The following is a 72,089-nucleotide window of genomic DNA, read 5'->3' as shown; positions in this document are numbered from 1 at the left end:
TGGGGGGAAGAGGCGGGGGGGAAGAGGGGGGAAGAGGCGGGGGGGGGAAGAGGGGGGAAGAGGGGGGGGGGAAGGGGGGGAAGAGGCGGGGAGGGGAAGAGGGGGGGAGGAGGGGGGGGAAGAGGGGGGAGTGCTGGGTCCTGCAGTCTAGGAATTGCAAGGGAGGTGGGAGTGCACGGGCCGACGTCACCCCGCCTGGGCACTGGAGGAACGTAGGAGGGTCGGTTAGGTTCCCCACCCTGGGAGACGGCGGGGGCCCGGTCCTCTCATGGGCGCGGTCTCCCAGCGTGGGGGTGGACGGACCGCCCTACTCTGGAGTCCATCCATCAGCCATCCCCGGCCCAGGCCTCCCTTCCCCCCAGCCCCGCACCCACCTGGCTCGGTCTCCACGCCGCTCCCGCTCACTCTCCGGGTCCACGGGTTCACCTTGGGCGGCGGAGCCTCAATGAATTCCTTCCTGCGGCCGCTGGCGGCCCTCGACTCCTCGGCGCCGTCTCCGGCCTGTCCCAGGGGGCTCAGGCCCGGCGTCGGGCCCAGGCTCTGCAGCAGGCCCAGGACCGGAGTTCCGACCTCGCGGCGGCCGGCTTACTCCACGGGTTCACTTTGGGGGGCGGCGCCGCCATGAGGCGCTTGGCCCCGGTCCTGCGGGTCGCTGGGCTCGGGGGCCGGCCTGTGGCGCGGTGAGGCAGCGGTACAGTCTGCACCTGTGCGGCCATGGCGCGGGCTCGGCCTGCACTCCGTATGGCAGCACGGCCGGGGTGGCGCGCACGCTGCGCCGCCTGACGTCGCCGGGGGCGCGCACGCTCTGCGCAGGCCCGGCAGAAGTAGCGCGGACGTCGTCCGTCAGCCCGAAGATGGCGGGGCCGGGGAATGGTGAGGCCGAGGCCCCGTCTGCACCGCCTCTGACAACCGAGACGTGGGTTCACTCCCCCTGCTACCGTGCTGAGTGTGCAGGGGCCCGGTCTGCCGCCACCATTCTCGGGGGCCCGGTAACAGGCCACTCGGCCCGTTGTCACTTACTCCATCCCAGATACCAACACCACAAGCCTCCGCACAGCCTCCAATGCAAGTATATTGTTATTGAATATGGAGACCACATTTGTATGCAGAACTTGATGTGTGATGTCACCACCACCTTGTAAAGTTGCATCAAAGCTTCCCTATTTTTACACTGCCATACGACTTGCAATGAAGGTCAACGTTCCATTACTCTCGCTAATTACTAGCATGCCAACCCTCGTCTTTCATGCATTATAGTCAGAAAGGTACAGCACATAAACATGACATTTATGCCCACCTCGTCCATGCTGTCTGTGATGTCTATCTGCACTGTTATTGCAAAAAAAGCAAATTTTCATGGCATTTAAGATATCTTTATTAGTCACACGTACATTGAAACACACAGTGAAATGCATCTTTTGCATAGAGTGTTCTGGGGGCAGCCCGCAAATGTCACCATGCTTCCGATGCCAACATAGCATGCCCACAACTTCCTAACCCGTACGTCTTTGGAATGTGGGAGGAAACCGGGGCACCGGGAGGAAACCCACGCAGACACGGGGAGAACGTAAAAACTCCTTACAGACAGTGGCCAGAATTGAACCCAGGTTGCTGGCGCTGTAAAGCGTTACGCTAACCGCTACATTACCGTGGCTGTCCTTGTATATACCTTTACACCTTGTATGTATGCCTAGGAGAACAAACTTGAATGTGAACTAGAACTAATCCCATTTGCCCGCATTGGGCCTATATTCCTCGATGTTTTTCCTGTCCAAATGCTTTTTAAACATTCTGATTGTACCTGCCTCAACCACATCCTCTGGCAGTTCATAATCAGATATTCACCACCCTGTGTGAAAAACTTACTCCTCAGATCTCTCTTAAATTTCTCCTCTCGCCTCAAACCTGTGCCCTCTAATTTTAGTCTTCCCTGCTCTGGAAACCGATACCCATACCAAATTCTGACCATCTATCCTATCCATGCACCCCATTTTTTTTTAAAAGAATAGATCACCCCTCAGTCTCCTGTGTTTCTGTGAGAATAGATTCAGCCTATTGAATCTCATAATTACAACCCTCCATTCCAGGCAACATCCTAGTGAATCTCTCCTGCAATTTCTCTATTGCGACAATATCCTTCTTGTAGTGTGGTGACCAGAACTGTGCACAAGTTTGATGTCAACAATTTGTTTTTATACAACTGCAACATGACTCAACACCTTGGCGTATGAAGGCAAGCATACTAAATGCCTTTTTCACTATCCTATCCACCTTTTTCACCACTTAAGGATCTATGCACTTACACCCAGAGGGCTGACTGTTCATCAATTTACCCTCCCATTTATTCTGTATGTCCCAAGAGAATTTGACCTCCCAAAATGCTTTACCTCACAGCTGTGGAGACTAGCAACCCCTGATCCCTTTGTAATGCAATATTATGCAGTCTCACTCCATTCAAGTAATAATTTGCTTTTTCATTCTTCCTTCATATTTTCCCAGGTTATATTCCACCTGCCAACTACGAGCACGTTAACTAAACCCATCTAGATACCCTTGCTGTTTCTCTGTATGCTGCTCTCAACTTGATAACCTTTGCATCTTCAACAAATCTGGATACTCCTTCACTCAATGCAGATCACTTATACCAATTGTATACAAGTTGCCAGTGACACAGATTCTGAAAAAAATGTTACAAAAGGATCCAATGGTGAGGTCTGTGCCACTGTTTGTGTTCCAGCGAGGACATAACATTAGACTGAATGGTAGGAAGGCAGGTACTCAGCTGCTCCTGTAAACAGACACCAACCAACCTGGGGCCATTGTTTGCAAGAAGTCAAAGCAGAGGCAAGGTGGATCACATAGGCTAAATATAGCCTTTCTCCATTATTCCCTGTTGCCTGCAAATTAATGTCAGTCTCAGATTATGTGTCTTTTCAAACAGGAACATCATTCACGATTCAGGAAAGAAAGAAGGGAAAACAGCTTCAGATGCAACAACCCATTGAATGGTACATTAAGAATGGCTGTGGAGCAGGAACGCTCAGATTAGAGAGGGGAGCAGATGAATTAAGAAGAGGGCAACAACAGGATTAAAGAGGGAGGAACAGACAAAGTCGAGATAGAAACAGCTGGATTAGAAGGGAAGTAGCAGAATTGGAGATAATGGTAGAGTGGTGGGGGGAGGAAAAGCAGGGTTACAGAGCGGGGAACAAATGGATTGTCAGAGGGCATGTTACCATAAAGAAATAGCCAGAGAATGGGGGAAAACAACCAAATTAGGAAAGAGAGTAGTTGTATTAGAAAGAGGGATAATGGCTGAATTACTCAGGAACAGCTGGATTAGAACGAGGGGACAATATTATTAGGGAGAGGAGAAATGACCAAATTAGAGATGGGTTAGCTGGATTAGAATGATGGAAAATACTTGGATTAGAGAGAACAGGAGGATGAGAAAGAGAGAATAGTTCAACAAGAGGCAAGAATAACTGAATGGAGTGCAACATCTGGATTTAAGAGAAGCAGCTGTTTAGAGAGGAAACAGAAACAGCTGCCTCAATTGAGGAGGGGAATATCTGGATTGGAGGAAATATGGAAATTAGAAACTGGATTGGAGAACAAATGGATTAGAGCTAAATTAGAAATGAGAATAAAGGGGTTAGAGAGCAGAATAATGAGATTGGAGAAGAGAGAGAAATTGAATGAGTGGGAACAGCTATAGAGAGAGGAGGGGGAATAACCAAATTAGAAAAGGGGAATTATTGAATTGGAGAGATGAGACTATCTGAATTAGAAAGAGCAAGAGCAGCTGGACTGCAGGTGGAGAATTAGAGAGGGGAGAGATACCAAAATACTGTGTTTCCAACTTCTGATTGTGTGAGACACCTGCTGACACTTGACATTAAAGAGAATAGATGAATCAGAGATGACGACAAGGCAGATGACATAATGTGTAAAATAGCTGTGATGTCATTGCATTAAATTGTATGACGCCATAGGGATGGGTCCTCTCAATTGGTCTCCCCTACATCGGTGAGACCAAGCGCAGACTAGGCGACCACTTTGTCGAACACCTGCGCTCCATCCACCGTGGCCTTCTGGAACTCCCAGTTGCTAGCCATTTTAATTCTCTCCTCATTGCCACACCGACCTGTCTGCTAAGATTCACGTAGACTGTGATGCGGGATTCAGAGTTGTGGTAGAGGCCCAAAATTTGGTGTGTTACAGAACGTGCCTTGTTTTAGAGGTTCCTGTTTTGGAACATGAGCCTCAGTTTTGGGGTACCAGGCACAACGTTAAGGTGCCTCACCTGTGTTACAATATGGATTGCCCATTATTAGGGCAAGGATCCTTGTTTTGGGGAACCTTCCTCCTGTATGAGATACATTATGAGAGATACGAAAGGAGAAAGCACCATCATACCAAGCCTGCTCCATTCAAACACATCTGATTATTCCATTGAATTTCCTCCACTCCAATGTAGGACTAGGAGCCTGGTTACTGAGCCTCTTCCCCCACTCTCAACTCCACCAACACCACAACCACAACAAAATAAAAATCACTGGGATATTAAGTATATCCATCCTGCTACTCAACAAGCATTGTTTCAGCCTCCTACACTGGGCCACTTCTTCAACACAAATATGGTAGTCCAGCAAAACAGCCTGTACCCCAACACAAGGTTCTGTGCCCCTGAATAAAAGCCCGTATCACGACATGAAGGCTGTTAACACCAAAGATTGCATACCACATCAGTAGACCATTTATCACATTGATTAACCATTAACTGGTATGCAAAGTGGTAAGCGTTTAAATGGTTCAGAGAAGCAGAGAAACTGAGATACAAATAGACAAATCACAGAATCATACAGCACAGAAACAAGACCTTTGGGCCCACCTCGTCCATGCCAACCACGATGTCTGTCTACACTAATCCCATACACCTGCATTAGGCCCATATCCCTCTATGCCTTTCCTATCCAAATACCTGTCCAAATGACTTTTAAACATTGTTATTGTATCTGCCTTTACCAGCTCCTCTGGCAGCTCATTCCAGATAACCACCACCCTCTGTGTGAGAAGCTTGCCCTTCAGATATCCTTTAAATTTCTCCAGTCTCATCTTAAACATGTGCCCTCTCGTTCTAGACTCCCTTGCGCTGGGAAAATCATCATCGACCCTATCTATGCCCCACATAATTTTACAAACCTATATAAGGTCACTCCTATCTCCTATACTCTAGTGGAGGTTAAACAGCCTATCCAATCTCTCCTTATAATTAAAGCCCTTATTTCCAGCCAACATCCGAGTGAATCTATTCGGCACTCTCTATTGCTACCACATCCTTCCTGTAGTATGGCAACCAGAACTGTACACAATACTCCAAATTCAGTCTAACCAACGCTTTGTACAGCTGCAACATGACGTCCCAACTCTTATACTCAATGCCTCAGCCCAAGGCAAGCTTGCTAAATGCTTTCTTCACTCCCTATCCATCCATGTCTCTATTTTCATAGAGACATTTAACGTAAAGTCTCTCTTTACACTAACGCACCCAAATTCCTTGCCATTTACTCGATATGTCTTACCAGAATTTGATCCAAATACATCACCTCACACTTGTCCGAGTTAAATCCCATCTGCCATCACTCCGCCCAATTAGAGTCATAGAGCAAAACAGCACAGATGCAGGCCCTTTGGCCCAACGAGTCCATGCGGACTACAGTGCCCAGCCGATCCATGTGCTGTGTATCCTTAGAAAAACTTCTTCTCCATCTATGACCCCAATTTTTGTGTTAATCACAAACTTAATCATACCCACTACATTAAACCAGGTAATTACCTGGTGAGCCTGACATCAGTAGTAGGTAAATTACTGGAAAGTGTTCTGAGAGATCCGATATAAAAGTATTTGGACAGCCAAGCGCTGATTAAGGATAGTCAGCGTGGCTTTGTGAGTAGTAGATCGTGTTCAACGAATCTTGTAGAGTTTTTCGAGGAGGTTACCAAGTAAGTAGATGAAGGAAAGGCTGTGGATCTTGTGTACATGGACTTTTGTAAGGCCTTTGACAAGGTCCCACATGGGAGGTTAGCTCAGAAGGTTCAGACACTAGGTATCCATTGGAAAGGTTGTAAACTGGATTCGAAGTTGGCTGTTGGGGAGAAGACAGAGAGTGGTAGTGGATGATTGTTTCTCAGACTGGAGGCCTGTGACTAGTGGTGTGCCTCAGGGATCTGTGTTGGGCCCATTGTTGTTTGTTGTCTATATCAATGATCTAGATGATAATGCGGTAAGTTGGATCAGCAAGTTTGCCGATGACAGTAAGATTAGAGGCGTTGTGGACAGCGAGGAAGGCTCTCAAAGCTTGCAGAGGGATCTGGAACAACTGGAAAAATGGGCTAGAAAATGGCAGATGGAATTTAATGCAGACAAGTGTGAAGTGTTGCATTTTGGAAGGACAAATCCAGGTAGGACGTACACAGTAAATGGCAAGACACCGAGGAGTGCGGAGGAGCAAAGGGATCTGGGAGTTCAGATAGATAATTCCCTGAAAGTGGCGTCACAGGTAGACAGAGTTGTAAAGAAAGCTTTTGGCATCCTGGCCTTCATAAATCAAAATATTGAGTATAGGAGTTGGGATGTTATGGTGAGGTTGTATAAGACATTGGTGAGGCCAAATTTGGAGTATTGTGTGCAGTTCTGGTCACCTAACTATAGGAAGGATATTTGTAAGATTGAAAGAGTGCAGAGGAGATTTACTAGAATGTTGCCAGGTCTTCAGGAGTTGAGTTACAGGGAAAGATTGAACAGGTTAGCGTAGAAGATTGAACATTGGAGTATAGAAGAATGAGGGGAGATTTGATAGAGGTTTACAAAATGATGAGGGGTATAGACAGAGTAAATGCAAGTGGGCTCTTTCCACCTAGATTAGGAGAGATAAGTACGAGAGGATATGGCTTTAGGGTGAAAGGGGAAAGGTTTAGGGGGAACATTAGGGGGAACTTCTTCACTCAGAGTGGTGGGAGTGTGGAACCAGCTGCCATCTGACGTGGTAAATGCGGGCTCGCTCTTAAGTTTTAAGAATAAATTGGATAGATACATGGACGGGAGAGGTCTGGAGGGTTATGGACCGGGTGCAGGGAAGTGGGACTAGCGGCATAAAGTTTTGGCACAGACTAGAGGGCTGAATGGCCTGTTTTCTGTGCTGTAGTGTTCTATGGTTCTATTCCCAACTAAGTCATTTACATATTTGACAAACAACATAGGTCCCAGCACTGATCCTTGAGGTGCGCGACTTGTTGCAGATTTCCAGTCAAATCAACACTCGTGCACCACTACCCTCTGCTTCCTATCACCCAGCCAAATTCAGTCATAGATGCAGATAGCACGGAAAGAAGCCCTTCAGCCCATATAGAGAACCAAGTGGCATGGTGTTAAGACAACAACCTGTCCTCAATATCAGCAAAACAAGGGAGCTAGTCATTGGCTTCAGGGAGCAGGGTGGTGTACGCGCCTCTGTTTGTATCAATGGTGCTGAGGTGGAGATGGTTGAGATCTCCAAGTTCCTGGGTGTAAACAACAACAATTTGGCCTGGTCTAGTCACATTGATGCTATGGCCAAGAAAGCACACCCGTGCCCCTACTTCCTCAGAAGGCTAAGGAAATTCATAATGCACCCAATTTTTACAGATAAACCCTACAAAGCATCCTATCCAGATGCATCACAGCTTGGTATGACAACTGCTCTGCCTAAGACCACAAGAAGTACAGAGATGTGAACACACCCCAGACCATTACACAAACTAGCCTCTCCTCCATTGACTGTCTATACTTCCTGCTGCCTCAGGAAAGCAGCCAACATAACCAAGGATGCCTCCCACCCATCATTTTCCCTCCTCTCCTCTACCGTCAGGGCAGAAGATACAAAAGCTTGAAAGCACGTACCACCAGGCTCAAGGACAGCTTCCATCCCGCTGTTATCAGACTCTTGAACTGACTTCTCATATGTCAAAGGTAAAGTCTTGATCTCCCAATCTACCTGTTGTGGCCTTTGCACTTTATTATTGTTGACCTGCACTGCACTCTCTCTGAAGGTCCAACACTATATTCTGCATTGTTTCCTTTTTGCTACCTCGATGTACTGTTTGTGTGCCAGGATGGCACACAAACAAAAGCTTTTCCACTGTGTCTTGTACACGTGACGATAAACCAAGTACCCTACCTGAGTGAAGAGCGAGAGAAGTCGCATCTGCTTTTGACCGGTTGTGGTGGTGGGCAAATTGAAGGGGGTCCAGGTCATCTCTGAGGAAGGAGTTGATTCTCACCATACCAACCTCTCAAAGCACTTCATTACTGTTAGAACATAGAACAGTACAGCACATTATGGACCCATTGGCCCAAGATGTTGTTCCAACCTATATAAACCTTATTCATGTTCAATCTATACCTGTCTCTCCTTCACCTCCCATAACCCTCTATTTTGCCTTCATCCATGTGCCTATCTTTGAATCTCTTAAATGACCCTATTGTATCTACCACCACCCCTGGCAGTCCATTCCAGGCACCCACCACTCTGTGTATAAAACCTACATAGAACATAACAGCACAGTACAGGCCCTTCAGTCCACAATGTTGTGCCGACATTTTATCCTGCTCTAAGATCTATCTAACCCTTCCCTCCCACATAATCCTCCATTTCTCTATTATTCATGTGCCTAAGAGTCTCTTAAATGCCCCCAATGTATCTGCCCCCACAACCTCTGCTGGCAGTGCCTTCCACACACCCACCACTCTCTGTGTAAGAAATTTACCCCTGACATCCCCCTTATATCTTCCTCCAATCACCTTAAAATTATCTCCCCTTGTGTTAGCCATTGTCGCCCTGGGAAAAAGTCTCTGACTGTTCACTCGATCTATGCCTCTTATCATCTTGTACATCTCTTTCAAGTCACTGCTCATCCTCCTCCGCTCCAAAGAGAAAAGCCGAGCTCATTCAACCTATCCTCATAAGGTAAACCTCCTCTGCACCCTCTCCAAAGCCTACACATCCTTCCTATAATGAGGTGATCAGAACTGAGCACAATACTCCAAGTGTGGTCTAACCAAAGTTCTATAGAGCTGCAACATCACTTCGTGGCTCTTGAACCCAATACCCCGACTAATGAAGGCCAACACAACATACGCCTTCTTAACAACCCTATCGACATGCGCGGCAACCTTGAGGGATCTATGGACGTGGACCCCAAGATCCTTCTGTTTCTCCACACTGCTAAGAGTCCTGCCATTAACCTTGTATTCTGCCTTCAAATTTGATCTCCCGAAGGGTATCACTTCACACTTAGCCAGGTTGAACTCCATCTGCCACATCTCAGCCCAGCTCTGCATTCTATCAATATTCTGTTGTAATCTACAGCAATCTTCTACACTATCCACAACACCACCAACCTTTGTATCATCAGCAAACTCACTAACCCACCCTTCCATACCCTCATCCAAGTCATTTATAAAAATCACAAAGAGCAGGGGTCTCGGAATAGATCCCTGCGGAACACCACTGGCCACCGACCTCCAGGCAGAACACGCTCCATCTACCACCACCCTCTGTCTTCTGTGAGCGAAACAATTCTGAATCCACACAGCCAAGTTTCCCTGGATCCCATACCAACTGAATTTCTGAATGAGCCTTCCATGAGGAACCTTATCAAATGCCTTACTAAAATCCATGTACACCACATCCACTGCTCTACCTTCATCAATGTGCTTTGTCACATCCTCAAAGAATTCAATCAGGCTCGTGAGGCACGACCTGCCCCTCACAAAGCCATGCTGACTGTCCCTATAAGAGCACTGGAGAAGCATTTGCCCATGCCAATAAAATCACGTCCCTAAGAATCTTCTCCAGTAATTTGCCCACCACTGAAGTCAGACTCACTGGTCTGTAATTCCCAGGGTTATCCCTACTCCCTTTCTTAAACAAAGGAACAACACTTGCCACCCTCCAATCATCTTTCACTAATCCTGTGGCCAGTGAGGACACAAAGATCATCGCCAAAGGCACAGCAATCTCTTCCCGCAATAACCTTGCTTATATCCCATATGGCCCCAGTGACGAATCTATCCTAATGTTTTTCAAAGATTCCAGCACATCCTCTTTTCTCACGTCAACATGCCCCAGTGTATCAGCCCGTCGTACGCCATTCTCACAAACGTCAAGGTCTCTCTCTCTGATGAATACTGAAGCAAAGTATTCACTAAGGACCTCCACTACCTCTTCCGACTCCAGGCACATGTTTCCGCTTTTATTCCTGATGGGCCCTACCCTCACTCTAGTCATCCTCCTTCACATATGTGTAGAATGCTTTGGGGTTTTCCTTGATCCTACTCGCCAAGCTCTCCTAAGTCCATTCTTACGCTCCCTCCTGGCTACCTTGTAACTCCAGAGCCCTGTCTGATCTGACATCTAACTCTTGACTACCTCTGACATCTCCCCTGAACTTTCCTCCACGCACCTTAAACAGATGACCTCTAGTATTGGCCATTACTGCCCTGGGGAAAAGATGCTGTCTGTCCACTATGTCTATGCTTCTCATAATCTTATATACCTTTATCAAGTCACCTCTCATCCTCTGTCACTCCAAAGGCAAAAGCCCTAACTTGCTCAACTTCTCCTCATAAGACATATTCACTAATCCAGGCAGAATCATTGTAAATCTCCTCTGCACCCTCTCCAAAGCTTCTACATCCTTCCTATAATGTGGCGACCAGAACTGAACAAATATTCCAAGTGTGGTCTAACCAGAGTCTTGTAGAGCTGCAACATTTCCTCTCAGCTTTTGAACTCAATCCCCCAGCTAATGAAGGCCAGCACATCATACGCCTTCTTAACCACCCTATCACCTTGCGTGGCATCTGAGGGATCTAGATCTCTCTGTTCCTCCACACTGCTAAGAATCCTGCCATTAACCTTGTACTCTGCCTTCAAGTTCATTCTTCCAAAGTGTATCACTTCACACTTCTTCGGATTGAACTCCACCTGCCACTTCTCTGCCCAGCTCTGCATCCTGTCTATACCCCATTACAACCTACGACAACCTTCTGCACTATCCACTATACCTCCAACCTTCATGTCATCTGCAAACTTACCAACCCACCCTTCCACTTCTTCATCCAAGTCATTTATCACAAAGGGCAGGGGTCCCAGAACAGATCCCTGCGGAACACCACTAATCACTGACCTCCAGGTTGAATACTCTCCTACAACCACCCTCTACCTTCTCTGGCCAAGCCAATTCCAAATCCACACAGCCAATTTAGCATGGATCCCATATCTCATGACTTTCTGGATGAGCATACCATGGGGAACCTTGTCAAATGCCTTGCTGAAATCCATATATACCACATCCACTGCACTACCTTCAATTTGTTTTGTCACTTCCTTGAAGAACTCTTATCAGGCTCTTGAGGCATGACCCGCCCTTCACAAAGCTGTGTTGACTATCCCCAAGACTATGCTTCCCCAAACACTCGAAAATCCTGCACCTAAGAATCCTCTCCAATAGTTTCCCATGACCAACATAAGACTCAATGGTGTATAATTCCCAGGATTATCCCTTTCACCTTTCTTGAACAATGGAACAACGTTTGCCATCCTCCAATCCTCCAGTGTCACTCCTGTGGCGAGGGAGGACACAGATCATCGTTAACGCCCCAGCAATCACTTTCCTCGCTTCCCAAGTAACCTAGGGTATATCCTATCCAACCCCAGTGACTTATCTATCCCAATGCATTTTATTAGCTCCAAAGTAGCTTCTTTCTTAACCTCGAAATGCTCCAACACATGTGTCTATTCTATGTATCGCTGAGCGGTCCCACCCGCACCATAGTTACAGAACAATACAGCACATTACAGACCCTTCGGCCCACCATGTTGTGCTGACCTTCAAATCACTCCTAAGACTATCTAACCCCCTTCCTCACACATATCCCCCTGTCTTAAATTCCTCCATATGCTTATCTAACAATCGCTTAAACTTGACCAACGTATCAGCCTCCACCACGACTCCAGGCAGCGCATTCCATGCACCAACCACTCTCTGGGGGAAAAACCTCCCTCTGATGTCTCCCTTGAACTTCCCACCCATTACCTTAAAGCCATGCCCTCTTGTATTGAGCATTGGTACCCTGGGGAAGAGGCGCTGGTTGTCCACTCTATCTATTCCTCTTAATATTTTGTATACCCTTATCCTCCTTCTCTCCAATGAGAGAAGCCCTAGCTCCTTTAGTCTCTCCTCATAATCCATACTCTCTAATCCAGGCAGCATCCTGGTAAATCTCCTCTGCACCCTTTCCAACGCCTCCACATCCTTCCTCTAATGAGACAACCAGAACTGGATACAGTACTCCAAGTGTGGTCTAACCAGAGTTTTGTAAAGCTGCATCATTACTTTGTGGCTTTTAGACTCGATCCCACGACTTACGAAAGCTAACATCCCATAAACTTTCTTAACTACCCTATCCACCTGTGTGGCAAGTTTCAGTGATCTGTGGCTATGAACCCCCAGATCCCTCTGCTCCTCTGCACTGCCCAGAATCCTGCCATTTACCTTGTATTCCACCTTGGAGTTTGTCCTTCCAAAGTGTATCACCTCACACTTTTCCGGATTGAACTCCATCTGCCACTTATCAGTCCAGCTCTGCAATCCTATCAATATCCCTCTGTAAGCTTTGACAGCCCTCCACACTATCCACAACACCACCAACCTTTGTATCATCTGCAAACTTGCTAACCTACCCTTCCACCTCCTCATCCAAGTCACTAATAAATATCATGAAAAGTAGAGGTCGCAGAACCGATCCTTGTGGGACATCACTAGTCACAGCCCTCCAATCTGAATGCACTCCCTCCACCTCAACCCTCTGCTTTCTACAGGGAAGCCAATTCTGAATCCACACTGCCAAGTCTCCCTGGATCCCTTGGCCTCTGACCTTCTGAAGAAGCCTACCATGTGGAACCTTGTCAAATGGCTTACTAAGATCCATGTAGACCACATCTACTGCACTACCTTCATCAATCTTCCTGGTCACCTCCTCAAAGAACCCTATCAGGCTTGTGAGGCAAGATCTTCCCTTCACAAAGCCATGCCGGCTGTCCCTAGTGAGTCCATGATTCTCTAAATGCTCATAGATCCTATCTCTTGGAATCCTTCCTAACAGCTTGCCCACCACAGACGTAAGGCTCACTGGCCTATAATTCCCTGGACTATCCCTACTACCTTTTTTGAATAAGGGGACAACATTTGCCACCCTCCAATCCTCTGGCACCATTCGCATGGACAACGAAGACTCAAAGATCCTAGCCAACGGTTCAGCAATCTCCTCCCTCACCTCGTGAAGCAGCCTGGGGAATATTCCATCAGGCCCTGGGGATTTATCTGTCCGAATATTTTCTAACAGCTCCAACACATCCTCTTTCTTGACATCTACATGTTCTAAATCATTAACCTTACCAACACTGTCCTCAGCGTCATCAAGGCCCCTCTCCTTGGTGAATACTGAAGAGAAGTATTCATTAAGAACCTCAACCACTTCCACAGCTTCCAGGCACATCTTCCCCCCTTTGTCTTTAATCAGACCTACCTTTACTCTCACCATCCTTCTGCTCTTCACGTATGAGAAAAAAGCCTTGGGATTCTCCTTAACCCTACTCGCCAAAGCCTTTTCATGTCCCCTTCTCACTCTCCTCAGCCCTTTCTTAAGTTCCTTCCTCGCTAATCTATATTCCTCACGAGAACTATCCGAATCTTGCTGCTTACACCTTATGTATGCTGCCTTCTTCTTCCTAATTAATTGTTCCATCTCTCTTGTCACCCATGGTTCCCTCACCCTGCCATTCTTTCCCTGCCTCACTGGGACAAATTTATCCCTAACATCCTGCAAGAGATTCCTGAACACCGACCACATCTCCATAGTACATTTCCCTTCAAAAAAAGTCATCCCAATTTACAGTCTCAAGTTCCAGCCTTATCGCCTTGTAATTTGCCTTTCCCCAATTAAATATCTTCCCATCCTCTTTGCTCCTATCTTTGTCCTTGACAATGCTAAAGGTTATGGAGCGGTGGTCACTGTCCCCCAAATGCTCACCCACAAAGAGATCTGTCACCTGACCCTGTTCATTACGTAATACTAGATCTTGATATTTACAGATTAGAAACTTTTCACATTTACATACCGTCTTTTCTGATATTATATATAAAACTGGAATTATAGGAAAAATTTTAGGTTTTTACCCTTATGAGAAGGGCTTGATAGCAATAATTTATGATCTGATTATGAAAATACATCTCGAGACACTTGATAAAATTAAGAATCAATGGGAAAGAGAACTCCAGATACTCTTACCCACAGAGACATGGAAGAAAATTCTCCAATTAGTTAATACATCTTCAATGTGTGCCAGACACTCTTTGATACAGTTTAAGGTGGTTCATAGGACCCGTATGTCTAAGGACAAGTTGGCCCGTTTTTATCACCATATAAATCCTATATGTGACAGATGTAATTCAGAGGTGGCTTTCCTGACACATATGTTTTGGTCCTGTCCTCTTCTGGAAAAATATTGGAAAGACATTTTTAATATTATTTCAACTGTATTGAATATTGATCTACAACCCCATCCTATTAGTGCAATTTTTGGGTTACCAATGATGGATTATGGCCATTTATCCGCTTCTGCTTGTCATATGATTGCTTTTGTTACATTAATGGCCAAGAGATCCATTCTATTCAAATGGAAGGATCCTATACCTCCTACCACATTTCAATGGTTTTCTCAAACTATAACATGTTTAAACTTAGAAAAAATTAGGAGTGGTACTGTTGATCCTTCGCTTAAATTTGAAGAAGTTTTGGTCCATTTATTCAGTATTATTCATATGATATGAGCAGACCTTTTTCGAATCCCCTTCAAAGGGCTTTGAATATAGAGGAGCAGAGCTGACGATATAATAATGTGTTTTTTTTAAATCTAAGAAATATCAGCCCAGTTTTTTTTCTTTGAAGTTTTTGGTTTGCTTTTGTCTATTGTTATACTTTTTTTTTGATTTGGGGGTTTTCTCTTCAGATAATTAAATTTCTTTTCAATTTTTTTTCCATCATGTACACTTAGCAAGAGAGTGGGAGGTCTAGATTACATATTTTACTCCTTGTGGGTATAAATATTAACATTGTTATCCTGATCTCTTCGTATCATATGTTTAATTATTAATGTTATGTATATCAATTTAATTTGAAATTCAATAAAAAAATTGAAAGAGAAAGAAAGAATGCTGGATCTAACATGGCATTCCCTCTAGTCGGCCTGTCGACATACTGTGACAGGAATCCGTCCTGGACACACTTATCAAACTCTGCCCCGTCTAAACCTTTGTTATCTTCTTGTTCCTCACATACATGTAGAACACCTTGGGGTTTTCCTTAACGCTACTTGCCAAGGCCTTCTCCTGTCCCCTTCTAGCTCTCCTAAGTCCCCTCTTTAGCTCCTACCTGGCCACCTTATAATTCTCAAGAGCCCTTTCTGATTTTTGCTTCCTAAACCTTAAATATGCTTCCTTTTTCCTCTTGACTAAACCTTCCACCTCTCTTGTAAACCATGGTTCCTTCACCCTGACATCCTTTCCTTGTCTCAGTGGGACAAATCTATCGAGAAGCATATCTAAGTGGTCCCTATACAACATTCACGTTTCTGCGGTGCATTTACCAGAGAACATCTGTTCCATTGATGTGAGCGCTACCGGACAGCAGTCACTGAGGCAGAAAACCATGTTCTTCTTGGACACCAGTATAATAGATGCCTTTTTGAAGCAGATGGGAACCTCAGACCGCAGAAGTGAGAGGTTGAATATGTCCGCAAATCTCCAGCCAGTTGGTTGGCACAGATCTTTAGTACTCAGCCAGGTACACGATCTGGACTAGATGCCTTTTGTGGATTCACCCTCTTGAAGGATACCCAGACATTGGCCTCAGAGACTGAGATTACAGGGTCATCCGGAGATGTTGGGGCTTGTGTGGGTGCGTCATAGTTCTCTCGATTAAAGTGTGCATAAAAGGCATTAAGCTCATGCAGAGTGATGGGTCTAGCCCTCAGCAGGTTACCAATCTCCTGGTTCATCCAGGGATTTTGGTTGGGGAAGACTCGGAATGTTTTTGTGAGTACACACTTGTCCACACATATCCTTATTTGAATTTGGTGACAACTGTGGCATATTCATTTAGGTCCAGCGACAGATCCTTGAACACGATCCAGTCCATTGACTTGAAGCAATCTTAAATTTGTTCCTCTGCCTCTCCTATCCGGCTCTTCCTAGTTCTCTTCACCGGTGCCCGGTCTTCAGTTTCTGTGCGCTCCGCCCTTTCCAGCTTAATGGCATCCTTCCTATTGCTGGGCGGCCAGAACTGCACACAATACTCCAAGTGTGGTCTCACCAACATCTTCTGCAGCTGTAAAATAATGTTCCAACTCTTGAATTCAATGCCCAGACCAATGAAGGCAAACATGCCTCATGCCTTCTTCACCACCCTATCTACCTGTGAAACCACTTTCAGGACACAATACGTTTGTACCCCGAGGTCTCCCTGTTCTGCAACACTCTCCAGGGCCCTGCCATTTACTGTGCAAGTCCTGGCCTGGTTTAACTTCCCAAAATGCAACATTTTGCACTTGTCAGAGTTAAATTCCCAATTGACCTAGATACTGTTCTAATCTTAGACAACCTTCTTCACTGTCCACTATATCACCAATTTTGGTGTCATCCACAAACTTACTAAACATGCCAACTATACTCTCATCCAAATCATTAATATAGGTGACAAACAACAGTGGAACCAGCACCAATCCCTGCTGCACACCACTAGTGACAGGCCTTCACTCTTAAACAATCCTCCACTAACCCCTCTGACTCCTACCACCAAGCAAATTTTGTATGCAGTTGACTAGCTCACCCTGGATCACGTGTGATCTAATCTTCTGGACCAGCCTCCCATGTAGGACCTTGTCAAAGGCCTCGCTAAAATCTATATAGATTATGGATCCAGTTCACCAACACATTGGATCCCTTGTTCCCTAACCTTCTGGAAGCAGTCTACCATGTGGGACATTGTCAAAACCCATCCTAAAGTGCAAGTAAACAAAGTGCAAATACCTCCTCAAAAATATCAGTCAGATTTGTGAGACATAACCTCCTCTGCACAAAACCATGCTGACCCTTCCTAATCTATCTCTGCCTTTCCAAGCAAAGCTTTCCTCTTAGAATCTTCTCCAACAATTTCCCTACCAATGATATAAGGCTCACTGGCCTGCAGTTTCTATGCTTATCCCTACTGCCCATTTTGAACAAGGGGACAATATTAAATTGGTAATATTTTAGGGCAGAGTAAAGGAGACAGCATAAATCAGGTTTAGGCAGTCGGGATCAAGCGAATCCCTTGATGAAAGAAAAAGTTTAGGAGTACACTTGAGGGATATTAGGAGGGCAAAGAGGGCTTGAGATGGATCTGGTGGGCAAGGTTAAGGAAAATCGCAAGAGATTCTACAGGTACGTTAAGGGTAAAAGGGTGACTAGGGAGAGAATAGGTCCCTTAAGTGCCAGAGTGGCTATGTGTGGAGTCACACGTGATGGAGAGATTTTTAATGAATTGTCTATTTGGACTTTAGGAAGGCCTTCGACAAAGTCCTGCATGGCAGCCTGGTCTGGGAGGTTAGGTCCCATGGAATCCAGGGAGAGCTGGTTAGGGGGATTCAAAGTTGGCTTGGAAGTATTGGTTTATTATTGCCACTTGTACTGAGTTACGGTGAAAAACTTGTCTTGCATACCGATCGTTCAGGTCAATTCATTACAGTGCAGTTACGCCGAGTTAGTACAGAGTGCATCGTAGGTAGGAAGCAGAGGGTGGTAGTTGAAGGTTGTTTCTCAGAATGGAGGTCAGTGACTAGTGGGTCAGTGTTGGGACCCTTGTTATTCCTTATTTATATAAATGATTTGGATGTGAATGCAAAAGGTTTGGTCAGCAAGTTTGTGGATGACACAAAATTAAGTGGTGGTGTTGATAGTAAAGGAGGTTATTGTAGATTACAGGGGCATCTTGATCAGTTGGTCAGAAGTGGGCTGAGGAGTGGCAAATGGATTTCAATACTGATAAGTGTGAGGCGATGCACTTTGGAAAGTCAAATCAGCATAGGACTTATACTATGGGGTCAAGGGAGGAAGGGGATGAGGGAGTGTAATGGAACAGAGGGACCCAGGAGTACAAGTGCATAGTTTGTTGAAAGTGGTATCACAGATAGACTGGGTGGTGAAAAAGGTGTTGAGCACGCTGGCATTCAGTACATGTGTTGGGACATTATGTTGCAGTTGTACAAGTCATTGGTGAGGCCACACTTGGAGTACTGTCTACAGTTTTGGTCACCCTGTTATAGGAAAGACATGGTTAAACTGGAAAGAGTGCAGAAAAGATTTACAAGGATGTTGCCAGGACTAGAGGGCCTGAGTTTCGGAGAGAAATTAGCCAGGCTTGGTCTTTATTCCTTGGAGTGTAGGAGAATGAGGGGTAGCCTCCACTGCAACTGAACCTGTGGTCACCGTTGAGGTCATAAGATCAGTCTTCCGGAGATTGAACACAAGGAAAGCATCTGGCTCAGATGGTGTCCCTGGCCATGTGCTCAGATCTTGTGCTGATCAGCTGGCAGAAGTATTTGCAGACATATTTAACCTCTCCCTGCTTCAATCTCAGGTTGCCATCTTTTAAAGAAGGCCACTATCATCCCAGTACCAAAGAAAAGCAAGGTAACATGCCTCAATGACGACCGACCAGTGGCTCAGACATTCACCATCATGAAGTGCTTTGAGAGGTTGGTCATGGCACGCATCAACTCCAGCCTCCCAGACAATCTTGACCCACTGCAGTTCGCCTACCGCTGAAACAGGTCTACAGCAGACGCCATCTCCCTGGCCCTACACACAGCTCTGGAGCATCTGGACAGTAAAGACACCTACATTAGACTATTGTTTATTGACTACAGCTCTGCCTTCAGTACAATAATCCCAAGCAAACGTCACCAAACTCCAAGACCTAGGACTCAACACCTCCCTCTACAACTAGATGACTTTCTAACCAACGGACCGCAATCAGTGAGGATAGGCAGCAATACTTCGAGCACAATTATCCTCAACACTGGTGCCCCACTAGGCTGCATCCTCAGCCCTCTACTCGACTCCCTATACACTCATGACTATGCGGCCAGATTCTGCTCTAACTCCATCTACAAGTTTGCAGATGATACCACCATTGTAGGCCGTATCTCAAACAGCGATGAGTCAGAGTACAGGAAGGAGATAGAGAGCTTAGTGGATTCGTGTCGTGACAACAACCTTTCCCTCAATGTCAACAAAACAAAAGAGCTGGTCATTGCCTTCAGGAAAGGGGGCGGTGTTGACCCGGGCTCAATTCCAGCCACTGTCTGTAAAGAGTTTGTACATTCTCCCCGTGTCTGTGGGGGTTTCCTCCGGGTGCTCTGGTTTCCTCCCACATTCCAAAGACGTACGGGTTAGGAAGTTGTGGGCATGCTATGTTGGCGCCAGAACCATGGCGACACTTGTGGGCTGCCCCCAGAACACTCTACACAAAAGATGTATTTCACTGTATGTTTTGATGTACATGTGACTAATAAAGATATCTTATCTTTCCTTACATGCAGGGGCAGGGCTTAGCCACGGGTGAAATTCCAGAAGACTAGAGGGTGGCTAATGTTGTATTGTTATTTAAGGGCAGCAAAGATAAGCTAGGGACCTAGAGACAGTGAGCCTTACATCAGTGGTGGGCAAGTTACTGGAGGGGATTCCAAGGGACGGGACCTAACAGCATTTGGATAGACAAGGACGATTAGGGATAGTCAGCACGGCTTTGTGCGTGGGAAATCATGCCTCACAAACCTGTTCGTTTTATTTTGAAGAGATAACCAAGAAGATTGATGAGAGCACAGGCAGTGGACATTGTCAATATGGAGGGTGGTGTTGCCAGAGGAAATGGTAGAGGTGGATACAATTATAATGGTTAAAAGATGGTTAGACCAGTATATGGATAGGAAAGGTTTAGAGAGATATGGGCCAAACACAGGCAATTGACACTAGTTTAGACAAGCATCTTGGACGGGTTGGGCTGAAGGACAGTTCCCATGCTGGATAATGCTACAACTTAGAATCATGCATGACCCTCTACTCCCTTAACAGTCAGTTGAAGAAAGCATTGAACTGAGGCCACTCGTTTGGAGCCATAGTTGTACCCTGCCCAACCTTTCTGAGGTCAGCACCAAAACACCCCACCAGTAGCCTCAGTTTTGGTCACTGGCTTATGGCCTACTTGATCTTTCTCCAGCCACCCCTGGTTTTCTCTCAGAAAACCTAGAGTTCCCTCAAGGTGCTTGAAGGGAGACTTGGCAGGGGTGATGGACTCTAAATCTTCCCCATATCTCACATCGAGTCCCCATTGTCCTTCAGGAAGTCACCACTGGTGAACAACACGACCACACCACACTGTGCAGCAAGCATCCAGCCAGCCGGCCTCATCTCTGTCACCCAAAATTGATGGCAGAGTCCGAGTGCTACATCCTTGCAAACTTGCCACCACACCCCATCTGATGGGTCAGAGAACACATAGGTCATTATCTGGAATAGGACATCAAAAATTACCATTACTATCCTCCTACCTTGCTAACCACATGAAGAGTTTGTGGTGGACAGAAGGTGTAATGCCAAAGACTGTTTGGGTTCCTCCTCTATCTTACTTCTCCAGATGGCTCACAGGTAGATAGGGTAGTTAAGAAAGCTTGTGGGATGTTAGCTTTCATAAATCGAGGGATCGAGTTTAAGAGCCGCAAGGTAATGACGCAGCTCTTTAAACTCTGGTTAGACCACACTTACAGTACTGTGTCCAGTTCTGGTCACCTCATTATAGGAAGGATGTGGAAGCGTTAGAAAGGGTGCAGAGGAGATTTACCAGGATGCTGCCTGGTTTAGGGAGTATGGATTATGAGGAGAGACGAAGGGAGCTAGGGCTTTACTCTTTGGAGAGAAGGAGGATGAGAGCAGACATGATAGAGGTGTACAAAATATTAAGAGGAATAGATAGAGTGGACAGCCAGCACCTCTTTCCCAGGGCACCAATGCTGAATACAAGAGGGCATGGCTTTAAAGTAATGGGTGGGAAGTTCAAGGGAGATATCAGAGGAAGGTTTTTTCTACCCATAGAGTGATTGGGGCATGGAATGCGCTGCCTGGGGCGGTGGTGGAGGCAGATACATTGGTCAAATTCAAGCGATTGTTAGATAAGCATATGGAGGAATTTGAAATAGAGGGATATGTGAGAGGAAGGGGTTAGATAGTCTTAGACAAGGTTTAAAGGTCAGCACAACATTGTGGGCTGAAGGGCCTGTATTGTGCTGTACTGTTCTATGTTCTATGGTGCAGGTGGGAGGAGCAGGAGCTCACCAGGAATAAAGGACTTACAACCTCAGCCATTGCCTTAACGTATGCTTTCATCACCAAGTTAGGCTACACAGTTTTTGATCCCATTCTTGGGAGCTATAAGCTTCTAACTCCAAACATAGAACACCACAGCACAGTATAGGACCTTTGGCCCATAATGTTGTGCCGACATTTTATCCTTCTCTGAGGTCTATCTAAATCTTCCCTCCCACATAGCTACCCATTTCTCTATCATTCATGTGTCTAAGAGTCTCTTAAATGCCTCTAATGTATCTGCCCCCACAACCTCTGCCAGCAGTGCATTCCACGCACCCACCACTCTGTGTAAAACAAAACTTAACCTTGACATACCCTTTATAACTTCCACCAATCACCTTAAAATTATGTCCCCTTGTATTAGCCATTGTCGCCGTGGGAAAAATCTGACTGTCCACTCTATCTATGCCTCTTATCTTGTACAAGTATCAAGTCACCTCTCATCCTCCTTCTCTTAGCTCGTTCTCCTTAGCTCGCTCAACCTAACCTCATAAGACATGTTCTCCAATCCAGGAAACATCCTGGTAAATCTCCTCTGCACCCTCCCTGAAGCTTCCACATCCTTCTATTATGAGGCAACCAGAACTGAACACAATACTCCAAGTGTGGTCTAACTGGAGTTCAAGAGCTGTAACATCTTCTCACGGCTCTTGAACTCAATATCCCGACTAATGAAGGCCACTACTCCAAACGCCTTAACAACCCTATCGACCTGCATGGCAACATTGAGGGATCTATGGAAGTGGACCCCAAGATCCCTCTGTTCCTCCACGCTGCTAAGAGTCCTGCCATTAACCTTGTATTCTGCCTTCAAATTCAATCTCCCGAATGGTATCACTTCACACTTCTCCAGGTTGAACTCCATCTGCCACTTCAGACCAGCTCTGAATTCGATCAATATCCTATTGTAATCCGCAGCAAACTTCTACACTACCCACAGCACCGACCTTTGCATCATCAGCAAACTTACTAACCCACCCTTCCACATCCTCATCCAAGTCATTTATAAAAAAAAATCACAAAGATCAGGACTCCCAGAACAGATCCCTGCAGAACACCACTGGTCACCGACCTCCAGGCAGAATATGCTCCATCTACCACCACACTGTCTTCTATGGGCGAGCCAATTCTTAATCCACACAGCCAAGTTTCCCTGGATCCCATGCCTCCTGACTTTCTAAATGAGCCTTCCATGAGGAACCTTATCAAATGCCTTACTAAAATCCATGTACACCACATCCACGGCTCTACCTTCATCAATGTGCTTTGTCACATCCTCAAAGAATTCAATCAGGCTCATGAGGCACGACCTGCCCTTCACAAAGCCATGTTGACTGTCCCTAATCAGCCTATGCTTCTCTAACTGCCCATACATATCCTCTTGACAAGATATTCTAGATCTCTTGTCAACTACGGTTCCTTCACTCTGCCGTTCTTAACCTGCCTCAATGGGACAAACCTATCCAGAGCCCCATGCAAGTATTCTTTAAAGAAACTCCACATTTCGCTGTGCACTTCCCCAAGAATATCTGTTCCGAATTTATACTCCCATGTTCCTGCCTAATAGCATCAATTCTCCCTTCCCATATCGTCTGCTCCTATCCCTCTCCAGGGCTGTGGTCAAGGTCATGGAGTTATGGTCACTGAGAGATCTGAAACCTGACCAGGCTCATTGCCTAGTACCAGGTTCAGTACTAGTCGGCCTGTCCACATACTGTCTCAGGAATCCTGTCTGTACACACCAAACAAACTCGGTCCCATCTATCCCCTTTACATTTGGGGGGTGCCAATCAGTATTGGAGAAGTTGAAATCACCCATGACAACAACCCTGTTTTTTTGCACATCTCCAAAATCTGCCTCCCGATCTGATCCTCAGAGTCTCTGCCGCTGTTGGGCTGGGCGGGGGGGGGGGGGGGGGGGGGTGGTGGCGGATGGAGGGATCACCTACTGACAGAAGGTGATCCCTCCAGGCCATCCTCCCTTTCTACAGCTGTTGCATTGTCCCTGATCAGCAAAGCCTCTCCCCCACCTCTTTTACCTCCGTCCCTGACCCTTTTGAAACATCTAAACCCTGGAATATCCAGCAGCCGTTCTTGCCCTTGTGACAACCAAGTCTCTGTAATGGCCACCACGTCATAATTCCACATACTTACCCACGCTCGAAGTTAGCCTTGTTCCCGATATTTCTCGCATTAAAGTAGACACACTTCAGCCCATCCAACTGACTGCAATTTTGCCCTTTCAACTGCGTATCCTTCCTCAGTCTTTCTACATTCTTCATCTACTTCTATACTAAATGAACCAACCTCTGACCTATCACTCTGGTTCCCATCCCCCTGCTAAACTAGTTTAAACCCTCCCCAACAGTTCTAGCAAACCTGCCTGCAAGAATATTGGTCCCCCTCCAGTTCAGGTGTAACCTGTCCCTTTTCCCTCCCCTGGTCCTCGTTTAGACTCTTGCAAGATGAAACTCACAAGCTCAGGCACAGAGACTGACCTCTTTACAAAGGTCCCGCTCCAACTCCCGACTCTGCAAGGTGAAACATAAAAGGCACCAGACCAAGAGTTGGTAAATGAATTAGTATAGATGATTACCTGATGGTCAGCGTGGGCAGGGTGGGTCAAAGGATCTGTAACTGTGCTCCATGTTTCTATGAGCTCCAGAATGAAGGAGTAGCCATGGTTTCAGTTGCCCATCACCTGAGAAAATGGGCACATAAGCCACACCCACTCCTATATGAAAAAGTAACTGGAAAGTGTTAGGGTAAGAGAAGAAGGAGGAAAAAAATAGGATTTTGGAAAGGAAGAGGAGGGCAAAGGCTAATGGCTTCAGCACTGATGTGAAGCAGCCTCTTTGGTGGATTTTCAGCCAAGCTAATTCACCTGAACGCTGCCTAGGCCTTATGAAAGTCCAAGGTTTAATAAAATTTTCTTTACCTAGGCAGTTCCAGTTGACTGAAGACACGAGAGACTGCGGGTATTTGAAATCTGGAGCAACACCCAAAGTGCTGGAGGAACTCAGCAGGTCAGGCAGCATCTATGGAGGGAAATCACAGTCTTACCTTAGCCAGAAATTGGCTTTGGTTTATTATTGTCACTTGTACTGAGGTACAGTGAAAAACTTGTCTTGCATACTGATCATACAGGTCAATTCATTACACAGTGCAGTTACACTGAGTTAGTACAGAGTGCATTGAGGTAGTACAGGTAAAAACAATAACAGTACAGAGTAAAGTGTCGCAGCTACAGAGGAAGTGCAGTGCAATAAGGTGCAAGGTCACAACAAGGTAGATTGTGAGGTCAAGAGTTCATCTCATCGTATAAGGGAACTGGACAATAGTCATCACAATGTGATAGAAGCTGTCCTTGAGCCCGGTGGTAGGTGGCCTCAGGCTCCTGTAACTTCTGCCTGATGGGATAGGAGAGAAGAGAAGAGAGAATGACCCGGGTGGGTGGGCTCTTTGATTATGCTGGCTGCTTCACCAAGGCAGCGAGAGGTACAGACAGAGTCCATGGAGGGGAGGCTGGTTTCCGTGACACGCTGGGCTGTGTCCACAGCTCTCTGCAGTTTGACTGACCACAGCAGCTCCACACACTCATTGGAGTCAGGTGCAAGGAATTAATCAATTAGCCCAGTGCTGCCCCTGCCCTGAGAGTAGGTGATGGGAAATGTAGAGGGAACGTCACTCTAATTAATCTGCGCTGTGCCTGCCCTGAGATGGTTTAGTTGGTCTGTGTAGCAACAGCTTTACTGTTTATCTAACCCCTGCTGTACCTCATTTTGTTTTGTGTTTAAATATTTTCACTTGGTGAAGGTTCATTCCCCCATGTTTACTCTTTGATCCAATGCTTTCCTCAGACTGAAAAATAAAAATTCCCAGAACTCCAGAGTTAACATTTACTGTTAACTGGTTAATATTAGTACTAAGGGTCAATGGAGAGTCATGGAGTCACACAGGGGATCACAGAGTCATCTCTGGGGAGTCATAGGATCATCACTTCAACCCCTCAGCACACATCCCTCCTTTTCCAACCTACTCATCTCAGTTCCCCACAAACCATCCCCACATCCATCATTCCCATCCCCCACTTCCTCCGGACCTATTTTGCTTTCCCTGAAATCCTCCCCATCATTCACTTCTCCTATGCCCCACCTTCCATTCCTGTCAGCCTCTCCTCCCCACCCACTGCCTATTCTATCATTCCCCAGATCTCATCCTCACTCCATTTCTTCCCTCTCCAGCCCCTCTCTCCCTCTCTCTCGTCTGCCCTACAACCAGATATCTGTAAACCATTGCACAAACATAAGTCCTGTACTCAGTAAGTTCACACAAAGGTCTGGATAATGTTTCCAAGAATTCTACACTCGTTATGGCATGAAACGACAGGTTTTTGTAAATCGCATGTGATCTTGCGTCAAAGGTCTACTTGGCTTCTGATTTCAGGAGGAGGTGAGAACTTCTTTATCTCCTGATCTCTCTCTCTCTCTCTCTGATATGTTGACATCTCAGTATTTCCTGTTTTTCTGGTGCTGGGCGGTGGCTGATCCTTTCCAACTCTCAGGGCACTGAACCACTGGCATTACTGCTCCAGGATGTCTCTGAAAGGAAAGGTTGCATTGGTGACAGGAGCAGCTCAGGGCATTGGGAAAGCAATTGCTGAGATATTACTGAAGAACGGAGCAAAGGTAATGTCTTGTTTTCCACTGACCTGCATGAATGGGGAATGGGTGTGTGAGTGATTCTGTCTGACAGAGTCAATGAGTCCACAAACACTTTGGGTCCCAACATGGAGCTGGTTCAGTGAGAAGCTGAAACGACCTGAGTTGGGGAAGACTGTGTGAAGAGTGTGGGGAGTGAGGGTTCCAGGGAGAGAAAGAGATGAGTCAATGGAGGAGTCTGGAGTTTGGGGAGAGGGAGCAAGTGGACAGCATGGGACGAGGATTCTGTGGGGTGAGGGAAAGGGGGAGGAGTCTGGGGGTGAGTAGTCTGTGGGGGAGAAGGAGTCTGCAGGGGCGAGGACTCAGTGGGGGGGTGAGAAATCTGCAAGGGCGTGGAGTCTGGGGGGCAAGGTGTCTGCGAGAGGGGGAGGAGGAATCTGGCGGGGGCGGGGCAAGGAGTCTGGGGAGACTCTGGATTACTCCCAGTGCCACATGCTGGGAGTCATAGAAATAGAAAGATAGGCCAGGTGAATGTCTGGCCGAGGAACTGGTGCAGGGGGCAGGGATTCAGATTCTTGGATCATTGGGATCTCTTCTGGAGTAGAGGTGACCCGTACAAGAGTGACAGGTTGCACTTGAACCAGCGAGGACTACCATCCTTGCAGGGAAATTTGCTAGTGCTACACTGGAGGGTTTAAACGAGATAGGCAGGGGAGTGGGAACCTGAGCAGGAACAAGTCATGAGATAAATCAGTAGCCAGTGAGAGCAAGTTTAGTAATCAGGATGGCCAGGGGCATAGTAAAGGGAGGGAAAGGAATACTTAATTAAATTGCATTTATTTTAATGCATGAGGTTTGACTGGTAAGACGGATGAGTATGGATTGGCTTTGGGGACTGGGATGTTGTTGCCATAACAGTAACATGGCTGAGAGAAGGTCAGGACTGGCAGCTCAATGTTCCAGGATACAGATGCTACAGGTATGTCAGAGGTACAGGTAAGTGAGGAGGGGTTGTTGCCATTTTGATAAGGGAGGACATAACAGCAGTGCTTAGAGACAACATTCTTGGGGGATTGTCCAGTGAGGCCAAATGGGTAGAACTCAATCAAGAAGGGGAGGGTCAAATTAATGGGGCTGTATTCTCGACCCTCTCAATAGTCAGCGGGAACTTGAGGAGCAGGTGTGTTGCTCATAGTTCACATAGGTATAAACTAAATGCTCATAGTTGTATGAATATTAGCATTGTCTCAGTGGGAGATTTTAATTTCCCCAGTATTGACTGGACAACCCAGAGTGTTAAGGGCACGGAAGGCATGGAATTTGGGAAATGTGTCCAGGAAAGTTCCTGAGTCAATATATAGAGGGCCCTACTCGGAGGGTGCAATAGGACCTCCTCTTGGGGAACAATTTAGGGTAACTAACTGAAGAGGCAGTCAGGGAGCACTTTGGCTCTAGTGATCATAGTTTTAAGCGAGTGATTGAAAAGGATAGGAGAGGTCCACAGGTCCACTAATGTCGTTCCATTGCTGAGAAGAATAGCAAAGGCAAGACAGGATGGTCAGCCTGACATCAGTAGTGGGGAAGTTACCGGAGGGAATTCTGAAGGACAGGATCTACTATCATTTGGATAGACAGAGTCTGGTTAGGAGGAGTCAGCATGGCTTTGTGCGTGGGAAGTCGTTTTTGACAAATCTTTTAGAGTGTTTTGAAGAGGTAACTGAAAGGGTAGACGAGGGTCAGGCAGAGGATTTTGTCTATTTGGGCTTCAGCAAGGCTTTCGACAAGGTCCCGCATGGCAGGCTGTTCTGGAAGGTTCGGTCCCTTGGAATCCAGTTAGGTGGATTCAAAATTGGCTCAGAGGTAGGAAGCAGAGGGTGGTGGTTGAAGGTTGTTTCTTGGAATGGATTCCAGTGACTAGTGGTGTGCCACAGGGGTCGGTGTTGGGACCCTTGTTATTCTTTACTTACATGAATAATTTGGATATGAATGCACAAGGCTTGATCAGTAAGCTTGCAGATGACATGAAATTAGTTGTTGTTAATAGTGAAGAAGGTTATTGTATAGTACAGAAGGATCGTGATCAGTTGGGGAAATGGGCCGAGGAGTGGCAAATGGATTTCAATGCAGGTAAGTGTGAGGTGATGCATCTTGGAAAGTCAAACTGGTGTAGGACTTATACTGTGAATGGTGGGGCACTCGGGAGTGTAATGGAATGGAGGGACCTAGGGGTACAAGTGAATTATGTCTTTGGTGAGGCTGCACTTGGAGTGCTGTATCTCTGTTACAGGAAAGACATGGTTAAACTGGAAAGAGTGCAGAAAAGATTTAGAACATAGAACAGTACAGCACAGGAACAGGCCCTTTGGCCCACAGTATTGTGCTGAGCCAATTACATTTGTAATAAAATGCCCAACTAAACTAATCCCTTCTGCCTACACAGTCCATATCCTACCATTTCCCTCACATCCATGTGCCTATCTAAGAGCCTCTTGAATGCCCCTATCGTATTTGCCTCCACCACCACCCCAGGCAGCACATTCCAGGCACCCACCTCTCTCTGTGTACAAAAACTTGCCCTGCACATCTCCTATGAACTTACCCCCCATCACCTTAAATGCATGCCCTCTGGTATTAGACATCTCAGCCCTGGGGAAAAGGCACTGGCTGTCTATTCTGTCTATGCCTCTCAATCTTATGAACCTCTATCAGATCTCCCCTCAGCCTCCAACGCTCCAGAGAAAACAACCCAAGTTTGTCCAACCTCTCCTCATAGCACATGCCCTCTAATCCAAAGCTAGGTGCATAGGTTAGGGTGAGAGTGAAAAGATTTAAAAGGGACTTGAGGGGCAACTTTTTCACACAGAGGGTGGTGAGTATATGGAACGAGCTGCCAGAGGAAGTGGTTGAGGCAGGTACAATAGTATCTTTTCAGAAGCACTTGGACAGGTACACGGAGGGGCAGGGCTCAGAGGCATGTGGGCCGAATGCAGGAAATTGGGACTAGCTGAGTGGGCGACGTGGTCGGCATGGACTGGTTGGCCGAAGGGCCTGTATCTGTGCTGTATTGCTCTGTGTCTGTGACTGGGGAGAGGAATCTGCAGGGAGGGAGGAGTCTGGCAAGTTAGGAAGAGGAGCCATGGGGGAAAGAAGGGTGATGGGCTGTGGGAGAGGGAGTGAGGGGAGTGAGGGGCAGGAGAAAAGGTGTGAGGTGCTGGGGGGAGAGAAGAGGTGAAGGGTATAGCTGGGGGGAGGGGTGAGGGTTCATGGAGGGGGAGGGCAGGGAGCTGGTGGAGTTATGGCCTGCTGTGTTTTCCTCCCTCTTGCATTGCTCAAGGCGGTCACTGACAAACGTGCTGATTCTCCCGATACTCTGTGGGTTTTCATCTGTCAGGTGTTTACAGGTCTGACTGAGTCTGAACTGTGCTTGATTGTTTAGGTGAGCATGCTCGATTACAACCAGTCAGAGGGAGAAGCCACGACTGCTACCTTTGGACAGCTCTATGGAGCTGAGAACATTCTCTTCCTTCACTCTGATGTAACGTCTGAGAGCCAGATGCAAGGTACACACCCAGAGGACATTGTAACACCATTGTCTGCACCACACTCGCACTTCTCCTCCTGGTGCTAGGGTTCAGGATCTCAGTGTCATAGAGTCATAAAGCACAGGAATAGGCCGTTAGGTGCAACTGGTTGATGTTGAACAGGATGCCCATCCTAGCTACTCCCATTTGCCCACATTTAACATAGAACATATAGAACATAGAACAGTATAGCACAAAACAGGCCCTTCGGCCCACAATGTTATGCTGACGTAGCTATACCATCTTACCTGCAGAATGCCCTTTTCCTCTATTTTCCTCTCATTCATGTGCCCATCCAAGCCCCTCTTAAAAGCCCCCACTGAATTTGCCTCCACCACCCTATCAGACAATGCATTCCAGGCATCCACCAATTTCTCAGTAAAAAAACATACCCCTCACGTCTGTTCTGAACCTACTCCGTCTCACCTTAAATGCATGTCCTCTGGTATTGGATTGCTCAACAATGGGAAAAAGATATTGTTTGTCCACCCTATCTATGCCCCTCATAATTTTATACACTTCCAACAGATCACCCCTCAGCCTCTGCCGCTCCAGAGAAAAGAGCCCAAGTTTGTCCAGCCTCTCCTGATAGCACATGCCCTCCAATCCAGGCAGCATCCTCGTAAACCTCCTCTGCACCCTCTTTAAAGCCTCGACATCCTTCCTATAGTGAGGTGGCCAGAACTGCACGCAATACTCTAAATGCAGTCTAACCAGAGTTCTATAGAGATGCATCATAACTTCTTGACTCCTGTACTCAATACCCCAATTAATAAATGCAAACATTCCATAAGCCTTCTTAACCACTCTGTCTACCTGTGTAATCACTTTCATGGACTTGTACCCCAAGGTCTCTCTGCTCTTCAACACTGTTAAGGGTCTTGCTCTTAAGAGTGTACTGCCTCTTGACATTAGTCCTACCAAGGTACAACACCTCACATTAATCCTAGTGAAGCTCCATCTGCCATTTCTCTGCCCACATCTGCAGCTGATCTATATCACACTGTATCCGCCGCCAGTCTTCTACACTATTCACAACTCCATCTATCTTGGTACCGTCTGCAAACTTCCTCACCCATCCATCAACGTACTCATCCAGGTCATTTATGTACATCACAAACAGCAGAGGTCCCAGCACAGATCCCTGCAGAACACCATTACTCACAGGCCTCCAGGCGGAATAAGCCCCTTCAACCACCACCCTTCTACAGGCAAGTCAGTTCTGAATCCACACAACCAATTCTCCATTGACCCCATGCATCAGAACATAACCGATTATGTGGGACTTGTCAAATGCCATTCTGAAGTTATATAGATGACATCCACAGCTCTACCTTCATCAATTGCTCTCATCACCCAGTCAAAAAACTCAACCAGGTTAGTAAGACACGACTTGCCCCGCACAAAACCATGCTGGATTTCCCTAATCAAGCCATTGGATTCCAGATGCTCATATATCCTATCTCTAAGAAATTTCTCCAGCAATTTCTCTACAACTGACTTGAGACTCACCTGTCTATAGTTCCCAGATTTTCCCTTGTTCCTTTCTTAAATAGAGGAACAACATTAGCCACTCGCCAGTCATCCGGGACCCCATCCATGGTCAAAGAGGACACAAAGATACTGGTGAAGGTCCCAGCAATTTCCTTTCTCGCCTCCCTCAGTAACCTGGAGTATATCCCATACGCGGACAAAGGAGAGAAGGCGGGGTGGGCACAGGGTGGTGATAGGTAGATGCAGGTAAGAGATAACGATAGGCTGTTGCGGGGAGGAGTGGAGAGCAGATCCACCAGGGGATGGGTGAAAGTTAAGGAGAGAGAGGGAAAAGGTAGAAAATGTAAATAAATGACTTGGATGAGAATGTGAAAGGTGGGTCATTAAGTTTGCTGATGATATAAAAGGCTGGTGGTGGTGTGGATAGTGTAGAAGGTTGCTATAGATTACAACAGGATATTGATAGAATGCAGACATGGGCTGAGATGGAGTTCAACCCGGAGAAGTGTGAAGTGATACACTTCAGGAGATCGAATTTGAAGGCAGAATACAAGGTTAATGGCAGGGCTCCCAGCAGTGTGGAGGAACAGAGGGATCTTGGGGTCCACGTCCTCATGGTTGCAGCGCAGGTCGATAGGGTTGTTAAGAAGGCGTATGGTGTGTTGGCCTTCATTAGTTGGAGTATTGAGTTCAAGAGCCGCGAGGTAATGTCACAGCTCTATAGAACTCTGGTTAGACCACACTTGGAGTATCGTGTTCAGTTCTGGTTGCCTCATTATAGGAAGGTTGTGGAAGCTTTAGAGAGGGTGCAGAGGAGACTTACCAGGATATTGCCTGGATTGGAGAGCATGTCTTATGAGGATAGGTTGAGTGAGCTAGGGCTTTTATCTTTGGAGAGAAGACGAGAGGTGACTTGATAGAGGTGTACAAGATGCTAAGAGGCATAGATCAAGTGGACAGTCAGAGACTTTTTTCCCAGGGCAAAAATGGCTAACACGAAGGGGTATAATTTTAAGATCATTGGAGGAAAGTATAAGGGGGATGTCAGAGGTAAGTTTTTTTGAAACACAGAGAGTGGTGGGTGCGTGGAACGCACTGACGACAGAGGTCGTGGGGGCAGATACATTGGGGACATTTAAGAGACTCTTAGATAGGCACATGAATGATAGAAAAATGGAGGGTTATGTGGGTGGGAAGGGTCAGATAGAACTTAGAGCAGGATAAAATGTCGGCACAACATTATGGGCTGAAGGGCTGTACTGTGCTGTAGTGTTCTATGTTCTATGTTCTGAAAAAAGAGGCTAGGAAAGGGAAGAAGATAAGAAGCATGGTGGTCGTGGGGGGGAGTTGTGGGAAAGGGGGTGGGGTTACATAAAGTGGGAGAATTCAATATTTATGCCATCAGGCTGCAAGCTTCCAAGACAGAAAATGAGGTGCTGTTCCTCCAGTTTGCGCTTGGAATTCTCCTGGCAGTGGAGGAGGTCGAGTACTGTCATATCTGTGATAGTGTGGGAGGAGGAGTTGAAGTGACTGGCAACAGGGAGATGCAGGTCGCGGTTACGGACAGAGCGCAGGTGTTCTGCAAAATGATCACCTGGTCTGCGTTTGGTCACACCAATGTAGAGGAGGCCTTCACCAGGATGTTGCTTGGTGAAAGTATTAGCTTTAAGAAAAAGTTGGACAAACTTGAGGTGTTTTTTTCTGGAGCGGTGGAGGCTGAGGGGCAACCTGATAGAAGTTTATAAAATTATGAGAGGCATAGACAGTCAGAATCTTTTCCCAGGGTGGAAGGGTCACATACTAGAGGGCATAACTTTACGGTGAGAGGGGGAACGTTGAAAGGAGATTTGTGAGGCCAATTTTTTTTTACATGGGAGTGATGGGTGCCTGGAACGTGCTGGCAGAGGAGGTGGTGGAAGCAAATATGATAGCAATGTTTAAGAGGCATTTAGACAGGCACATGAACAGGCAGAGGATGGAGAGATGTAGGTCATGTGCAGGCCGATTAGTTTAAATTGGCATCATGGTCAGCGCAAACATTTTGAGTCTGTGTTCTTTGTTTTCTATGTGACAGCCAGTTTTTAATCCATGTCAACTGGCTTCCTCCAATACCCTGTGCTACTGATTTCTGCACCAGTTTCTTATGTGGCACCTTGTCAAATGCCTTTTGGTAATTTAAATACACCACATCTATAGATCCCCTTCTGCCCACACTCCCTGTCACATCCCCAAAGATTTCAAGAAAACCCTGTGGCATGCAGGAGCGAGTCTTCAAATGGTGAGTTACTCTGAGTTCCGTAAGTATTTCTGGGCCACAATGACTTCAGCAATCATTTAATTCTTAATTTGTTCTAGATTCTTTCATCAAAACCATGGAAAAATTTCAGAAGTTGGACATTGTTTGTAATAATGCTGGCATCGTAAATGAAAGCAATTATGAAAAATGTATCAGTGTTAATCTGGTAAGTACACACATGGTGTGTGAGATTGAGGTTAAGTAGTTAGTTTCCTGTTCCCTCACCAACATTCCAACAGCTACGTCCTTCAATGTGTGGCATCTTGTGGTAGTAGGGACTCCACCATCCATCATTACATGATTCTCCAAATTCCTTCCATATAGAAACTTCCTGAGCACGGATATGCCATGTGGATATGAGTGAAGGGGAGAAGTAAGAAAGAGGTGGTTTTTTGGTAGGCAACAGCAGCTTTCCTTTAATCGGTTTCACCATTTATTAGAGTCATAGGGTACAGAAGCAGGCCCTTTGACCCATCTTGTCCATGCCAACTACCAAGTACCCAACTATATTAATCCCATTTACCAGCACTTTGTCCGTAGTCTTCTGTACCTTGGTAATTTAAGTGCTTGTCCAGCTCTCTGCCTCCACCACCCGCTCAGGAGTGTGTTCCAAACTCCAACCACACTCTGGGTGAAAAAAAATTCTTGTTTAGCCTCCCCTGTGCCAAAGACAAACAAACCTAGCCTCTCCATTCTCTCCCTATAACTGAAACGCTCCATCCCAGGCAACATCCTGATGAATCTGCTTTGTACCCTCTCCAGTGCAATCACATCTTTCCTACAGTATTGTGACCGGATCTATACATTGTATTCCAGCTGTGATCTACCAGTGTCGTACAAAGTTGTGCAATAATTTCTCTGCTCTTGCGTTCTGTGCCCCAGCGAATGAATCCCAAATGCCTTCTTTTCCACCTTATCTACATGTTCTGCCAACTTCGGGGACCCTGGGACTTGCACACCAAGGTCCTTGGTCCCTCAATCCTCTCAAGGACCCTACCACTCATTGTGGATACCGTACCCTGATTAGCCCATGATTATTATGAATATCTCCAGCATTTCCTGGTTTTACGCTTTACTGATGCAGCTTATGCTGTGCTGATTCCTGTTCTTGTTGTAAATCAGGTCGGCGTGATCAGGGGAAGCCAGCTGGCTCTGAAGTACATGGGCAAGGAGAATGGAGGTGCAGGAGGAGTGATTGTTAACATAGCCTCCATAACAGGTAACTACTGTAGCAACAATTGTTTATCAATGGTTGTTGTTGTAAACCGTGCTCCATGGGGTTAGTAGGTTAGAAACATTCTACTTGGAACAAATCACATTTTCAAAAGAAATGAGTTGTATTTATGAAATAATGGCAAAGGAGAGCTACTTCTGTTTGAGCTCCAGTCCTGCAAAGTCTGCTCTGGCTTTTCTTGGGCTATGTGATGTGGCACCGACAACTGCAGCTGATGAGAATGGAGCATTTCTGGCATTGGAGCCAGAGATATGTGCAGTGGCAGTGTTGGTGCCAGGCATCACTGCACACTGTTAATGCCCAGTCATGTCCAGTACTAGTTCTGGTGCCAGATATTGCGCCCAGTCCCCTCTGCCTCCTTTTTCTGCTTTCCACAGCAACTTCTCTGGTCCTCCCATTCCCTTCCCTGGCATTGTCCCCTGCAGTGGAGGGAGGTGTAACACCCATTCCCTCACCACCATAAACAACCCTTCCAAGTGAGGCACAGGTTAACTTGCACCTCTTCCAACCAGGTCTACTGCTTTCAGTGTTTGTAATGTTGCCTCTTCTACATTGGTGAAGCCAAGTGTAGACTAGGCAACCATTTTGCAGAGCACCCACGTTCATCTCGAGTTTCTGGCTACATGTTATTTTAACTCTCCTTCCCACTCCCACATCAATCTGTCTGTCCTCGGCCTTCTCCATTTCTACAGAGAGGCTGAATGTAAATTGGAAGAACGACATCTCCTATTCCACTCGGGTAGCTTTCAACCCTACGGAATGAATGTTGAACTTTCCGATTACAGGTAAAGCACAGTCCCAGTGCTCTCCTTCCTCACATACTTGCCTGTACTGGCAGTCTTTCCTGTTTCCTCTCAGTCCCGATGCAGGGTCTTGACCTGAGGTGTCAACTTGACCCTCTGAGTTCTTCCAGTGTTCTGACTTTGTTTCAGATTCCAGCATCTGCAGTCTCTTCTGCCCTCCAGAGTTAGTGAGCAGAGTTATGTCCAACACCAGGCACCACAAGTTATGTCCAGTGCCAGTGGTAGAGTCCAGTGTTGATGCCAGGTGTCACTGCACAATATGGTGCCCAGCACACGATGCTACTTCTTATTGGGCAGCTCCTGATGGTTTAGGTTCACAGTCATGCTCCTCAGTCGTGGAATCCACTGATCTTGGGAGTTTTATTGTCCATGTTCTAATTGAATCTTTCTCTGTCCCATAATAAACAGCATTTTATCCATGGGAGGGTGCGCCAGTTTACACAGCCAGCAAATGTGGTGTGGTGGGATTCACAAAAGTCCTCTCTGTAAGTATTACTCAAAGTGTGGAATCCTCCCCAGCTTTTGGTCCTGCTCAGTTAGTCATAGAGTCAAAGAGTCATACAGCTTGGCCCTTCAGCCCAAACAGTCCATGCTGACCAAGATGCCCATCTAAGCTAGTTTGCTGTTTAAAAAACAAAGGTTTGTCCATTTCAGATAAGCATGGGTGCATCAGGTGACAGTCACCCCCCTTAGGGTAGATACATCTGAGGTTCAGGAGGCAGATAGAATGGTGACAGTCAGGGGAGGGAAGAGGAAGAAGAAGTCAGGCAGGCAGACAGGACAGAGAACCCCGGAGGCTGTTCCCCTCAGTAACAAGGTTTCTGCCTTGGAAGCTGTTGAGGGGGATGACCTGCAGGGGCCTAGCTGCAGTTACCAGGTCTCTGGCACTGGGACTGGTACTGCTGCTCAGAAGGGAAGGGTGGGAAAGAGACATGCGGTAGTGATAGGGGACTCGATAGTCAGGGAAACAGACAGGAGGTCCTGTGGCAGTGAGCACGAATCCCGGATGGTATGTTGCCTCCCAGGTGCCAGGGTCCGGGATGTCACTGATCGAGTCCACAGAATTCTTGAGTGGGAGGGAGAGCAGCCAGAAGTTGTGGTCCATATTGGCACCAATGACATAGGTAGGAAGGGGGATGAGGTCCTGAAGAGTGAGTTCAGGGAGCTAGGCAGAAAATTGAGGAACAGGACCTCAAGGGTAGCAATCTCGGGATTGCTGCCAGTGCCACGTGATAGTGAAGGTAGGAATAGGAGGAGGTGGCAGATAAATGCGTGGCTGAGAAGCTGGTGCAGGAGGGAGGGTTTTAGATTTCTGGATCATTGGGATCTCTTCTCGGGAAGGTGGGACCTGTACAGAGAGGACGGGTTACACCTGAACCAGAAGGGGGCCAATATCCTTGTGGCGAGATTTGCTAGGGTGGTTCGGGAGGGTTTAAACTAGTTTGTGAGGGGGAAGGGAAGCGGAGGAGTAGGTCAGAGGAAGAAGGGAATGGGGAAAAGTTAGATCAAACAGGTAGAGAGGCTTTGGGGAAGGAGAAGCAGAATACAGGCTGTAAAAGTAGTGAGGTAGATGGACTGAAGTGTGTTTACTTAAATGCAAGAAGTGTCAGGAATAAGGGGGATGAACTGAGGGCTTGGATAAGTATGGGGGACTATGATATCGTGGCTATTACTGAGACGTGGCTGACGTCAGGAGAGGAGTGGATATTGAATATTCCTGGTTTTCGGTGTTTTAAGAGGGATAGGGAAGGGGGGAGAAGAGGTGGAGGGGTGGCGATACTGGTCGGGGACACTGTTACGGCTGTGGAAAAGATGGATGTTGCAGAAGGATCATCTCTTGAGTCCGTATGGGTGGAATTAAGGAACAAGAAAGGAGCAGTTACTCTACCAGGAGTATTCTATAGGCCCCCCGGTAGCAGTAGAGATATAGAGGAGCAGATTGGCAGGCAGTGTTTGGAGAGAAGCAGAAATAACAGGGTTGTTATAATGGGAGACTTCAACTTCCCAAATATAGACTGGATCCTGCTTAGTGCCAAAGGTTTGGATGGGACGGAATTTGTTAAGTGTGTCCAGGAGGGATTCCTGACGCAGTATGTTGACAGGCCGACTAGAGGGAATGCCATGTTAGATCTAGTTTTAGGAAATGAACCGGGACAGGTGAAGGATCTATTGGTGGGTGAGCATTTGGGGGACAGTGACCATTGCTCCATAACCTTTAAAATTGTCATGGACAGGGACAGGTGCAGAGAGGACAAGAGGTTTTTCAATTGGGGAAGGGCTAACTACGAGGCTATAAGGAGAGAACTTGGGAGTGTAAATTGGGATGTCCTTTTTGAAGGAAAATGTACCATGGGGATGTGTTCGATATTCAGGGATCTTATGCAGGGTGTTAGGGATAAAAATGTGCCGGTGAGGCAGAGAAGGAATGGCAGGGTGAAGGAACCGTGGGTGACGAGAGAGGTGGAACGACTTGTTAGGGAGAAGAAGGTAGCATACGTGAGGTATAAGCAGCAAGGTTCAGACAGGGCCCGTGAGGAATATAGGGTAGCGAGGAAGGAACTTAAGAAAGGGCTGAGGAGAGCTAGAAGGGGACATGAAAAGGCTTTGGCTAGTAGGGTTAAGGAAAATCCCAAGGCCTTTTCCAAGTACGTGAAGGGTAGGAGGATGGCTAGGGTGAAGGTAGGTCCGATTAAGGACAAAGGTGGGAGAATTTGCCTGGAGGCGGCGGAACTGGGAGAAGTTCTGAATGAGTACTTCTCTTTGGTATTCACCAGGGAGAGGGGTCTTGATGATGCGGAAGGGAGTGCTGGTAGGGGTAATGTTCTCGAGGTTGTTGATATCAAGAGAGAGGATGTGTTGAAGTTGTTAAATAATATTAAGACAGATAAATCTCCCGGGCCTGACGCGATTTTCCCCAGGCTGCTTCGAGAGGCTAGGGAGGAGATTGCTGAACCTCTGGTAAGGATCTTTGAGTCCTCGTTGTCTACGGGGGTGGTGCCGGAGGATTGGAGGGTTGCGAATGTGGTCCCCTTGTTCAAAAAAGGTAATAGGGATAGGCCAGGGAATTATAGACTGGTGAGTCTCACGTCTGTGGTGGGTAAGCTGTTAGAAAGGATACTAAGGGATAGGATTTATGAACACCTAGAGAATCATGGACTGATTAGGGACAGCCAGCATGGCTTTGTGAAGGGAAGATCTTGCCTCACAAGCCTGATAGAGTTCTTTGAGGAGGTGACCAGGAAGATTGATGAGGGCAGTGCGGTGGATGTGGTTTACATGGATTTTAGTAAGGCATTTGATAAGGTTCCTCATGGTAGGCTTCTTCAGAAGGTCAGAGGCCAAGGGATCCAAGGAAGCTTGGCTGTGTGGATTAGGAATTGGCTTGCATGTAGAAAGCAGAGGGTTGTGGTGGAAGGAGTGCCCTCGGATCGGAAGGCAGTGACTAGTGGTGTCCCGCAGGGATCCGTTCTGGGACCTCTATTTTTTGTGATATTTATAGATGACTTAGATGAGGGGGTGGAGGGCTGGGTTAGTAAGTTTGTGGACGACACTAAGATAGGCGGTGTTGTGGATAGTGTGGAGGGCTGTCGGATCTTACAGAGGGATATTGATAGGATGCAGAGCTGGGCTGACAAGTGGCAGATGGAGTTCAATCCGGAGAAGTGTGAGGTGGTACACTTTGGAAGGACAAACTCCAGGGCAGAGTACAGGGTAAATGGCAAGGTACTTGGCAGTGTCGAGGAGCAGAGGGATCTGGGGGTTCATATTCACGGTTCATTGAAAGTTGCCTCACAGGTGGAAAGAGCAGTTAAGAAGGCCAATGGGATGTTTGCTTTCATAAATCACGGGATTGAGTTTAAGAGCCGCGAGGTGATGATGCAGCTTTACAAAACTCTAGTTAGGCCACACTTGGAGTACTGTGTTCAGTTCTGGTCGCCTCATTATAGGAAGGATGTGGAGGCATTGGAGAGGGTGCAGAGGAGATTTACCAGGATGCTGCCTGGATTGGAGAGTATTGAATATGAGGAGAGGCTTAAGGTGCTAGGGCTTTATTCACTGGAAAGGAGGAGGATGAGAGGAGACATGATAGAGCTATATAAAATATTGAGAGGAATAGATAGACAGTCAGCGCTTCCTTCCCAGGGCACCAATGCTCAAGACGAGAGGTCATGGCTTTAAGGTTATGGGTGGGAGGTTCAGGGGAGATGTCAGAGGGAGGTTTTTCACCCAGAGAGTGGTTGGTGCATAGAACGCACTGCCTGGGGTGGTGGTGGAGGCTGATACATTGAACAGGTTCAAGAGCTTGTTGGATAGGCATATGGAGGAACGTGAGATAGAGGGATATGCGGGAGGAAGGGGTTAGGTAGTGTGAGGGTGGTCTGATGGACGGCACAACATGGTGGGCCAAAGGGCCTGTTTTGTGCTGTATGGTTCTATGGTTCTATGGGTACATAGAACAGTACAGCACAGGAACAGGCCCTTCGGCCCACAACGTCTGCACTGAACACAATGACAAACAGGAACATAAGAAGCTGCAGAGAATAGTGGACTCAGCCCATCATGTGCCCATCATGGGCACATCCCTCCTGACCATCGGGAGTATCTGCAGGAGGCGTTGACTCGTGCCACATCCAGGCCACGCCATCTTCTCGCAGCTACCATCGGGCAGGAGGTACAGAAACCCGAAGTCCTACACCACCAGATGGAAGAACAGTTACTTCCCTAACCCTAACCCTATCCTGGTCCTTGAACCAACCAGCACAACGCTAATCACAACAGTTTTGCAACACTATCACCACTTTGATCACTTTGCACTAAAACTGACTTTTTTTTTTCTAATTATGTTCTTCTGTGTGTAGTTTATGTTTATGTTTCTCGTGTACATGCTGCTTATATGATGCTATGTGCCTTTGAAAGCAACATCCATCATCAAAGATCCCCACATCTGGAGATGTGACATCCAGGGATCCACACACATATGACTTTGACGCCAAATGAAACTAATTCTCTTCTGCCTGGAATTCATCCATATCCCTGCATTCCCTGCATATTCATGTGTCTAACAGCCTCTTAAGTGCCACTATCATATCTGCTTCCACCACTCCCCTGGCAGACCATTCCAGGCATCCACCACTCTCTGTGTAGACAATACTTGCCCGGCACATCTCCTTAAAATTGCCCCTCTCACTTTAAATTCATGTCATCTCGTACTTGATATTTCGATCCTGGGACAAAGATTTTGACTGCTTACCCTATCTATGCCCCTCATTATCTTATAAACCTCTATCAGGTCTCCCCTGAGCCTCCAATGCTCCAGAGAAAACAATCCTAGTTTGACAACCTCTCCTTTTATCTCATACTCTCTAATCCAGGCAGCATCCTGGTGAACCTCTTCTGCACCCTCTCCAGAGCCTCCACATCCTTCCTGTAAAGGGGGTGACCAGAATTGCCACAATACTCCAAGAGTGGCCTAATCAAAATTTTATATAGCTGCAGCATGATTTCCTGACTCTTAATGCCCCGACCAATGAAGGGATGCATGCCATATGCCTTCTTTACCACCCTATCTACTTGCATGGCCAGGGAGATATGGACTCGGACCCCAATCCCTTTGTACATCAATGTGTTTAAGGGTCCTGCCATTAACTGCATACTTTCCTTTTATATTAGACGTCACACTTGCTCAGATTAAACTTCATCTGCCATTTCTCTGCCCATATCTGTAACTGATCTGCTGTATCCTTTGACAGCCCTCTACACTGTCCCCAGCTCCACCAATCTTTGTCTTCTGCAAACTTACTAAACCACCCATCTACATTTTCATCCAAGTCAACTGTACATATACTATTTATATCAAACAACAGTTCCCAGCTCCAATCCCTCAAAAAACCACTGGTCACCGGGCGAGAGCCAGAATAACACACTTCCACCACTACCCTCAAGTCTTCTATGGGCAAGCGAATTCTGAATCCAAACTACCAAGTCACCATGGATCCCATGCATCTTAACCACCGTAAGGGACCTTGTCAAATGCCTCACTGACATCCACTGCCCGAACCTCATCAATCACCTTCATTACCTCTTCATAAAGCTAAATCAAGTTTGTAAGAGGTGACCTGCCCTGCACAAAGCCATGGTGACCATCCCAAAATACACGTAAATCCTATCTCTAAGAATCCTCTCCAATAGCTTCCCTGATGTGAGGCTCACTGACCCATAATTTGGAGTCATACAGCACAGAAAATGTCCCTTCAGCCCAATTGGTCCATGCCAACGAAGATTCCCATCTAAGCTAGTCCCATTTGCCCATGTTTGGCCCATACCCCTCTAAATCTTTCCTATCCATGTACATCTCCCAGTACATTTCAAATGTTGTTAATATACCTGCCTCAATCACTTCTTCCGGCAGCTCACTGCATATTTTCACCCTCGGTGAAAAAGTTGCCCCTCAGGTTCTGAGTAAACCTTTCCCCTCTCACCTTAAATCTATGCCTTCTAGTTCTTGATTCCCCAACCTTGGGGGAAAAAAAACTGTGTGCATTCACCCTATTTAGGCCCCTCATGATTTTATACACCTCTATAAGATCACCCCTCATCCTCCAATGAATAAAGTCCCAACTTGCTCAACTTCTCTCCATAACTCAGTCTCTTGAGTCCCAAGAACATCCTCGTAAATCTCCTCTGCACTATTTCCAGCATGATGGCATCTTTCCTATAGTAGGGTGACCAAAACTTTTTCAATCTTTTTATTGAATTTCAAATTAATTCAAGTTAATATACATAACATTAATGATGATATGTCTGGTGCAAAGAGATCGGGATAACAATAGTAACAGTTAATATACACTCACAAGGAGTAAAATATATAATCTGCACCTCCCTCACTCTTGCTAAGTGAACGTGATACAAAAAAATTGAAAAGAAATTTAATTATATGAAAAGAGAACCCCCAAATCAAAAAAAAATAGACAAAAACAAACCAAAAACTTCAAAAAAAAACTGGACGGATATTTCTTCAGTTAAAAAAAACATTATTATGTCGTCAGTTCTGCTCCTCTATATTCAAAGGTTATTGAAAGGGATTTGAAAAAGGTCAGCTTATATCTTATGGAAATACTGAATAAATGAACTCCCTCAAATTTAAGCAAAGGATCAACAGTACCACTCCTGATTTTTTCTAAGTTTAAACATGTTTTAGTTTGAGAAAACCATTGAAATGCGGTAGGGCGTAAAGGGTCCTTCCAGTTAAATAGAATGGATCTCTTGGCCATTAATGTAACAAAAGCAATCATACGACAAGCAGAAGCAGATAAATGGCCAGAATTCATCATTGGTAACCCAAAAATTACAGTTATAGGATGGGGTTGTAAATCAATATTCAATACAGTTGAAATAATATTAAACAAAATCTTTCCAATGTATTTCCAAAAGAGGACAGGACCAAAACATATGTGTCAGGGAAACCACCTCCGAATTACATCTGTCACATATAGGATTGATATGGTGATAAAAACAGGCTAACTTGTCCTTAGACATATGGGTCTCCACTCATGAGGAAGGTAAAATAACTTTTAAAAAATTTCTAATCTGTAAATATCGAAAAAAAATGTGATCTAGGCAAATTGTATCTATTAGACTGCTGTTCAAAAGACAAAAAAACAATTTATCAATGAATAAATCACGAAAGCATGTTATTCCCTTCATTTTCCATAAAGAAAAAGCTAAATCAATTCTGCATGGTTGAAAGAAAAAATTAGATTGAATAGGACTTGATAAAATTCAATCCAAAAAATTTACGAAATTGAAACCATATTCGTATTGTATGTTTAACTATTGGGTTAGACATTTGTTTACTCAATTTAGTAAATGCAAAAGGGAGTGAGGCTCCTAAAATAGAAGCTAATGAAAATCCTTGCACGGATTCATACTCAAGATACACCCATCGAGGACATTGAATTACATCTAAATCTTGTGCCCAGAAAATTAAATATCTAATATTAATTGCCCATTAGTAAAATCTAAAATTAGGCAAAGCCATACCACCATCCTTTTTTAATTTTTGTAAATGTTCCTCACTTAACCTTGGGTTTTTATTCTGCCATATGCTATGAAAGAATTTTAGAATCAATAGTATCGAAAAAGGATTTCGAGATAAAAGATGGAACCGCCTAAAATAAATACATAAAATTTTGGTAAAATATTCATCTTAACCACATTAATTCGGCCAATCAATGATAGAGACAATGGGGAACATTTAGTAAACAGTTGTTTAACATGATCAATCAAAGGTAAAAAGTTAACTTTGAATAAGTCCTTGTGCTTCTTGGTAATTTTAACACCCAGATACTGTAAAATAACTTACCCAGCCGATCAGGATCCCTCTGTAAATCCTGATAAGCATCTTCACTGCCTACAACACTACCTATTTCAATGTCATCTGCAAACTTACTAACCATGCCTTGTACATTCTTGCCCAAATCATTGATACAGATGACAAATAACAATGGGCCTAGTGCCGAGCCCTGGGGAACACCACCAGTCACGAGCCTCCAGTCTGAAAAACAACCTTCCATTATCACCCTCTGCATCCGACCATTAAGCTATTTCTATATCCAGTTAGCTAACTCCCCTTGAATCCCATGCAATCTAACTTTCCATAGCAGCCTACCATGCAGAACCTTATCACAGGCCTGACTGAGGTATATATAGACCATGTCTACTGCCCTGCCCTCACTGACCTGCTTGGTGACTTCTTCAAAAAACTCAATGAACTCACTTGTCCTGCCCTATTTCACAAATGCTTGTATATCTTATCTCTCAGAATCCCCTCTAGTAACTTGCTTGCCACAGGTGTGAGGCTTACTGTTCTATACTTTACAGGTTTTACTTTGCAGCCCTTCTTAAATAAAGGCACAACATTAATCACCCTCCAGTCTTCCAACACTTCACCTGTCGCTAACGATGATGCATTTTTCTTAGCAAGGGCTCCCGCAATTTCTTCTCTAGCCTCCCACAGTGTTCTTGGATATATTGGGTCAAGCCCTGGAGATTTATCTACCTTCATGCAGCTTAAGACATCCAGTATCTCCTCTGCTGTAATGTGGACTATCCCCAAGACACTCCCATGAACCATCTCAAGTTCTGAAGACTTCATGTCTTTCTCCACAGTAAAAACAGAGGAGAAATATTCATTGAGGACCTCGCCCATCTCCTGGGGCTCAACACAAAGGTGTCCACTTTGGTCTTTGAGGGGCCCTATTTTTTCTCTGCTTACTTTTTCCTTCAATATAAAATCTCTTTGGATTCTCCTAATCTCTTCCAAAGCTGTCTCATGCCCCCTTTTTACCCTTCTGATTTCCTTCTTGAGTACACTCCCTGCATCCCCTGTACTCCTCCAGGGATTCACTTGATCCCAGTTATTCGTACCTGACCCATGCCTCCTTTTCTCTGACAAGAGCATCAATATCCCTCATCATCCAGGGTTCCTTACTCCTGCCAGCCTTGCCTTTCAATCTATCAGGAACATGCAGATCTTGAACTCTCAAACCTCACATTTAAAAGCCTCCCCCTTGCCAGATAACCCTTTGCCCACAAACAATCTACTCCAATCAACTTTAGCAAGTTCTTGTCTAATACCGTCAAAATTTGCTTTGCCCCAATTTCGAGCTTTAACTTGTGGCCAAGATCTGTCTCTTTCCATAACTAATTTAAATCTAATAGAATATGGTCCCTGTTCCCAAAATGCTCCCCCACTGACACCCAAGTCACTTATCCTGCCCTATTTCCCAAGGGTAGTTCAAGCTTTGCCCTCGTAGGGTGTTTTATATATTGCCCAAGGAAACATTCCCACGGGAGGCTGAAACATTTCTGCAGATCTGTTCCCCTAATTCCACTGACTATTAGATGGGCTATGATGCAATCCCAACAAGATGACCATCCGCCACTTATTTCTCAGCTCCACTCATGAAGCCTCAGTAGACGATCCCTCAGTAATTTCATCTCAGACTACTGTCCTGCTGTTCTCATTAATCAGAAATGCAACCTCTTTCCTCCACCTCTGTCCCACCTAAAGCACCGGTACCCTGGAACATTCAGCTGCCAGTCCTGTTCCTCCTTTAGCCGTGTTTCTGTAATGGCTATCATATCCCAGTCCAATGGAGCAATTTCCTGGATTATCCCTATTTCCCTTCTTGAACAAAGGGAAAATATTGGCTACTCACCAATCTTCTGAGACCTCTCCTGTTGCTCCTGAGGACACAAAATTCTTCACCAAGGCCCATGCATTCTCCCCTCTCACCTCCTTCAATAACCTGGGATATATCCCATCCAGCCCTGGGGACTTCTCCGCTTTGATGGTCTTCGAAAGTCCCAGCTCCACCTCCTTCCTCCTATCAAAGTGCCCCAGCGTTAGCGTGCCCCACACTGCTCTCACCATCCTCCATGTCCTCCTCCTTGGTGAATACCAAAGTACCTCAACACATCCACTGCCTCCAAGCACAAATCCCCTCTATCCTGATTGGTCCTACCCTCTCCCTAGATATCCTCTTGTTCTTAATGTAAGTATAAAATGCCTTGTGATTCTCTTTAATCCTCCTTGCCAAGGACATCTCATTTTGGTCTTCCTAATCCCCTGCTTGAGCTCTTTCCTGCTATCTATATATTCCTCAAGGGCTCTTGTCTGATTTTAGCTTCCTGAACATTACATATGCTTTCTTTTTATTTTTTTACCTATGTCTTGACCACTTGTGGTCGCCACTTTCAGGAAGCTCTGCAAGATCCTGCCACTTACAGTGTACTTTACTCTTACATTTGACATCCCAAAATGTAACACTTCACACTTGTCTAAATTAAACTCCATCTGACATTTCTCCGCCCAATCTTCCAACTTGTCTATATCCTGCTGTATCCTTTGACGACGTTCAGCAGGGATGACATGAATGTTAGTGGTGTTGTGCGTAGCGAGGAAGGTCGACTAAGGCTTCAGCAGGACAGGTAAAGTATCGAAAATACGGACCTAATGTGGGCAAATGAGATTAGTGTAGATGGGCAAAAAGGTCAGCGTGGATATATTGGGCTGAAGGGCTTGTTTCTGTGCTGTATAACTCCATGACAAAGTGGTTAAGAATTCAAATGGGACACTGGTCTTCATTAGTTGGAGCACTGAATCCAAGAGCGGGGAGGTTATGCTCCAACTTATAAAACCTTGGTCAGACCTCAGCAAGAGCACTGCGTGCAGTTCTGGTCACCACACTGTTGGAAGGATGTGATAGAGCTGGAGAGGGTGCAGAGGGAATTCCCTTGGATGTTGCCTGGGATAGAGTGGTTCAGTTATGAGGAGAGACTGGAGAGGCTGGGTTTGTTCTCACTGGAGTGGACGAGGTTAATAGGGGACATGATTGAGGTGTATAAAATTACGAGAGGTAAAGATAGGGTAGATTGCAGGAAACTATTCCCTGCATTAAATGTGGAAAAAATTTGAGAATATGGGTTTAGGGTGAGGGGGTAGAGGTTTGGAGGGGATCTGAGGGGGACCTTTCTCACCCAGAGGATGGTGAGTACCATGAACACACTGCCGGAGAGAGTGGTGGAAGCAGTCACTGACAACATTGAAGAAGTGTCTGGACAAGCACAAATCACCCAGGGATAGAGGGGTAAGGGCCAAGAGCTGGAAGATGGCATCAATAGGGATGGGTGCCCATTAGTTGGCATGGACATGGTGGGCCAAATGGCATGTTTCCATACTGCATGACTCTCTCTGATTAGGTCTGTGCCTGAAATGTTAACTCTGTTTCTCTTTCCATTCAATGCATTCAGTTCTGTTCACCCCATTACAGGAAGGATGTGGAGACTGGATAGGGTGCAAAAGACGTTTACCAGGATGCTACCTGGGTTAGAGGGCATGAGCTATAAGGAGAGGTTGGACAAGCTTGGGTTGTTTTCTCTGGAGCAGCGGAGGTTGAGGGGAGATGTGATGGAGGTTTATAAGATTATGAGAGGCATAGATAGAGTAGACAGCCATTATATTTTTCCCAGGGTCAAAATGTCTAATACCAGAGGGCATGCGTTTAAGGTGAGAGGGGGTAAGTTCAAAGGAGACGTGCGGAGCAAGTTTTTTTTACACAGAGAGTGGTGGGTGCCTGGAATGTGCTGCCAGGGTGGTAGTGGAGGCAGATACGATAGAGGTGTTTAAGAGGCTCTTAGATAGGCCCATGAATGTGCAGAGACTGGAGGGATATGGACATTGTGTAGGCAGAAGAAGTTAGTTTAGTTAGGCATTTTATTAATAGTTTAATTAGTTGGGCACAACATCATGGGCCGAAGGGCCTGTACCTGTGCTGTACTGTTTTATATTCTTTCCACATATGTTGCTGGATGCTCTGGGTGTTCCCACAATTTTCTGGTTTTATTTTGAATTTCCAGTATCTGTAGTTTTTATATGTTTCACTGAGAAGCTAATGATAGACTTGGGCAATGTCAAACTGGATTTATGAAAGGAAAATGTTATTACTGAGGTTATCACGAGCAGAATTAATAAGAGGGAAGCTGCAGGTATAGTGCATTTAGATTCCCAGAAAGCATTTTAAAAGATTGCCACACAGAAGATTATTAAATAAAATGAAGGCTAACATACTAGTGTTGGATGAGGATTGGTTCCTGGACAGGAATCAGCAAGTAGACTAAACAGGTGATTCTTAGGTTGGGATCTGCAATCAGTTGCGTGCTTCAAGGATCTGCGCTGAGGTCCAGCTACACACAACATTTCTCAATGATTTGCAAGAGGGCTCATTGGTATTGGTATTGGTCTATTATTGTCACTTGTACCGAGGTACAGTGAAAAGCTTGTATTACAAACCGATCGTACAGGTCAATTCATTACACAGTGCAGTTACATTGAGTTAGTACAGAGTGCATTGATGTAGTACGGGTAAAAACAATAACAGTACAGAGTAAAGTGTCACAGCTACAGAGAAAGTGCAGTGCAATAAGGTGCAAGGTCACAATAAGGTAGATCGTGAGGTCATAGTCCATCTCATTGTTTAAGGGAACTGTCCAATAGTCTTATCACAGAGGGGTAGAAGCTGTCCTTAAGTCTGGTGGTACGTGCCCTCAGGCTTCTGTATCTTCTACCCGATGGAAGAGGAGAGAAGAGAGAATGTCCTGGGTGGGTGGTGTCTTTGATTATGATCATGCATAACATATACAAATTTGCTGGTGATACAAACTGAGTCACATTGGGAGACATCAAGTTTTGGTGCACTGTTTTGGACCCCTTTCCTAAAAAGGATGCAATATCATTGGCCATCCAAAGGAGATTCCCCAGGCTAATTTCTGGGATGAGAGAGTTGTCCTGTCAAGGGAGGCTGGACAGTTGGGTCTGTATTCCTTGGAGTTCAGAAGAAGGAAGGGTGACCTTATTCAACATATCAGATCCTAAGGGGGTTGACAGGGTAGATGTTGGGAAGTTTCCACGAATGGGAGAGTCATGAACAAGGGAACATTGCTACAAAATAAGGAGTTGTTTGGAACTGAGGTGCATTGAAATTTCTTCCCTCAGAGGATATTGAATCTCTGTAATTCTCTGCCCTGAAGGGTGGTGGTGGTTGATAAACGTTAAGGTGGTGATTGATAAATATTTGAAAGATTAAAGAATTGAGAGCTGTGGGGAACTGATGCAGAAGAGGAGTTGAGGCCAATTTTGATCAGTTACAATCATATTGAGTGGCGAGGCAGGCCGGAGGGGCCGAGTAGCCTAATCCTGCTCCTATTTTCATGTCTTCTTGCATGTTCTGGTGTGTAGTTTTCAAGGGATGGAGTAAATGGGTGAGTACAGGAGTGATGGAGTGTAATGTGAAAATGTGAGGCGATTCATTTTGGTCGAAAATATAGAAACAGTATTTTTAAACAATGAGAGATTGAAAGTTGTCGAGAGGAACCTGGATACCCTTGTAAATGATTGGCAAAGCAAGGGTGACACCACGGAGGGTGCATTGGTGCCGCACAGGTCCAGCAACCCCGGTTCAACCCTGACCTTGGGTGCTGACTGTGTGGAGTTTGCATGTACTCCCTGTGACTGAGTGGGTTTCCCCTGGTTGATCCGGTTTCCTCCCACATTCCCAAGATAGGATGAGCAGACATGAGTGGCCAAATGGCCTTCTCCTGCTCTTGCATTTTCTTGTGGTAAGTTCTTTCAGCAGCGGAAGATTTGTCATGATGCACATTCTCTGTTTTCAGCTAAGCTGCATGAAGAAGCATGGAGTTCGGGTACACGCACTGTGTCCATCTTTTGTTGACACTCCACTTTTGAGAATTCATGATAAGGATGCAAAGGAGCGCCTTGATGCCTTGCTTCAATTGTGTGGGCCAGTTTTGAAGTGAGTATGTAAAGCGTTACAGAGGCTGGAGGATTCCATAATTTCAGTGAGCATTCGTGTGCTGAGGTCACAGGGTCATTCTGGGTGTTGGGCTGAAAATTGGGGGATCAGTGGTGGAGAGGGTCAGCAGCTTTAAATTCTTGGGCGTTAACATATCAGATGACCTGTCCTGGACCCAGCACATAGATGCAATCACAAGGAAGGCGCATCAGCGTCTTTACTTTCTTACAAGGTTAAGGAGGTTCAGCATGTCACTGAACACTCTAACAAACTTCTACAGATATACTGTTGAAAGTATCCTAACTGGTTGCATCATGGTCTGGTACGGCAATTCGAATGTGCAGGAACATAAGAAGCTGCAGAGAGTAATGGACTCAGCCCAATACATTACTGGCACATCACTCCCCACATCAGAAGTATCTACATGAGGCGGTGCTTCAAGGCGACTTCTATCATCAAAGATCCCCACATCCGGGCCATGCCATCTTCTCGCAGCTGCCATCAGGCAGGAGGTACAGAAGCCTGAAGTCCCACACCACCAAATTCAAGAACAGCTACTTCCCTTCAACCATACGGTTCTTGAACCAACTATACAACCCCAATCACTACCTCAATATAGCAACACTTTGACAACTTTGCACTACAATAGACTTTGTGTTTTTTTGTTCTTAGCGTGTTCTTTCTTGGATAATTTTGTATAATTTATGTTTTTCTTGTGAATGTTGTGTCTCTAATGCTATGTACCTGTGATACTGCTGCAAGATTTTCATTGCACCTGTGCATACGTGTACTTATGCATATAACAATAATCTCGAAAATTTGACTTGACTTGAAGTTTATACTAAATGATTTCCCTTTCCCTCTCCTCTGGTGACAGAATGAGTTCTGTCCTCTCTGGATTTAACCCCAGGTGCTGAAAGTTGGATCTGGAGTACCCCCAGGTTGAGTGTCAGATCCAAATCATCAACAGCCCTGAAATTCTGATCTCGGAGCTGCCTTAACCTACAGAGCTGACGTGGGACATTCTCTCTGTTTATCCAGGCCATCAGAGATTGCAGAGCGATTCTTGGAGCTTGTCGTGGATCAGACTAGGAACGGGGTGGTGATGAAGATACTGGGCAATGGCAATATTGAGTATGAAGACCAACCAGAGGGTCAGCACGCAGAGGCTCAGAAACCTACTTAAAGGTCCAAGGATCTAAGGCAGTGAGCCATGGAGGCTCAGGGAAAATCACAGCTCGCCACTGATCAATAAATTTCTAAACATTGCAGGAGTGCCTGTGTTTTATTTTGAATGCACAGAGATGGAGGGTGTTAACTGGTGAGAGTGGGTGAGGAAGAAATGATGGCAGCACTTTATAAGCACCCATTCCTAACTAATGCCCAATCCCAAAATACAAGCTTAAGTCTTGATTTGAGGGCTCTGGGTAGATCTTAGAAACAGAATGAGGGTGATGGATATATCAACAAACTTCAAAGATGTGAGGAGAAAAGAATAGCTTAAACTTGCAATATTAGAGTTGCAGAGATTTAGGCGTTGCTATGTTGGGCTACGTGGGCAATGTGGTCATTGCTATGTTGGGCTATGTGGGCATGCTATGTTGGCGCCGGAAGAGTGGCGACACTTGCGGGCTGCCCCCGTCACATTCTCAGTAACGCAAAAAGATGCATTTCACTGTGTGTTTTGATGTACATGTGACTGATAAATAAATGTCTTATTTACGGACTGGAAACAGACTATTCAGTCTACTACATGTACACCAACCAATGGGCACCTACCCACCCTAATCCCATCTCCTCACACTTGGTCAATAGCTTTCCTACCCCTCATTATTTTATATACATCAATCATGTGCCCTCTCAACCTCTTCTGCTTCTCCAGTCTCCCCTCTTCACTGAACTGCTCCATCCCAGGCAACATCCTGGTGAATCTCCTCTGCACCCTCTCCAACACTATCACTTCCTTCCTGTATTGTGGTGTCCAGAACAGCATTCAGTATTCCAGCTGAGGCCTAACCAAAGTTTTGTATTCAATGCCCCAACTAATGAAACCAGTATCCCATATGCCTTCCTAAGCGCATTATCTACTTGTGCTGCCACCTTGAAGGATTGATGACATACTCCAAGGTCCCTCTGTTCGTCACTGCTCCCTAAGATCCTACCATTCATGGGCATATGTCCTAGCCACATTGGTACTCCCAAAATGCATCGCCTTCATTAGCCGAGGCATTCATCTGGACGAAACCGCATCTGCCATTTTTCAGCCCATTTCACCAACACATTGCTATCTCTCTCTAGACAAAGACAACCTTCCATGCCTTCAACAACTCCACCAATCTTCGCGTCATCTGTGAACTTACTGACCATGCCTCCTACAATGACATCAAGGGCATTCACGTCTATTACAAATATGTTAAGTGGGATCACCTCAGTGTAAAAGACTAAGAATGGGTGGAATTTTTAAAGTCAGTGCAGCACAGCTTTTTGAGACAGTATGTGGATGGTGCTGCTGGAGAGAGAGCAGTCCTGGGCCTTATCATCGAACAGTACAGCACAATACAGGCCCTTCTGCCCACAATGTTGTGCCGACCTTTAAACCTCGTCTAAGACTATCTAACCCCTTCCTACCATATATCCCTCTGTTTTAAATTCCTCCATTTGCTTATCTAGTAATCTCTTGAATTTGACCAATGTATCTGCCTCCACCACCACCTCAGGCAGCGCATTCCACGCCCCAACCACTCTCTGGGAAAAACCCGTCCTCTGATATCTCCCTTGATCTTCTCACCCATTACTTTAAAGCCATGCCCTCTTGTGTTGAGCATTGGTGCCCTGGGAAAGAGGTGCTGGCTGTCCACTCTATCTATTCCTCTTACTATTTTGTACACCTCTATCATGTCTCCTCTCATCCTTCTTCTCTCCAAAGAGTAAAGCCCCAGCTCCCTTAGTTCCTCCTCATAATGCATACTCTCTGAACCAGGCAGCATCCTAGTAAATCTCCTCTGCACCCTAATCATAGGGAAGGTAGCGGGACAAGGGGTTGAAGGGCCATTGGGAGAGTTTCAGGGAGATAGTGGTCTTATATGTCCCATACGACAGAGGTTTTCAACCTGTGGTCCACGGACAGCTGGGGGTCCGTGAGCAAGCCAAGAAAAAAATGGAAAAGTGACCTGTTACAAAGACGTAGTTTACTTGCTTGCTCCAGTTTTCCACTATTCAGAAAATCAGCCATATCTATTCTATCTGTTATAGACTTAAACGGTGTTCCCTTCTGGTAAGCTGCCGCTTATGATTTGATTTGTGTAGTCAGAGCAGTCAGTTGTGTTCACTATCACTACTATTTTGTTGTGCACTGAATTGTTAGTGAGACTGAGTGACGTTGTTGGTGTGCCTTAATAATATTGTTTACTTACCGTGCATTTACGCCACAGTGACGTCACTGTTAAACGAAAAGTGTGCAAGCGTGTAAATTTTAGATTAGTTTTGATAATTTTGTTTATCAGTAATAGTAATTAGACTGTCCAGTGTGTGTTGCTGAGTATGGAGAAATTTCTGAAGAGAAAAGCTGATGAGAAACCAGGAGATTCTGATGAATTGAGTATAGAGTATCGAATATGAGGAGAGGCTTAAGGTGCTAGGGCTTTATTCACTGGAAAGGAGGAGGATGAGAGGAGACATGATAGAGCTATATAAAATATTGAGAGGAATAGATAGAGTAGACAGTCGGCGCCTCCTTCCCAGGGCACCAATGCTCAAGATGAGAGGTCATGGCTTTAAGGTTATGGGTGGGAGGTTCAGGGGAGATGTCAGAGGGAGGTTTTTCACCCAAAGAGTGGTTGGTGCATGGAATGCACTGCCTGGGGTGGTGGTGGAGGCAGATACATTGAACAGGTTCAAGAGCTTGTTGGATAGGCATATGGAGGAACGTGAGATAGAGGGATATGCGGGAGGAAGGGGTTAGGTAGTGTGAGGGTGGTCTGATGGACGGCACGACACGGTGGGCCGAAGGGCCTGTTTTGTGCTGTATGGTTCTATGGTTCTATGAAAGGGATAAGGGTGACTGAAAGAGAAAACAATGCAAGTACGATCCAGAATACATTTCATATGGCTTCATCGCAGTGGGAACAAATGCGGACCAACCTCTCTGTGTTGTGTGTTTGCAAACACTGTCCAATGATGCAATGAAACCAACGAAATTGAAGCTCCATTTAACAACAGTGCATCCAGATATTGCCAGTAAGCCAAAGGAATATTTTGAGCGGCAAAAGAAGCTGTACCTCAAGCAGAAAGGCAAAATGACAGCCTGCGCCAATGTAAATGAGAAGGCTCTTCGTGCATCATATTTGGTAGCATTACGAATAGCACGTTCCAGAAAGCCTCACACAATTGGAGAAGAGCTTATACTGCCTGCAGCAGCAGATATGTGCGAAGTTGTACTGGGGAAAGAATCCAGTCAAAAACTGAAAGCCATTCCACTGTCTGATAACACAGTAAGCAGAAGAATTGCCGATATGGTGGAAGGTATACAGAGCCAGCTGATAGCACGTCTTCAGCAAGTCAGATTTGCGATTCAGCTCGACGAAAGTACGGATGTTGCCAGTGCTGCGCAGTTGTTGGTTTATGTTTGATATTGCTGGAAAGGAGACGCTTTGGAAGACTTTTTGTTTTGCAAGGCACTCCCAGGGTGTACAACCGGTGAAGAACTCTTCTGTGTGCTTGACACTTTTTTTGTACAATCGGCAATGGCATGGATACAGTGTATTGGAGTGTGCACGGATGGTGCTGCCGCAATGACGGGACAGAAGTCGGGTCTAGTCGCACGAGTGAAAGAAGTAGCTCCACACGTAGCGGCAACCCACTGCATGATTCACAGTGAGGCTTTGGCTGCAAAGGATATGGATGAAAATCTTGCGGTTGTGATTTCCACGTGCATTAAAATCATTAACTTTATCAAAGCCAGGCCACTCAATCATTGTTTGTTTGAAAACATATGCCGTGAAATGGAATCCGAGCATAAGCATTTGTTGCTACATACAGAAGTCAGATGGCTGTCACGAGGCTGCGTTGTGCAACGTGTATATTAATTGTGAGATGAACTGCTCATTTTCTAAATGAGCATATAGGATCGTTGGCACATTTCTTGACAGATGAGACGTGGGTTGCCAGATTAGCTTACCTTGCAGATATTTTCAACATTTTGAACAGCTTAAATCTATCATTGCAAGGACCTGGCTCAAATATTCTGAAAATGCATGACAAAATCAATGCCTTCCAGAAAAAACTCCGTTATCTGGAAGGGAAGATGCGAGCAATGCATCTATGATATGTTTCCGTTGCTGGCTGACTTTCTGACAGTCAACGAGACTAAGACAGAGGCCATTGCGAGCACCGTTTTGAAACATATGCAACAGCTGTCACATTACTTCCATGAGTATTTTGGCGACGATGACACCAGCATGTTTGATTGGATTCAAAATCCGTTTGAATGCATGCTTACTGATTTAACTGGACGTGAACAAGAAGAATTGGCTGAACTGTCATCTGACAGGACTTTGCGCTTGCAGTTCAACCGAATGTCACTGCTGTCGTTCTGGATAGCATGTTCCCAGGAGTATCCACTGCTGTCCGGCAAAGCCGTCAATGTTCTGTTACCATTTGCAACCACTTACTTGTGCGAAATAGCATTTTCTGCAGTCACTGCCGTGAAAACCAAATACAGATCAAGACTGAATATTGAGGATGACGTACGCGTATGTTTGTCGCACATACCACCACGTTTGGAGAAACTCTGCAGTGCCAAACAGGCACAACCCTCATATTGAACTGAACACTGAAAGACACCGCTGGTAATTATCGGTGATTGAAATAGTCACTATTTCAATAGGGCCTATGTGCAGTAATTTAAATGTTGTACGCATGAATTATCGATTATTTGATTTTGTGGGCTTTGGGGGTCCGACATCTAACAAGGACATGTTCTGGGGGTCCGCAGCATGAAAAAGGTTGAAAACCACTGCCATAGAAGACAGAGGGTAGTGGTGGATGGGCCTTATTCCGTCTGGAGGTCTGTGACTAGTGGTGTTCTGCAGGGATCTGTACTGGGATCCTTGTTATTTGTCATATATATATAAATGATTTGGATGAAAATGTGATAAGGTTGGTGAGTAAGTTTGCAAACAATACAAGATCGCTGTCATTGTGGATTGCGTGGAGATTGCCAAAGGATACAGTGGGATATAGATCAGTTGCAGATGTGGGCAGAGAAATGGCAGATGGAGTTCAATCTGGGCAAGAGTGAGGTGCTACACTTTGGGAGATCCAACATAAAAGGAGGGTACACTGTTAATGGCAGGATCCTTAACAGCGTTGATGAACAGAGAGATCTTGGGGTCCAGGTACATGTCTCCCTAAAAGTGGCCACACAGGTTGATAGAGTGGTAAAGAAGGCATATGGCATGCTTGCCTTCATTAGTCGAGGCACTGAGTTCAAGAACCAGAAAGTTATGTTACAGCTTTATAAAACTCTGGTGAGGCCACATTTAGAGTATTGCATTCATTTCTGGTTGCCTCAGTACAGAAAAGATGTGGAGGCTTTGGACAGGGTGCAGAGGAGGTTTACCAGGATGCTCCCTGGTTTGGAGGACATGTGCCATGAGGAGAGGTTGGACAGGCTGGGGCTGTTTTCTCTTGAGCAGCGGAGGCTGAGGGGAGATTTGATAGAAGTTTATAAAATAATGTGAGACAGAGTTAGACAGCCAGTATCCTTTTCCCAGGACTGAAATGTTTAGTAGCAGAGGGCATATATTTAAGGTGAGATGGGGAAAGTTCAAAGGAGATGCGCGTGGCGTTTTTTTTACAGGGAGAGTGGAGGGGGCCTGGAATGCACTTCCAGGGATTGTGGTGAAGGCAGATAGCACAGGAGCGTTTAAGAGACCCTTAGATCGGCACATGAATATGCAGAGAAGGGAGGGATATGGTCAATGTGCGGGGAAGAGGGATGAGATTAATTAAAAGTTGTTGGTTTAATTAGTTGAGCAGAACATCGTGGACCAATGGACCTGTCCTGTGCTCTACTGTTCCATGCTCTATGCTCTACATTTAACTCTGCAAACTTCAAGGTAGATATGGAAAAGGATAAGGATGGACCAGAAACCTCCCCCGCATTTTGGGAACAGTATCATATCTCCTCAAGTTTTCAGATAGTTATGGATAAAGGTAAAACTGGACCTCGGGGGAAAGTGCAAAATTAGGGAAAGGCTAACTAAAACAGTATTAGGGAGGAGCTGGGGAGCTGTTATTGGTTAAGTCCACATCTGATATATGGGAGTCATTTAAAGAGTGGCTGGTCAGAGTTCAGGACAAACATGTTCTTGTGAGGAAGAAAGACAAGGATGAGAAAGTTTGGTAACCCTGGCTGTCGAGAGATGTTGCAAATTTTGTCAAAAAGTGAAAGGAAGCATATGTAAGGTTTAGTAAACTGAAATTGACAGAGCATTTGAGTAATATACTGTAAAGGGAATGAGGAGGGTTAAGAGGGCCCATGAAATGGCCCTGGTGAGTAGGATTAATCATTTTATACATACATTAAAAACAAAAGGGTAACCAGGGAGAGATAGGAACACTCAAGGACAAAGGATGGAACTTACCCCTGGAGCCTGCAGAAATGGACGAACCACGAAACAAGTAGTTCACCTCAGTACTTACATTGGAGTTGAACATGGTAGATAGCAAGATAAGGGAGGGATATCCTTATATTCTAGGGCATGTTGATATCAAGAAGGAGGTGTTGTCTCTTGAAGAGCATTAAGTCTCCACAGCCTAATAGGATCTATCTCAGGTTATTGAGAGTAACAACAGAGGAGATCACTGTGGCCTTGACAGCTCTTCATATCTTCTTCAGTGACAGGTGAGGTCTCAGAGAACTGGAGAATAGACAATGTTACTTCTCTGTTTAAGAAAGGCATTAGAGAAAAACCAAGAAATCTAGGTTGGTATTTCTGTACCACATATATCAGTGGTAGGGAAATTATTGGAGACAATTCTTAGGGATAGGAGCTACTCGCATCTGGAAAAGCAAAGAATTATTTAGGATGTTCAGCGTGGCTTTTAGCAGGGGAGATCATGTCTTACAAACTTGATTGAGCTTTTTGAGGAGGTGATGAAGATGATTGATGAGGGTAGGGCAGTGGATGTTATCTACATGGACTTGAGTAAAGCTTTTTACAATTCCCTCATAGAACTTCACAACAGCACAGCAGAAGCCCTTCAGCCCATGATGTTGTGCTGCCATTTTATCCTGCTCTAAGATCTATCTAACCTTCCCTCCCACATAGCCCTCAATTTTTCTATCAATCTATCTCTGAAATGTTCCTAATGTATCTGCCTCCACCACCTCTGCCGGCAGTGCGTTCCACGCACCCACCACTCTCTGTGTAAAAAAACTTACCTCTGACATCCCCTTATACCTTCCTCCAATATGCCCCCTCGTGTTAGCCATTTTTGCTCTGGGAAAAAGTCTCTGACTGTCCACTCGATCTATGCCTCTTATCATCTTGTACACCTCTATCAAGTCACTTCTCATCCTCCTTCCCTCCAAAGAGAAAAGCCCTAGTTCACTCAACCTATCCTCATAAGACATGCTGTCCAATCTAGGCCGTGTCCTGGTAAATCACTTCTGCACGCTCTCTAAAGCTTCCACAACCTTCATATAATGAGGCGACCAGAACTGAACACAGTTCTCCAAGTGTGGTCTTACCAGAGTTTTATAGAGCTGCAACATCACCTCGTGGCTCTTGAACTCAATTTCCTGACTAATGAAGGCCAACACACCATATGCCTTCTTAACAATCCTATCAACATGCGCAGCAACCTTCAGGGATCTATGAACGTGGACCCCAAGGTCCCTCTGTTCCTCCACACTGCTAAGAGTCCTGCCATTAACCTTGCATTCTGCCTTCAAATTTGATCTTCCAAAGTGTATCACTTCACACTTTTCTGGGTTGAACTCCATCTGCTACTTCTCAGCCCAGCTCTGCATCCTATCAATGTCCTATTGTAACCTACAGCAACATTCTACACTATCCACAACACCAGTAACCTTCATGTCATCTGTGAACTTACTAATCCACCCTTCCACATCATCATCCAAGTCATTCATAAAAATCACAAAGAGCAGTGGTCCCAGAACAGATCCCTGTGGAACACTACTGGTCACCGACCTCCAGACAGAATACTCTCCATCTACCGGCACCCTCTGCCTTCAATGGGCGAACCAATTCTGAATTCACATAGCCAGGTTTCCCTGATCCCACACCTTCTGACTTTCTGAATGAACCTTCCAACGGGAACCTTATCAAACGCCTCATGAATAGCATGTAAACCACATCCATTGTTCTACCTTCATCGATGTGCTTTGTCACAACCTCAAAGAATTCAATCAGGCTCGTGAGGCACAACCTGCCCCTCACAAAGCCATGCTGACTGTCCCTAATCAGCCTATGCTTCTCTAAATGTCCATAAGTCCTGTGTCTGAAAATCTTCTCCAGTAATTTGCCCACCACTGAAGTAAGACTCACTGGTCTGTAATGTTATCCCTACTCTCTCTCCTGAACAAAGGAACATTTGCCACCGTCCAATCATCTGGCACTACTGTGGCCAGTAAGGATGCCAAGATCATCGCCAAGGGTGCAGCAGTCTTTTCCCTTGCTTCCAGTCTAAACCATGGATATATCTCATCTGTCCCCGGTGACTTATCTATCCTAATGTTTTTCAAAAGTTCCAGCACATCTCTTTCCTCACGTCGACATAACCTAGTATATCTGTCTGATGTATGCCATCGTCACAAACATCAAGGTCTCTCTCTCTCTGGTGAATACTGAAGCAAAGTAATCATTAAGGACCTCCCCTACCTCTTCCGACTCCAGGCACGTTTCCTCTTTTATCCCTGATCAGTCCTACCCTCACTCTAGTCATCCTCCTATTCTTCACATATGCTCAGAACACCTTGGGGTTTTCCTTAATCCTACTCACCAGGGACTTCTCATGCCCCCTTCTAGCTCTCCTGAGTTCATTCTTAAGCTCCCTCCTGACTGCCTTGTAACTCTCCAGAGCCCTGTCTGATCCATACTTTCTAAACCTTAGGTAAGCTTCTTTCTTCCTCTTGACAAGATATTTTACATCTCTTGTCAACCATGGTTCATTCACTCTACCATCCTTACCCTGACTCAATGGTATGAACCTATCCAGAACCCCATGTAAGTACTCCTTAAACAACCTCCACATTTCCGCTGTGCGCTTCCCCGCTGTTCACAATTTATGCTCCCAAGTTCCAGCCGAATAGCATCATAATTCCTCCTCCTCCAATTAAATACTTTCCCATATCGTCAGCTCCTATCCTTTTCCAAGGCTATGGTAAAGGTCAAGGAGTTATGGTCACTATCTCCAAAATGCTCTCCCACTGAGAGATCTGAAACCTGATCAGGCTCATTACCTAGTACCAGGTCCAGAATGGCCTCCCCTCTGGTCAGATTGTCTGCAAGCTGTGTCAGGAATCCTTCCTGGACACAGCTAACAAACTCTGCCCCATCTATCCCCTTTACACTAAGGAGGTACCAATCAATATTAGGGAAGTTAAAATCACCCATGACAACAACCCTGTTATTTTTGCACCTCTCCAATCTGCTCCTCAGTGTCTCTGCTGCTATTGGGGAGTCTGTCGAATACTCCCAATAAAGTGATTGCTCCCTTCCTGTTTCTGACTTCCACCCACACTGACTCAGTGGACGATTCCTCCAGCACATCCTCCCTTTCTACAGCAGTGACACTGTCCCTGATCAGCAAAACCACTCCCCCACCTCTTTTACCTCCCCTCCCTGTCCCTTTTGAAACATCTAAACCCTGGAACATCCAGCAGCCATTCCTGCCCTTGTGACAGCCAAGTCTCTGTAATGGACACAACGTCATAGTTCCTTGTACTTACCCACCCTTCTTCCTGAAACTTCTCGCATTAAAGTAGACACACTTTAGCCCATCCAACTGACTGCAATTTTGCCCTTTCAACTGCCTATCCCTCACAGTCTTTCAACAAGCTGCATCTACTTTGCATTAATTGCACCAACCTCTGACCTATTACCCTGGTACCCATCCCCCTGCCAAACCAGTTGAAACCCTCCCCAACAGGTTTAGCAAACCTGCCTGCAAGCATATTGATCCCCCTCTGGTTCAGGTGTAACCTGTCCCTTTTGTACAGGTTGTACCTTCCCCAGAAGAGATCCCAATGATCAACAAATCTGAAACTCTGCCCCCTGCAACAACTCCTCAGCCACGCATTCATTTGCCAAATCATCCTATTCTTTGCCTCTCTGGTACATGGCACAGGCAGAAATCCTGTGCGTGGTCCTGTTGCTCAACTTCCTTCCTAATTCCCTGTTGTCTTTTTTCAAGACCTCTTCCCTTTTCCTATCTATGTCATTGGTACCAATATGTACCATGACCTCTGGCTGTTCTCTCTCCCACTGCAGGATATCCTGGATGCGATCTGAATCATCCCGGACCCTGGCACCTGGGAAGCAAACTACCATCCGAGTTTCCTTCCTGCGTCCACAGAATCGCCTGTCTGACCCCCTAACTATAGAGTCCCCTACCACTACTGCCCTCCTCTCTACTTCCCTACCCTTCTGAGCCATAGGGCCGGACTCTGTGCTAGAGGCACTGCCACTGTTTCTTCCCCCAGGAAGGCTGTCTACCCCAACAGTACTCATCTGGAGTACTTATTGTCAAGAAGTACAGCCACAGGGGTACTCTCTGGTACCTGACTCTTCCCTTTCCCCCTCCTGACGGTGACCCACTTGCTTGTCTCCCGTGGCCCCAGTGTGACCACCTGCCTATAACTCCTTTCTATCGCCTCCTCACTCTCCCTGACCAGATGAAGGTCATCGAGCTTCATCTCCAGTTCCCTAATGCGGTCCCTTAGGAGCTGCAGCTCGACACACCGGGCGGCCGTCCTGGAGGCTGGGAGACTCCACGATCTCCTACATCTGACACCGAGCACCGAGCACCACATCACACTCATACTACCTGCTTTCCGCAATTAGCACAGGTAAACCTACCTTGCTACGCTCCGTTACTGCCTAAGCCCATTACCGCCTAAGCCCGTTGAGCCAAAGCCCAATCACTCTGCTACTTCTTACTCCTCTCCCTTTCTTGAGTTCATTTCTAGCTTCTCTATAGTCCTCACGTGCTCTGTCTGATCCTAACTTCCAAAGCTCTACATACTTGTCCTTTTTCTTCTTGACTAATTTCATTACCTCTCTGGACATCCAAGGTTCCCTTATTTTCCCATCCATGTCCTTCCTTCTAATCGGAACATACCTATCCTGTACTCCGTGTATTTAATCCTTAAACTCTTTCCACATGCTCGACTTGGACTTGCCAGCAAAATGGTTTTCCCAGTTTACTCTACCCAGTTCCTGCCTTATGCCTTCATAATTAGCCCTGCTGCAATTTAAAACCCTCCCGCTAGCCGCGTACCCATCCTTATCTACAGCTATCCTGTCAGTTAATGAGCTGTGGTCACAGTTCCCCAATTGCTCACCCACTGATTGGTGAGTCACCTGGCCAGGCTCATTACCCAACACCAGGTCCAGAATAGCCTTTCCCCTTGATGGACTGTCAATATATTGATTTATGAACCCCTCCTGGATACACCTAACAAATTCTGCTCCATCTAACCACCTTGCACTAAAATGGTCCCAATTTATATCAAGGAAGTTGAAGTCTCCCATGACCATAACCCTGTAATTTTTACACATTTCCCTAATCTGTTTGCATATCCGTTCCTCAATGTTGCAGTGGCTATTGGGAGGTCTATAGTCCACCCCCAAGAGAGTGATTGCACCCTTCCTATTTCTGAGTTCTACCCATATAGACTCTGTCTCTGAACCCTTCATTATGTCTCCCCGGAGTGCAGCTGATAAATTATCTCTAATTAGCATTGCAACTCCTCCTCCTCTTTTACCCCCCTCCCTATTCTTCCTAAAACTTTGAAACCCTGGTACATCGATCACCCATTCCTGTCCCTCCCTCAACCAAGTCTCTGTAACAGCCACAACATCATAGTCGCATGTACTGATTCATGCTCTTAGTTCGTCATTCTTGCCCATAATACTCTGAGCACTGAAGTACAAACACTTCAAACCATTCGTCCCATCACATCTGTTATCAGGAATCTGCCTGATAATCTACCACATCTGCAGTACAGAACAATTTTGATCCCCTATTTAAGGGTACTTCAGAGAAGTTCACTGGGATGATCTCAGTTATGGAAGGGGAAAGGAGGGTAGTCATCCTACAAGCTTGTGACGCTACTCATTTGAGTTTAAATGAATCAAAAACATTATTGAAATTTGTAAGATTCTTAGGGGGTTAAATAGGGGAAATGATGGTCTGTTTCCTTTCATGGGAAAATCTAGCACTAGAGGGTATCAGACGAACGGGGTGCCCCCGTTCAGACTATCAGACTTAAGGACAGCTTCTACCCCACTGTGATAAGACTATTGAATGGTTCCTTTATACAAAGAGATGGACTATGACCTCATGATCTGCCTTGTTGTGACCTTGCACATTATTGCACTGCACTTTCTCTGTAGCTGTGACACTTTACTCTGTACTGTTATTGTTGTGACCTGTACCACATCAATGCACTCTGTACTAACCCAATGTAACTACACTGTCTAATGAATTGTGACGAACATTACCTCGTTATTTGTCTTTAGCACTATTTATTTATTTTTGTAAGTTATAGTGATTTTTATGTCTTGTATTGTACTGCTGCTGCAGAACAACACATTTCATGACATACTGTTTGTCAGTGATAATAAATCTGATTCTGACCTGTGTTGCCATTTTCAGGGAGCTAAAAACTTGTGCCCTGAGGTCCCTCTGTACATCATTGCTTCTAAGGTCCTTGCCGTTTGACCAGGATTAGATGACCCAGAATGCATTACCTCACACTTGTATACATTAGATTCCATCTGCCACTGCTCTGTCCAACTTTCCAGCTGATGTATGCCCCTCTGTATACTTAGGCAACCATCCTTGCTATCCACAGCTCCACCAATCTTTGTGTTGTCAGCAAACTAACTTATCAGACCACAAACATTCATGTCCAAGTCAATTTTGGATCTAGTTTGCCAAATCACCTTGGACCCTACGTGCCCCAAGTTTCTGGATCAGCTTACTCTGTGGAAACGTGTTCAAAAGCCTTAGTAAAATCCGTGTTTAGCACATCTACTGCCTTGCCTTCAAAAATTTTCTTTGTATCTTCCTCAAAAAAACTTAATCAGACTTGAGGCAGCATTTCCCATGCACAATACCATGTTGACTCCCCCTAAAGACCCTGCCTTTTCAAGTGATCATAAATGCTATCCCTAAGAATTGTTTCCTGTAGCTTCCCTACCGCTGATGTAAGGCTCTTTGGCCAAGTGTCTCCTGGCTTATCCATTCTGCCCTTCTTGAATATGGGAACAATGTTAGCTACCTTCTAGTGTTCTGGTACCTCACCCATGGCTAAAGATGATGCAAAGTTATCCATCAGTGCCGGAGCAATTTCCTCACTTACTTCCCATAACACCCTGGGTTAGATTCCATCAGGCCCTTGGAATTTGTCCACCTTAATGTGTGTCACTATCTCTGCCACTTCCAGGTTCCTGATACACATTTTCCAGACTATCAGTATCCACCTCTCCTAAATCTCCATCCTCCCAATCCTTCTCCCTGGTGAATACTGACACGAAGCATTCATTCAGGACACCACACACATCCCCTGGCTCCACACAAAGACCTCCCTTTTAGTTCCTGAGGGACCTACTCTTTCCCTAGCTATCCTATTCTAATATATTTATGAAAGGTTTTGGAATTCTCTTTAGTTCTGTTGGCCAGGCCCATGCCATGTCCTCTTTTTGACCACCAGAATGTTAAGATCCCTCCTGCACCCTCTCTAAATCTCAAAGGACTCGATAACATTTTCCTAATCTTGACATACGCTTCCTTGTTGTTCCTGATCAAACCCTCAGTTTACTTTGGTAACCTGGTAAATTGGTTTATTATTGTCACATGTACCGAGGTACAGTGAAAAACTTTGTTTTGCATGCCATCTATACAGATCATTTCATCACATCAGTGCATTGAGGTAGTACAAGGAAAAACAACAACAGAATGCAGAATAAAATGTTACAGTTACAGAGAAAGTGCAGTCCAGGCAGACAGTAAGGTGCAAGGCCATAATGAGGTAGATTGTGAGGTCAAGAGTCCATCTTATCATACTAGGAAACCGTTCAGTAGTTTTATAACAGTGGAATAGAAGCCGTCCTTGAGCCTGATGGTAGGTGCTTTCAGGTTTTTGTATCTTCTGCTTGATGGGGGGTGGGGACGGAAGAAGAGAGAATATCCAGGGTGGGTGAGGTCTTCTATTAGGCTGGCTGCTTTACCAAAGCAGCAAGAAGTGTCGACAGAGTTTGTGGAGGGGAAGCTGGTTTCCGTGATGTGCTGGGCTGTGTCCACAGCTCTCTGTGGTTTCTTGCAGTCCCGGGCAGAGCAATTGTTGTACCAAGCCGTGATGCCTCCAGATAGGATTCTTTATATGGTGCACAATAAAAGTTGGTGAGTGTCAAAGGGGACATGGCAAATTTCTTTGGCCTCCTGAGGAAGGAGAGGCGCTGGTGAGCTTTCTTGGCCGTGGTGTCTACGTGGCTGGGTCAGGTACCAGAACCAAGGTTCCCTAATCTTACCATCTTTGCTTCTTACGCTTAGAGGGACATGCTGACTCTGAACTCTTGCTTTCTCACTTTTAAAAGCCTCCCACTTACTGGATGTTGTTTTCCCCTCCAGCAGCTGCTCCCAATCTACTTTTGCCAGCTCCTGTCTTATACTAACTACCAATTTAAGACCTTAAATCCCGGTACAACTTTATCCCTTTCCGTGATTACCTTGAAACTTACTGAATTATAGTCACTGTTAGCAAAGGGTTCTTCTATAGACACCACCACCACTTGCCCACCCTCATTCCCTGAAATAGATTATCACTCCCTCACTAATCATTCTATAAGCTGCTTTAAAAACCCTTCTTGGATGCATTTAACAAATTCCAAATCATCAAGGTCCCTTACACTAAGACAATAACAATATTGGGAAAGTTAAAATCACTCACTTTTCCATCCTCCTGCTATTTGAATCCATATTTGTTCTTCCAAATCCCCTGTTTGAAGGCCTATTGTATAATCTCAGCAATGTGTCCAACCCTTTTCTCATTCCTCAGTTCTACCCATACCATCTCATTGGCCAATCCCTTCAGGATATATCCCCCCCACCTCCCACCCCACCGAGTACTGCCATAATGCTCTCCCCGATCACCAGTGCAAGACCTCCTCCTTTTTGGAACCACACCTGGCATACCTAAAGGTACCATACCCCAGAATCCTGAGCTAACAGTCCTGCCCTTCCCTCAGCCACATTTCCCCATGTGCTGATCTACACCTTCAGCTCACCTGTCAAACCTGCAAGGCTCTTTGCATTAAAGTAAATGCATTGAAACCTACCTCCCTCTCATGCTCCCCACCCACCTCTGGCTGTTCTGACCATTACACTTGTTGGCTCTGGTTACCACATCTGCTTCTCTCTCCCCTCTTGCTACACTCTCATTTTGGGTCTCATCTCCCATTTTAACCACTCCAAGTGCCACTGGCAAATCTCCCTCACAGAGACTTTTAAATCTTTACTGGCCACAAGGGAGGTGGCAGATGAAGGGCTGCAAATATGGTTCCTTTATTCAAGAAGGGCAGCTGGGATAAACCAGGTAGTTACTGGCCAGTGTTGGTGGCAGGGAAGGTATTAGAAAAAAATCTAAAATATCTTTCAAGTCAAACATGACCACTGGATAAGACGTCCAGCTGTTGCTATCAAGAAGAGTTGAAAATAGAGTGAGATTAAAAGAAAAATCTTATAATATTGTGGAAACAAGCAGTAAGCCTGAGGACTGGCAATATTTCAGAATTGAGCAACGGAGGACAAATGTGTCTATAAATAACTGGAAAATGGAATATGAAAGTTGTCTCCTGAGAAGTTTAAAGGTGTATTTTAAGAATGATTTAAATAGCAGACCAACATATCTAGCGGGCAGCGTCGGAGCGGGCAGCTGAGTGAGAGGGAGCAGAGTGGGTTAGGCTTTGGCTCAACGGGCTTCGGCGAGAGCGGGAAAGAGGTGAGACTAATAGAGGGGGGGGTAAGTTATTAGTCTATTTGTTGAACTCAGTGGTATTCAGCAAGATGCATCTAGGGTTGGTCTTATGTTTGGAGTGTCAGATGTGGGGACCCTGGGAGACTACCAGACTCCCCGATAACTACATCTGCGTAAAGTGCACCGAGATGCGGCTCCTCAAGGAACGGATTGAGAGTCTGGAGCTGCAGCTCGATGACCTTCGGTTGGTTAGGGAGAGCGAGCAGGAAATAGATAGGAGTTATAAAGAGTTTGTAGACAGCACCTCCGTGGCGGTCCCCCTCGAAAACCGATATCTCATTTTAGATTCGGTTGGAGAGGATGACATGATAGAGGAAGTCCTCAGCAACCGGGACCTTGGCACCGTGCCTGGTACTGTGGTCCAGCGGAGGAAGCGAAATGCAGTGGTTATTGGGGATTCTATAGTAAGGAGTACAGATAGCAGATTCTGCAATAGCGACAATGAGTCTCGGATGGTGTGTTGCCTCCCTGGTGCCAGGGTACGGGATATCACGGACCGGGTCCAGAATATTCTGAGGGGAGAGGGTGAGCAGCCAGAAGCCTTGGTACATGTAGGTACCAATGACATAGGTAGAAAAAGAGAAGAGGTCCTGAAGGAGGAATACAAGGCATTGGGGAGAAGGTTGAGAAGTAGGACCTCAAGGGTAGTAATTTCAGGATTACTACCTGTGCCACGTGTCAATGATAGGAAGAATAGAAAGCTCTGGCAGATGAATGCGTGGCTGAGTGACTGGTGCAGGGGGCAGGTCTTCAGATTTTTGGATAATTGGGACCTTTTTTGGGGGAGGCATGACCTATTCGCTAAGGATGGGTTGCACCTAAACTCCAGAGGTTCCAATATCTTGGCGGGAATGTTTGATTTAGTTGTAGGGGAGGGTTTAAACTGATCTGGCAGGGGGATGGAAACCAGGATGTTAGGTTACAAGATGCTAAGGTAAAGGAGGGAGTTTATAGAAACAAGTCCAATGAGGATGGCAAGAAGGACAGGCAAGTGAGAAGTCAGGATAATTTGCTGAATAATAGAAGTACAACAAGTCAGGATGTTAGGATACAGAAAGTTAGGATAGGGGATGAGGTATATAGGAACATGTCTAAGGTAGTATGCAGTGAAGATGGTAAGAAGGATAGACAGGCGGAAAGCCAGGATAATCTGCCGAACAATAGAATTACAACAAAATTAATAGCAGATACCGGACTAAACGTACTGTATTTAAATGCACGTAGCATTAGGAATAAAGTAGATGACAAAGTGGCACAACTACAGGTTAATAAATACGACATTGTGGCAATCACCGAGTCATGGCTTTATGACGGATGTGATTGGGAACTGAATGTCCAGGGGTACACAGTGTATAGGAAGGATAGGCGGGTAGGCAGAGGGGGAGGTGTGGCCATGATGGTTAGTAGTGATATAAAATCGATAGAAAGGAAGGATATTGGGTCAGAGGAGGTGGAATCCTTGTGGGTGGAGCTAAGGAATAGCAAGGGTAAAAGGACAATAGTAGCAGTCATATATAGGCCCCCTAATAGCAGTCAGCAAGTGGACGATAAGTTGCAGTTTGAGATAGAAAAAGCATGCCAGAGTGACAATGTGAAGATAATTATGGGGGATTTTAACATGAAGGTGGACTGGGAAATCCAGAATGACGGTAGTACACAGGAGAGGGAGTTTGTGGAATGTCTAAGGGACGTTTTTCTAGAGCAACTTGTTGAAGAGCCCACCAGGGGATCGTCTGTTTTGTATTGGGTGCTGCGTAATGAACCGGAGGTGATTAGGGAACTAAAGGTAAAGGAGCCACTGGGGACCAGTGATCACAATATGATTGAGTTCAGTTTCAAGTTTGAGAGGGAGAAACTGATAACTGGTGTATCGATATTTCAGTGGAACAAAGGAAATTACAACGGTATGAGAGAGGAGTTGGCTCTAATTGATTGGAAGAGTAAGCTGGCTGGAGGGACGGCAGAGGAGAAATGGAAGGAATTTCTACAGGAAATAAGGAAATTGCAGGATAGATATATTCCAAGAAAAAAGGTTTTGAATGGAAAAAAGGCACAAATGTGGATAACGAGAGAGGTGAAGGCTAAAATAAAAGCAAAAGGGGCGGAGTACAAAGAAGCAAAAATTAGTGGGAAAACAGAAGACTGGGAAGCTTTTAAAAACCTGCAGAGAGAAACTAAGAAGGTCATTAGGAAAGAGAAGATGAATTATGAAAGGAAGTTGGCGGATAACATTCGAAAGGATACTAAGAGTTTTTTTAAATACATAAGGTGTAACAGAGAGACACGGGTTGATATAGGACCAATTGATAATGGTGCAGGAGCTATTATAATGGACGATAGAGAGATGGCAGAGGAATTGAATGAATATTTTGCATCGGTCTTCACCGTGGAGGACATCAGCAATGTGCCGGTTAGTCAGGAGTCTCACGAAATGGAATTGAGTTCAGTTAAGATTACTAGGGAGAAGGTGCTAGGAAAACTAAATGGACTAAAGACTGATAAGTCTCCCGGACCGGATGAGGTGCATCCCCAGGTTCTGAAGGAGGTGGCTTTAGAGATAGCGGAGGCATTGGCGATTATTTTCCAGAAATCGATAGATTCCGGCGTGGTTCCGGAGGACTGGAGGGTCGCAAATGTAGTTCCGTTGTATAAGAAAGGTGGGAGGCAGCATAAAGGAAATTACAGACCTATTAGTCTGACGTCAGCGGTGGGAAAGTTATTGGAATCTATCCTCAAAGACGGGGTTACGGAATACCTAGAGGCGCAGGGCAGGATAGGTCCTAGCCAACATGGTTTTGTGAAGGGAAGATCCTGCCTGACCAACCTATTGGAGTTTTTTGAAGAAATCACAGGTAGGGTGGATAAGGGAGAGGTGGTAGGTGTTGTGTATTTAGACTTTCAAAAGGCCTTTGATAAGGTGCCTCACAAGAGACTGATTAATAAGATGAGAGGTCATGGAATTACGGGTAGGATAACAGAATGGGTGGAGCATTGGCTGGTTGACAGGAAGCAAAGAGTGGAAATAAAAGGATCTCGTTCTGGTTGGTTACTGGTTACTAGTGGTGTGCCGCTGGGGTCGGTGTTGGGACCGCTCCTTTTTACCTTGTACATTAATGATTTGGATGATGGAATAAATGGTTTCGTGGCTAAGTTTGCGGATGACACCAAGATAGGGGGAGGAGTAGGAAGTATTGAAGAGATAGGAAGGTTGCAGAGGGACCTAGACAGTTTAGGAGAATGGGCAAGGAAATGGCAGATGAGATTCAATGTAGGGAAATGTGCAGTTGTACACTTTGGAAGCAGAAATAAGTGGGCAGATTATTATCTAGGAGGAGAGAAAATCCAAAGCATGGAAGTACAAAGGGACTTGGGGGTACTCGTGCAGGATACCTTAAAGGTTAACCACCAGGTCGGATCAGTGGTAAAGAAAGCGAATGCTATGTTGGCATTCATTTCGAGAGGTATAGTGTATAAAAGTAAGGAAGTGTTAATGAGGCTCTACGGGGCACTAGTGAGGCCTCATTTGGAATATTGTGTGCAGTTTTGGGCCCCACATCTTAGGAAGGATGTGTTGACGTTGGAGAGGGTTCAGAGGAGATTTACGAGGATGATTCCAGGAATGAAAGGGCTTACGTATGAGGAGCGTTTGTCGGCTCTTGGACTGTACTCGCTGGAGTACAGAAGAATGAGAGGGGACCTCGTAGCGACATTTAAAATGTTGATAGGAAATGACAGAGTAGATGTGGCTAGGCTGTTTCCCTTGGTGGATGAGTCCAGGACCAGAGGGCACAATCTTAGAATTAGAGGGTACAGTTTCAAAACAGAGATGAGGAAAAATTTCTTTAGCCAGAGGGTGGTGAATTTGTGGAACTCCTTGCCACGTACAGCAGTGGAATCCAGATCAGTGGGGGCATTCAAGGAGGAGATAGATAGATATCTAAATAGTCAGGATATCAAGGGATATGGGGATAAGGCCGGTAATTGGGACTAGAATAGGTTTTTTTTCTTCTTCTTCCCCCATTCCCCATTTCTCATTTCTATTTCCCTTTCCTTGGAGCAGACTCGATGGGCCGAATGGCCTGCTTCTGCTCCCTTGTCTTGTGATCTTGTGAACTTCAATACAAATGTTAAAAGGAAGATTAACTAAAACTAATGTGGGTCCCTCACAGACAGTGACAAGAGAAATTAAATTGGGTACAAGGGATCCTACCTCACTGATGAACTTCTGATCTCCCAATCTACCTTGTTGTGGCCCTTGATCTTTATTTGTTTACCTGCACTGCACTTTCTCTGTAACTATAACACTATATTCTGCATTCTGTTTTCTTTTGTACTGCCTCGATGTAGGTCTGTATGGAATGATCTGTCTGAATGGATGCAAAACAAAAGCTTCTCACTTATCTTGGTACACTTGACAATAATAAACCAACACCAATACCAAACATGGTACCATTATTCAAGAAGGGCAGCATGGATAAACCAGGCAATTGCATGCCTGTAAATCCAATGTCAGTGAGAGAAGTTATTGGAAAAAAATCTAAGGGACAGGATAATCTACACTTGTAATGGCAGGGATTAATCAAAGATAGTCAGCGTTGTTTTGTTAATGGGAGACCCTGTCAGACTAATTTGATTTATTTTTTCAAAGTGATAACCAAATATACTGATGAGGGCAGTATGTGGATTTCAGTGAGGTTTTGACAAGGTCCCATGTGGGAAACTGATCTATCGGTGGGTGAGCATTTGGGGGACAGTGACCATTGCTCCACAACCTTTAGAATTGTCATGGAC

The 72,089-nt window shown here is 45.6% G+C and overlaps 2 protein-coding genes across 4 annotated transcripts in view; one reads left to right on the top strand and one right to left on the bottom strand.

Annotated features, from left to right (window-relative positions):
* Positions 1 to 502, bottom strand: part of LOC127570067 (la-related protein 1-like) — a 210,005-nt gene extending 209,503 nt beyond the window's left edge. The window contains exon 1 of one of the 2 annotated variants that reach the window (XM_052015316.1): positions 375 to 502. The gene's annotated coding sequence lies outside the window, so the exon portion shown is untranslated. The remainder of the gene's footprint in view (positions 1 to 374) is intronic. The other variant, XM_052015317.1, reaches the window with a different exon arrangement.
* Positions 503 to 26,059: 25,557 nt separating this feature from the next.
* On the top strand, positions 26,060 to 51,277 carry LOC127570070 (15-hydroxyprostaglandin dehydrogenase [NAD(+)]-like). 2 transcript variants are annotated; one of them, XM_052015326.1, is made up of 7 exons: positions 26,060 to 26,255; positions 29,665 to 29,788; positions 33,659 to 33,765; positions 34,722 to 34,818; positions 36,045 to 36,121; positions 49,869 to 50,008; positions 51,050 to 51,277. In XM_052015326.1, the coding sequence occupies exons 1-7, from the start codon at positions 26,163 to 26,165 to the stop codon at positions 51,192 to 51,194; spliced, it is 783 nt and encodes a 260-aa protein (XP_051871286.1). In that variant the 5' UTR covers positions 26,060 to 26,162; the 3' UTR covers positions 51,195 to 51,277. The 2 variants fall into 2 exon arrangements, with proteins under 2 accessions (XP_051871286.1, XP_051871285.1); XM_052015325.1 differs by lacking the exon at positions 26,060 to 26,255 and adding an exon at positions 27,079 to 27,207.
* The last annotated feature ends 20,812 nt before the right edge of the window (positions 51,278 to 72,089 follow it).

Source organism: Pristis pectinata, chromosome 4 (genome assembly GCF_009764475.1).
Source record: "Pristis pectinata isolate sPriPec2 chromosome 4, sPriPec2.1.pri, whole genome shotgun sequence".
Taxonomy (NCBI): domain Eukaryota; kingdom Metazoa; phylum Chordata; class Chondrichthyes; order Rhinopristiformes; family Pristidae; genus Pristis; species Pristis pectinata.
The sequence above is the reverse complement of the archived record's forward strand: the minus strand, read 5'-3'. Positions and strand labels throughout refer to the sequence as shown.

What these genes read in the sequence shown, in the direction of transcription:
- LOC127570070 (XM_052015325.1), top strand. Translation starts at nt 27,100, where the DNA reads ATGAGTATGGATTGGCTTTGGGGACTGGGATGTTGTTGCCATAACAGT. An exon ending in CCAGGATACAGATGCTACAG is followed by an intron (nt 27,208 to 29,664) that starts GTATGTCAGAGG and finishes TTGATTGTTTAG; the next exon opens with GTGAGCATGCTCGATTACAA. An exon ending in TTGTGTGGGCCAGTTTTGAA is followed by an intron (nt 50,009 to 51,049) that starts GTGAGTATGTAA and finishes CTGTTTATCCAG; the next exon opens with GCCATCAGAGATTGCAGAGC.